The sequence below is a fragment of the Mya arenaria genome, chromosome 15 (assembly GCF_026914265.1).
Source record: "Mya arenaria isolate MELC-2E11 chromosome 15, ASM2691426v1".
In the NCBI taxonomy this organism is placed as follows: Eukaryota; Metazoa; Mollusca; class Bivalvia; order Myida; family Myidae; genus Mya; species Mya arenaria.
In genome coordinates this window covers 22,481,995-22,554,083 of record NC_069136.1, presented here as the reverse complement: position 1 = coordinate 22,554,083, position 72,089 = coordinate 22,481,995, and the positions used below count along the sequence as shown (strand labels likewise).

At 36.0% G+C, this 72,089-nt stretch overlaps 1 protein-coding gene across 1 annotated transcript; it reads left to right on the top strand.

The window, feature by feature from the left end:
• Positions 1-16,635: 16,635 nt before the first annotated feature.
• Positions 16,636-67,840, top strand: LOC128219893 (tumor necrosis factor ligand superfamily member 10-like). The gene is made up of 4 exons (XM_052928035.1): positions 16,636-17,818; positions 30,959-30,995; positions 58,953-59,051; positions 63,764-67,840. The coding sequence occupies exons 1-4, from the start codon at positions 17,372-17,374 to the stop codon at positions 64,189-64,191; spliced, it is 1,011 nt and encodes a 336-aa protein (XP_052783995.1). The 5' UTR covers positions 16,636-17,371; the 3' UTR covers positions 64,192-67,840.
• Positions 67,841-72,089: the final 4,249 nt, after the last annotated feature.

Below are 72,089 nucleotides of genomic sequence, written 5' to 3'. Positions count from 1 at the left end.
CAACAGAGTCCAGACACAATACGATGAATCTTGCCGGACCAACAGAGTCCAGACACAGTACAATGAATCCAGCCGGACCAACAGAGTCCAGACACAGTACAATGAATCCTGCCGGACCAACAGAGTCCAGACACAGTACAATGAATCCTGCCGGACCAACAGAGTCCAGACACAGTACATTGAATCTAGCCGGAACGACAGAGTCCAGACACAGTACAATGAATCTAGCCGGAACAACAGAGTCCAGACACAGTACAATGAATCCTGCCGGACCAACAGAGTCCAGACACAGTACAATGAATCCAGCCGGGTCGACAGAGTCCAGACACAATACAATGAATCCTGCCGGACCAACAGAGTCCAGACACAGTACAATGAATCCTGCCGGACCAACAGAGTCCAGACACAATACGATGAATCTTGCCGGACCAACAGAGTCCAGACACAGTACAATGAATCCAGCCGGACCAACAGAGTCCAGACACAGTACAATGAATCCTGCCGGACCAACAGAGTCCAGACACAGTACAATGAATCCTGCCGGACCAACAGAGTCCAGACAAAGTACAATGAATCCTGCCGGACCAACAGAGTCCAGACATAGTACAATGAATCCTGCCGGACCAACAGAGTCCAGACACAGTACAATGAATCCTGCCGGACCAACAGAGTCCAGACACAGTACAATGAATCCTGCCGGACCAACAGAGTCCAGACATAGTACAATGAATCCTGCCGGACCAACAGAGTCCAGACAGAGTACAATGAATCCTGCCGGACCAACAGAGTCCAGACACAGTACAATGAATCCTGCCGGACCAACAGAGTCCAGACATAGTACAATGAATCCAGCCGGGTCGACAGAGTCCAGACACAGTACAATGAATCTAGCCGGAACAACAGTGTCGAGACAAAGTACAATGAATCCTGCCGGACCAACAGAGTCCAGACATAGTACAATGAATCCTGCCGGACCAACAGATTCCAGACATAGTACAATGAATCCAGCCGGGGCGACAGAGTCCAGACACAGTACAATGGATCCTGCCGGACCAACAGAGTCCAGACATAGTACAATGAATCCTGCCGGACCAACAGAGTCCAGACACAGTACAATGAATCCTGCCGGACCAACAGAGTCCAGACACAGTACAATGAATCCTGCCGGACCAACAGAGTCCAGACACAGTACAATGGATCCAGCCGGGGCGACAGAGTCCAGACACAGTACAATGAATCTAGCCGGAACAACAGTGTCGAGACAAAGTACAATGAATCCTGCCGGACCAACAGAGTCCAGACAGAGTACAATGAATCCTGCCGGACCAACAGAGTCCAGACACAGTACAATGAATCCTGCCGGACCAACAGAGTCCAGACATAGTACAATGAATCCAGCCGGGTCGACAGAGTCCAGACACAGTACAATGAATCTAGCCGGAACAACAGTGTCGAGACAAAGTACAATGAATCCTGCCGGACCAACAGAGTCCAGACATAGTACAATGAATCCTGCCGGACCAACAGATTCCAGACATAGTACAATGAATCCAGCCGGGGCGACAGAGTCCAGACACAGTACAATGGATCCTGCCGGACCAACAGAGTCCAGACATAGTACAATGAATCCTGCCGGACCAACAGAGTCCAGACACAGTACAATGAATCCTGCCGGACCAACAGAGTCCAGACACAGTACAATGAATCCTGCCGGACCAACAGAGTCCAGACACAGTACAATGGATCCAGCCGGGGCGACAGAGTCCAGACACAGTACAATGGATCCAGCCGGGGCGACAGAGTCCAGACACAGTACAATGGATCTAGCCGGGGCGACAGAGTCCAGACATAGTACAATGGATCCTGCCGGACCAACAGAGTCCAGACACAGTACAATGAATCCTGCCGGACCAACAGAGTCCAGACACAGTACAATGAATCCTGCCGGACCAACAGAGTCCAGACACAGTACAATGTATCCTGTCGGACCAACAGAGTCCAGACATAGTACAATGGATCCTGTCGGACCAACAGAGTCGAGACACAGTACAATGAATCCTGCCGGACCAACAGAGTCCAGACACAGTACAATGAATCCTGCCGGACCAACAGAGTCCAGAAACAGTACATTGAATCTTGTCGGACCAACAGAGTCCAGACACAGTACAATGAATCCTGCCGGACCAACAGAGTCCAGACACAGTACAATGAATCCTGTCGGACCAACAGAGTCCAGACACAGTACAATGGATCCAGCAGGGACGACAGAGTCCAGACACAGTACATTGAATTCTGCCGGACCAACAGTGTCCAGAAATAAAACAATAAATCCAGCATGTGAAAAGACACAGTACGTACAATGAATCTAGCCGGACCAACAGTTTTCAACATGGTCCGGACACTTTATAATGCGTCCAGCCGGATCAGCAGAACCCAGGCACAGTACAATGCATCCAGATGGACCAGCAGTGTCCAAATACAGTGCTTGCATAAGGCTTACCAATATATGCCTAATCATTATTTTCACTCCTCATGTCATACGTCCACCAAGTGTTAGTTCGTTCTATTATGTGAGTCATCTTTGTCTATCGATTGGAGCTTGCTAATAACCTCTTAATGTTGATTGTGTGCCATGATTTACCTTTTCCTGAAACCCGGCATCAAAATGGTGTTTTACTGTTAAGCATTTGTTTCCTACTATCCCAACATAAAGGTCCGACTAAGATAAGCTTTGACCACGAAATGAAGCTGATGTCGTGGTTATAATAAAAAAAGACTGATTATCAAAACGTCAAAAGTAATTTCTTACTACCCCCTAGTTAAGTTTATTTGAAATTTTATGACAATATAGTTTTAATCGTTTGATATACAAGCTTTAGTCGTGGAAACTGAATTTTTATTTTCTGTTCGATTTTAATTTCAAGTACGGCGGTATAGAGTTTCCATCAAATTAATGTACAGAAAAATGCACTGTGTCCGTTGCATGTACGCTCATCCTGTGACTTCAATTGACTTTCGTGTTAGCAATCATTAAAACTCGATTCCACTATTACGGCTTCTTTTAACAACGTCTCTCGCCAGGCGTTCATAATCATTAATGGAACCCGACATTCTTTCGATAATGGTGAGCTTGGAGAAGTCCTTCGCTTATACTCCCGTGATCTGAAAAAAATACAACTGATAAAGTATCGAACGTCATCATTTACGATAAATCAACCGTCTGATTTGCACTGAGTAATTAAAAACAATAAAATACAGTTTCTCTAATGCCGTCGATGAGTCCATTTTCTAGAGCTTTTTGGTGCCTAATTATTTTATTGGAATGTAACGTATTCTAAATTAAATAACCTCAGCGAAGTCTGGTTATCTCTTTTATAACGTTTTATCAGCATATAAATATGTTGTGTGCGCTGATGATAGATTCCACCGCAGAAACCAGATATTGCAACAATTTACCAGATTAATTTGATTATGTTAATTGGAAACAATTTTCATTTGAAAATTGAACTAGACTGATTTATGATTTCACCATAAGGAAATGTTTAAAAAGCAAGCTTCGAACGCAACACGAATTAAACCAGTCTAAATAATGTTCAAGTATAATTGTTTCCTTTCGGAATGAAACATGCAACCAATAACGTGAAAATAACCTCATAAACAGTCACTTACAGCAAAATATGTCATTAAAAAAGGTTTTAATATCGTATAGTTTACCAATGCTGTGAAAGTATGAGACTACATATTTGTAGGTTTACATAGTGAAACTACACACCTATATATATGTTGGTGCATGCCGGGTACACTTTTTCAATCAGAACCGTATTTGTTTTAGGTCTGGAAATGTATGCAATTTAAAATGTACGGTTAATAGGTTCGTAGATAGGTAAACACTTGCAACAAACGGCGCCCCCTCCCCCTAAACATTACCCTTTCGGACTCGAAATAGTTAAAACACTATTGGAATGTATACCCCCTCGAAATAGTTAAAACACTATTGGAATGTATACCCCCTCGAAATAGTTAAAACACTCTTAGAAGGTATACCCTCCCCCCCACCCCCCACCCCCCTGCTAACACTTTAAGTTTAATAAATTTCGGTTCTGTGAAGGGCACCAGTCAAACGGTTACGACTCTATAACGACAAATCCTGATCCGCCGCCCCTGGCCGTCAATCTGCATGAATTGTCATTGTGTTCAGTGCTTGTATTAGGTCAGCTGTACACAATACTTCAGTCCTTCCTGTAATGTAGATCATTTCTTTCGCTGACATTTCTGGGCTTAAGTCGACCCAAGGGAGCTTATATTTTCCTGTAAATGGGGAATTTATTCATTTACTGCTTTTCTCCAAAAGCGATCATACTCCGAGTTTGTCAAACGCGCAAAATTGGAGAACATGGCAGGTCCATTATGGAAACGAGAAATCACGAGGAAACGCGAGAAATGAGTCCACAGGAAGGCCATTAGCTAGAACATGACTCGGACACAAGATGTCTCAACAGTTTTGGGCAATGTCTTATCGGCAAAATGCCGTGTTTAGGGAAAAAATGATAAATAACCGAATATAAAAGGTAGGGCTAAGAGAGATTTCAATGAATGAAAGAAAACATTTGTCGGGATTAGAGTGACAAATACTTGAACCAATAGATTGTACGAACTTACATTTTTTTAATGAATATGGGGCATTTAACATGTATTATTGATATTTATCAATGTGAAATACTGCCAAGGTGTTTGCAAAGAGCCTCAAGCGATATAACTCGTATATCTGTTGAACATTAATATTACACGCTTACTATCCCTTGGCTGGGCAAAACTTAAATGTATATCGTTCAAGTAAATAAAGAAACTGATAATTTGCTTTAAAGTTTCAAGAATATATTTACTAAAAAGAGCCGACCTTAAGATATTTGCTTTAGCTAATCAATTATGACGCTTGTTCTGTTTGAACTTAACTAATAATTGAATTTAGTTAGCTAGTAATTTGCAGGGGCGTACCGGGAAAATTTTGAGTTGTACGCCCGTATTGAAATTGCGTGAGACGTCGACATGGGAAGCGGAACATCATTTATTTAGTAAGTCTCAAATCAAAATATTATATGGGTTCGGGCGGGACGCGCATGCCCTCCAGCAGGAACAGTTTGTACAGTTACTGTGATGAAAGAAGCGTTTCCAAGCATTACGAACGCCAACATTCTGTGAAATTTCAACAGACTGTTACAGTTGCATGAACATTGCATGAACCGGTAGGAGAATAGTTGTCGGACACGATTTTAGTTTTGTAAGATGCTGAATTGTTCACCCGTAAGCCTAAATTGATATACCTGGTTTCGGGATTTGAGCCCTTGTCGTTTTAAGGTAACCAAAGGGATTTATACGTCCCTGATTGGAGGCAAGTTTCTATTAATAGTCGATTCCACAAACATGATAACAACGGAATTCGCCTAGCGTTCTTTTAAGGATTAAATGTTTAAGTACAGTCGAACCCCGATGGCTCGAACTCCTAGGAACCGGCGAAAATACATCAAGTCTCGAAAAAAATCGAACAAACGGAATGTTTTATAATTTAATAGGTAGTTTTAATTTAGTTCGAGCCATCGAGGAATTCGAGCCAAGCGAGTTCGAGCCAGCGAGGTTCGACTGAACTGCGTTTCATCGATGTGTGAGGGACATTCGGACAGACTTCTATGGACACTTTTGCTTCAGACTAACTAAATGAGCGCTGACCAATTTTTTTTTTCATCGATGAGCGCAATTGAAAAAATAAATCCTTAAATCTACGGAACTAGACGTGCGTTCATATGTGTTTTTTTGATACATGTCTTGGTTTCAAATTTATTGCTTACATCTGGAGCAATTCTAACTGAATGAAGTAACAAACCTTATCATTTACGATGAATAAAACGTCTAATCTGCTCCGGGTCTATGAACGAGTTTAAAGAAATTATAGCTTTCTTAAAAACTAAATATATTATATCGTGACATGGGAAAACTTGTTTTAAAACCCGTTTTATTGATTTCTTTGACGATGAAATATATTAAATAAAATAACCGAATCTGATAAATAACCAGTTGTCTTTTTTATTACGTTTTATCCTCAAGCCATTTGTGCACACGCTTCTGTGTCAATTTAAATAAATTGCTAGATTTTGGTCCATTGTATTTTTTAATGCGGGCGAGGCTGATTTTTCTTTCTTAGATGACTCATTCACCGTTGAATATGTGTTCATGATGTGTTTATTCCGTTCCAAAAATAATGTTTTATGGCTTAAACCGTTACTTACAGTTTAATATAATGTAAATGCATAAAACATCATTTTTGAACTTAAATATAAAGATCTGCGATCTAATTTTTTTTGTCATCAGTCTTATATAACTGGTTTCCATGGATTTTTCGCAAAAATTGGCTCGTTCCAAGACAAAAATTAAAAAAGTTGTCAAAACGTTCAATCGATGAGAGTGCAGCTTTAAAGTCAATAAAAATATATAAGAGGCGGTGGTAAAAAAGAGGGGACGGGCGGGATTGAAATCTAGCAATTAATTTATAGTCGCCTTACATGACACTGAAGATGAAGAGTCAACCCTAGAAAATTTGGTTTTCCATGGAAAGTGCCCTATTAAGATAACCAAATTAATAAGATCCATTTACCAGACTGATTTGATTATATTGGAAACAATTCTCATTTGGAATTGAACTTGAGTGGTTTTATGAGTTCGCGATAAGAAAAAGTGTAAAAAGCAATTTTGAGACACAACAAGAATTAAAACCAGTCTGAATAATTTGTTGCGCGCGCAAAACAGAAAATTTTACCCTCGGGTCTCGTTAAAACAAATTGGTATTGTGTAATTTTAGCCAAAATTCATTCTTTTAGTGGTTTGAAAGCTTGAAATATGGAAATTTCGGACGCTGAAAAATTTATGGTTACTCAAAGAAAGCATACTTAAATAAGTCTCTCGACAGAAAATTGCTTTTTATTGAACTAGCCGTTTTCAAAACAAAACATGAATGTTCAAGAGAAAGTAGAAGGCCGACTTTCGCGCGGAATTATGGAGTTACAGCCTTAAGTATTATAAAAACACAAGTTGCTTAAAGATACTCTCCTACTCCAAAATCAGAATTACCACATTAAGAACAATTGATTCGATATACCAAAAGGGATGAATACATTTAGAAAAAAATGGCTCTTATGAAGGATACCTAGTTTAATTGGAAAGAAAGGTGCAGAAAACACGGTATTTCTACCTTATGAGACGATAGAAAATCACTGTGAATCTTTTAGCACTCGCCAATCATTTAATATTTTTGTGGTTTTTTTTGCTATAAAATACACGGCTACAATCTTGTTGTCACTAATTAAAACCCCATAAATGCATTATTAAGTAAGTAGTTAAAGGATAATCACTCAAAAGTTTGTTATACATGTGTTGATTTTGAATAAGAGCGTCACTTAAGTTTTGTTCCTATGTATGTATAGATGATTGGAAGTTGGAAATGCGTTCAATATAGGTACGAGAATTAAAGCGACACTCTTCATTTTAAAATCAATACATACACATGTATAACAAACATATTTTGAGTGAGAAACCTTCTTACTAAATACAGTCGAACCCCGTTGGCTCGAACTCTTTTGGCTCGATTTCCTCGATCGCGGGCCTGAACTTGATGTTAAGGACCTATTTAATACTGAAGGTATGAATTCCCGCTTGGCTCGAATTATCCGAGGCTCTTGGTTTTTCCGCCGGTCCCTATGAGTTCGAGCCAACGGGGGTTCGACTGCAATGCATTTATTGAAAATATTGATTACTGATTACACGAGTTTAACCGTGTATTTAATAACTGAAAGCGCAAAAATATTATAAGACCGGTGAGTCCTAAAATATTTACAGTGAACAACTATCGTCTCATAAGGTTTTCTGCACCTTGCTTTCAAATTAAACATGGTATCCTTAATAAGAAACATTGTTTTCGATATTTATTTATCCTTTTCGGTAAATTAAAACAAATGTTGTTGTTGTTATGGTGGTTCACCTTTTTTGCGAGTAAGAGTGCATCTTTAAAGGTGGTGTACACTGCGATCCTTCGTTCTACACCTTAGGCCAGATTGTCGCGTTCATCGACTTGAAGTCAATTCAAATATACTAAATCGACAACATAAACTCACCACAGCACTACTTACAATGTAGCAGACGAAGGTTGTTTGTCATTTCTCTATTTTTCCCAGATTTTTTCGACAAGGAAAATTAATTCTTTTATCTAAATGGATGTCACGTTCCGTGTTTCCGGAATGGCCAAGACAATCAGGGAAGTTCGTGCATCGAAGACATTTTCACTTACAGCAAAATGTATTGATGAATTATCGTTACTACTTTTCAAAAAAAAACTAATGTGTAGGGGAAACTGTATATGGAAATGAAATTTTCAGCTGTAATATGTTTCAGAAAATTATCGAATTTTGTAAAGGGATGTATTTTATTATGTAAACACTTACAGCATAATATGTATTTGCGAACTGTCGTGATAACTTCTTTCTACTTTGCAATGTCTTCTCTACTTAAAACTTAAAATCATCATCATCATCATCATCATCATCATCATCATCATCATCATCATCATCATCATCATCATCATCATCATCATCATCAACTCTCACAGATTTACGGTTTTGATAACTATTTTTTTGTCTTGGAATGAGCCAATTTTTGCGTTAATATCTGCAAACAAAACAATGATAAAAGACTGCTGACAAAAAATTAATTGCAGCTTTTCATATTTCCGTTCGAAAATTAATGTTTTATGGCTAAAAGCGTTACTGACGGTTTAAGAAAAGTGAATTAAATATCATTTTTTGAACTTAAATATCAAAATCTGCGACCTGATGTTTTGTCAGCAGTCTTATATCACTGTTTTCCATGCATATTCGCATAAATTGGCTCGTCCCAAGACAACAAACAATTTGTCAACACGTTCAATCTTTGAGAAAGCAGCTTTAAGCCTCACCTCGATTTGTCAAACTTAAAGTCCTTGTCAATACTTTTAAGACAATTACCCGAATACCTCGGTATATATCATGTTGTCAGCTTACCCTGTACATCACCTAGGTCGTCCGATAAGTGTTAAAGGATGAGTACCCTTAAACGCCCTTCAATTTTGATAATGGGATTTCAAACACATCGAACAAATTAATTTTCAACTCATTTTCAAAATTGCTTGATAAAAGCATTAGCGCTCTCGAAAGCAATTTGTTAGCCTGGTGTCTGAGTTATGTGAATTTAAACGGGATGGATGGATATGCGATCTTCGACAGATTTAATTACGTAAAGAGAAACAGATATATCTTAAAAACTGATTGGAATTGATTCAATTACTAACTAGTCAGTGTGGTATTATTTATCAACTTGTCAGAAATCTAAACAGTAAATATTTGGAATAAAAGATATGTTTATTTGAACATTTGATTCTTTTCTCTTAAAATCGTGGACGATTTGATTTTGGTTAATCGTATGGGTGTCCATCTCCATCCCACATCAAACCCGACCCCGACCCACCCCATACCGCCCCACCCCGCCCCAGTCCCCAGAAAGAATCAGTCTGAGATACTTGCCGTCATTGTAACACATTACATGTATATATATATAAAATATATATATTCGACAATGCTTTTAAATTAGTAAGTTGAGCCCAGTTAATTTATTTATATTTTGAATTAAATCTGATATAGGTATTTGCATAATTGTATTGAACTAACATGAGTAAAAAGGTAAACATTGGGGATTTTAATCATGAATGTATAGATTTATCAAACATTGAGCCTTTTGGTTGATCAAGCAATTTAAAGATTCTTTTATACCGTATTTGCTCAGCGCTGAAATATAAGTATAGCAAAATAAATATTGACAAAGCATATGCAATAGAAAGACAAATTGACCTAAGACTGACCTGAACATTTCATTGGTTTGGAACTATTTGAATGGGTTTAATGGAATCCAGTGAGGTTCAATTAAAATACCTATATTGAATTTAATTGAAGTCATACTGCAGAATAAGCAATGAATTAGAAGAAAGTGTGTTTACGGTCTTACCTGCTAGGGTTGGTGGTGACTAAGCTATAAGTCATTTATGTAAACATATTTACGTTTTCCTTGAAGTAAATACTGCAATATGTTCAATCTCTCCTTAAACTCAGAGGGTCAACTGTTGACAAGTACGTTGCCATTAGCTGTATGCAGATAGCTTAACATACGACATTTGACATTCGAAAGATGTCAGAATGTTTTTTTGAAATTGTGAATATCGTGCTTGCACGACATTGGACATTGTAATCACGACATTACTTTTATTTTTGAATGTCCAATGTCGTGCCAGCACGTCTTTCCTTTAAAAAGAATACCTAATGTCCAATGTCGTTCCAGCATAACAGTTATCTGTATGTCGAATGTCGAATGTTTTTTTCTAACTTCACAACCAGGCATTAGGATAGTTTCATGCATAAGCTGTATTTCATTTAATTGAGGCCCTCACAATTAAGTAAGTCAGATATATTTTTATGAATCAAATGACATACAAACAAGTGATAAGTTACTGGGTCCCACAAAGTGAACCATTGATATGCCTACTTGTGCATATAACAGTTAAAACCATGAATAAAATGGTTTTATTAAATACAGTCGAACCCCGATGGCTCGAACTCCCAGGGACAAAATACATTGAGCTTCGAAAAATCGAGCGAAGCGGGATTGTTTTAATTACCTTCAGTATAAATAAATCCGTCCTTTATATCTAGTTCGAGCCAACGAGGGTTCAAGCCAAGCGAGTTTGAGCCATCGGGGTTAAACTGTATAGAATAAAACCTAATATTTGCCTCTAAGCACACACCATTGTTTGCTGATGCATGTACCTTTAAGTTCAGTCTTAATTCAGATATGGTAATCGAGTAAAGATAGGTATATATGTTAATCTTCAGTTTGTGATCTTGAATAATTGTTTAATCCACACAAGTACATAGTCATACTATTGAAATGAACCATCTTCCACTGCATAATAGCCTACAATCATTACTTATAAACAAAGTCAATTCATCATCACGTTACTATTTATCATTCGACGGGCCGCCTTAGTACTAAGAACTGCGTTGGGAGTAAATCTCTTTAAAATGATGGAAATGTATACTGATAAAATAAATTCTTATTTGGAGATTTTTTTTACCTTATTGTATCAATGTGGCCAAGTTAATAATATATATACAGAATCACATAGTGTTTTCTAAAGAAACTGTATTTATACATGTTGACTGCATAAACACGTCGGTCCGTCCGCCCGTCCGTCCGCGCGTCCGTCCATCCGTCCGTCCGTCTGTCTGTCTGTCCTGAAGGAACGCACCATATTATCATCCCAAACAACACGTAACAAAGCGCACGGACACGATAGCGCGGTCCGAATATGAATATATAACATCATCTAATTATTCGTTATATCATGATCTGATTATGAATCTTGATTGACTTATTTTCTTTGCATTTCGTGTCGGTTTCAAAATCTCCCTACGTGATAATCCGTTATTATTCACATTATCGTAATTATGAGAATTGTGTAGAAAAAAATGAACAACGATCTTATTATGCGCGTATTCATAATATGGAGTTTAAGCATAATTCTGATACATTTAACACTAAATAGTTTTAAGCTAAGTAGGATTTTAATCTCGTTTTTCCCCGTCCCGTGTTTGTCATTTAGGACCATGCCTAAAAGGCATTGACAGCGTTTATCTAGTCATCGGCCGTGAATAAGTATAGTTGATCCGCCAATAACTTATTCGATATAAAAAGCCATAGCGGTGCCCCGTAGCGACCTTAACGGCGAAAATATTTGTAAAACATAAAAGTTGACAAAACTCTTAAGAAGTTAAGCATCCTTGTTGAATCTTGTCGTATTTCAAAAATCTTGAAGAAATTAAATTACAAGAAGGTAATTCAATGAAAGTGTTTTTAGATATCGAAGAGAAAATCAAATGCGTGGGTTAGAATACATGACTATAACTGACATGTCCTCATTTATGTAATAGTTAGAACAAATTAAGTAAAATCTTAATGAGTAAAAAGTGGTGGAGCACTCGAAGCGAGCAAACAATTCTTAATCATTCAGATAATAACTAATATGTTCTAAATGTCTTAGAATGTACTCTGCTGTCAGAAGGAGGGGAACCAAATTATGACATAATGTCTGTAAGAATGAGTATGAACTTCCGAATTGGTGTACTTTGCCCTTAAACACTCCAAATGCCCTATGTAATGTACGAGTACAGAGGTATAAAGCTCTTTTTTAGGTTTGCACTATGATACTTTGTGAACTAATACATATGGTTTTACATAACACTTCGGATGCAGGGAAGGTTCCGGACTCACACCGAAATACGTTAAAAAGTTTTACTAGTAGCTCCCTTGCCTGGCAATTTGAGGGTATAACTGGGCTACACTGTACTCAGTTCTGATTAAAACCCAGGAAAGTCGCTGCTTCACACAAAGCACGTCAAAAAGCAGGACCTCCGTGCACTTCACTCTGTTTATTCAAATCTTCAGGTATCAAGTTTTTACTTGAAATCGCAGTCATTTCTACGTCATGTTACTAAAGACATTCAAATACACTTCAAATCAAGTCATAATGCAGCCATTAGGCGCGGACAGACCTTTATAAGTCGAGTCATAATGCAGTCATTAGGCGCGGACAGACCTTTATAAGTCGAGTCATAATGCAGTCATTAGGCGCGGACAGACCTTTATAAGTCGAGTCATAATGCAGCCATTAGGCCCGGACAGACCTTTATAAGTCGAGTCATAATGCAGCCATTAGGCCCGGACAGACCTTTATAAGTCGAGTCATAATGCAGCCATTAGGCCCGGACAGACCTTTATAAGTCGAGTCATAATGCAGCCATTAGGCCCGGACAGACCTTTATAAGTCGAGTCATAATGCAGCCATTAGGCGCGGACAGACCTTTATAAGTCGAGTCATAATGCAGCCATTAGGCGCGGACAGACCTTTATAAGTCGAGTCATAATGCAGCCATTATGCGCGGACAGACCTTTATAAGTCGAGTCATAATGCAGCCATTATGCGCGGACAGACCTTTATAAGTCGAGTCATAATGCAGCCATTAGGAGCGGACAGACCTTTATAAGTCGAGTCATAATGCAGCCATTAGGAGCGGACAGACCTTTATAAGTCGAGTCATAATGCAGCCATTAGGAGCGGACAGACCTTTATAAGTCGAGTCATAATGCAGCCATTAGGAGCGGACAGACCTTTATAAGTCGAGCCATAATGCAGCCATTAGGAGCGGACAGACCTTTATAAGTCGAGTCATAATGCAGTCATTAGGCGCGGACAGACCTTTATAATCGAGTCATAATGCAGCCATTAGGAGCGGACAGACCTTTATAAGTCGAGTCATAATGCAGCCATTAGGCGCGGACAGACCTTTATAAGTCGAGTCATAATGCAGTCATTAGGCGCGGACAGACATTTATAAGTCGAGCCATAATGCAGCCATTAGGCGCGGACAGACATTTATAATCGAGTCATAATACAGCCATTAGGCGCGGACAGACCTTTATAAGTCGAGCCAAAATGCAGCCATTAGGCGTGGACTTGCCTTTATAAGTCGAGCCAAAATGCAGCCATTAGGTGCAGACAGACCTTTATAAGCCGAGCTATAATGCAGCCATTAGGCGCGGACAGACCTTAGAAGTCAAGCAATAATGCAGCCATTAGGCGCTGACAGACCTTTGTAGATCGTACTTTATACACTTAACAATGATATCACGCATTCTTTGCTCAGTCATACATATCTATCAGACGAAGGGACTTACTTATTTTAAAGGGCTCGACCATGTAACCTTTGTTTTGTTATGATACTGTACGCCATTGCTCATTATTTTAGAGAGCTATTTTGCGGATGTTTCTATCATCTCAATATAAATCTGGCATTTATTTGTTTTTATTTCAAGGTATTTTAATATAGTGTACAAATAACCACGCCATTAAATGCCGATTAAAATAAACACAGCACGCAGTCGAAATTCCTGTTGAGGAAAAACCGAAAACATATAGAAATGCTAATGCGTTTTATTATCATTTTCAATGAAAGCGTTGTTGCTTGTTTTTTTCATAGGCGGCAGTATCAGTCAAATATAGAGACTGATTGATTGATTGATTGATTGATTGATTGATTGATTGATTGATTGATTGAAATGCAGGTTTAGACACACCTAATAAACAGTTCATGCATACATAAGAGTTAATGCTAACATTAAGCAGCACTTAAAAGAAGCATCACAGAAACTTATCACAACATTAAAAATAACAACAAAAAAACGTCCAAGTTTATTTTAAGTATTTGTATCGGAGAAAAAGTGTTGTTGTTTTATTGAACGTATAAATGTGCAATCTCTGACTGAAACCGCCTCCTATGGTTCCTGTTGAAGTTAAAACAAAACACGTTTCCACCATTTCTAACCGATATTGTCACCTATGGTTCCTGACAGTAATTAAAAAGCAAATTACGTTTCAACCATCCCTGACTGATACTGCCAACTATTGTTCCTGACAGTAGTTAAGTTTAAGTAAAATACGTTTCAACCATCCCTGACTGATACTGCCACCTATGGTTTCTGACAGTAGTTAAGTTAAAGCGAAATTCGTTTCAACCATCCATGACTGATACTGCCACCTATGGTTCCTGTCAGTAATAAAGTTGAAAAAAACCCAGATTTGCAACATTTCTGACCGATACTCTCACCTATTGTTTTTGTCAGTTATAAAGTTAAAACAACACTCTGACTGATACCGCCATCAATGGTAAGTGGCAGTAACTTTAGTTAAAACAAAATACGTTTCCACCATTTATGAGTGATACTGCCACCTATGGCCTCTGGTAGTTAAAAAGTTAAAACAAGGCTTCATCTGACATTGCTACCTCTGTTTATTGTCAGTGAAAGAATTAAACAAAACATTTTTCCAACATTTCTGACTAATACTGCCACCTGTGGTTCCTGCTAGTAATAAAATTAAACCAAAACTCGTTACCACCATCTCTGGCTGCTACTGCCATCTATGGTTCCTGTCAGCAATAAAGTTAAACCAAAACACGTCTCCACCATCTCTGATTTATACTGTCACCTATGGTTTTTGTCTGTAATGAAGTAAACAAAACTCTGACTGCCACTGTCACCTATGGTTCTTGTCAGTTAAAGAATTAAACAAAGCACTTGTACACCATTTCTGTCTAATACTGTCACCTGTGGTTCCTACTAGTAATAAAGTTAAAACAAAACACGTTTCCACCATCTCTGATTGCCGCTGCCACCTATGGTTCCTGTCAGTAATAAAGTTAAAACAACACTCTGACTGCTACTGCCACCTATGGTTTCTAACAGTAATAAAGTTAAAACAATGGATGACCTGAAACATGCATAAGTGGCCATAAAACTCCCAACTTTAAAATACATAAACAGTCCCTATAAACAGGTTTGATAAGTCAATCTTCAAACAATTTTATGCGACAAATTGAAACCAGAGATGGTATTTCACGTACAGAAAAAAGGCTAATAAAATATGAAAAGGGTATGAATAATATTGGGCGATTCAAGTTCATTGTCTGATGGTTGGAAATATGATCTTTGAGTCTGAACAAGGCAGGATCATACAAACGATTTTTATGAACGAATGTATGTTTCATATATACACATGTCATAGCCTTGGGATAAAATAGTATTTATACTATGCTAGTAGTTGACTAAACGGTCAGTAATCTTATAAGTTATAATGCAGTGGTGAAAGTCAAGTTACGTGTTTAATAAAGTGGTAAATATATACATTGTGTGGATAATATTACGTCGTATATATAAAATTTGAATAAAATATTTGATATTTCCGGTAATAAGAGAACAGTCACTTCCGTTCAAAAATTACATCCAGAATAATTTGAGACATTTATATAATTCATAAAAAAACGTTTTCACAGGTAGAAGGAATAAGAACTCTCAGGAGCAAACAGTTTAATACAATTACTAATTCTCAGTAGCTGTTAATTGCTGTCTTGGCAATGAAATAATTAGTTCGTATACACTTAATGCTATCTCGATATACAATCAGTGGTAATTATTACAATGTTGCCTTCCGGAATTGATTTGTGCCGCCGTCCTCATGGGAATTCGTGTTTCATTCCAAGGATATAAAATATATTTTCCTGGATGTAATTTATATACAGAAAATATCATATCGATATCAATAAGATGTCAATATCGATTGATTAATCTACGTTTTCTATATTATACAATAATTAAAACTATCATACGCATTAGTTAATTATATATTCAGCTTCAAGCCAAACTTTTCTGGATAAAACATCAAACTTGCCTGAATTTTGTGACTTATACGCTTATTTACTCACATTTGCATTTGTTTAGTTTTAACTTTAAGTGTAGGCAAAGGCTGGTGATTAATTGTTGAATGATGGAAGTGATCAGTTAAGATTAAAAGCACAAAAGGAAAATTTAAGTCCGTTTATAGAACGCACAGCTCATTAGATAACAAATGTTAGTTTACGATCTTTAAACATTTGGAAATTATTTAAAATGTGTTGATTTTGAACGAAATATGTTTTGAGTTTATTATTTAATGAAAACAATCCGGTTGTTTATATATATTTGATTGTCTTTTTATAGGCGGAATTTATCTATTCCATGCTGCTAATTTTCCTGGGATTAATAAATTCATTCGCAAGATTTTCCGTTAATATTATGATCATTTTAAATGATATTATTAATTCATAAATTAATCACAATTTTCGCACTCACAGAAAGAAAAATAGTATTGGGAAAATCTTTTTGTAAATACAAGCGCAGCTCGCTCGTTGGTCGATACACAAATCTCACGGCAGAAGGCAGCTCTAGTCAATAGAGTTCTTTTATACAGCACACTGGTTTAATGTATGGACGAAGAAAAGCACTCATTCTTTACTTATATTTTGTATATATTGGAAACAACTTAGATATTGCCTTAAAGCCAGGTCATGCTATAGTGGGATTAAATTAAAGGATTAGTTCAATGAAGACATAAATGTAGGATTGGAATTAGACACAAAGTGAGCCGTCTTCGAGGAGAGTGCATGTTTGTTTACAAGTGGAATACACCGATTATACATGTTGATTGACAGAACTGTTTCAGCGGCTGTTGCTTTGTGTTTTATATTAGCGTGTGTCTATAAATAGAGTTGTAATAAACTCGGGCTGTGTATTGATACACAGTTAGAGCGGTGTGTTTCTGATTTTTGACGATTGGAGAGGGTGGTCATTTAAGAGACTGACTCGAAAGGTGAATATGGAAAAACAGGAAGAAAAAGAGTGTATGATGAATAATGTAAATGGAGCAGGGCGGGCCAAGGTGAAAAATGTCAACAACGATTTCACGGATACAAGTGCTGGTGTTCAAAGAAAATTACATCAACTTCAAACCTACATAATCGGACTCGCGATTCTTCTAGCCTTATCTTCCATAGTAATCATCATAACATTTTCGGTGCTCTACGCGAACTTGAAATGGGATGTACAAAACCACGATCACCCGCCAAAAGTAGGAGCTCAGATGAATAACATTCTAGAAAAAGAGGAACTATGTTTATTATGTAGTGAGGTACGTCTGGGCCCGAGCCCCGAGGAGGACCGGATGTTGGATTATTTTGTTCGGAAGTCAGGGACGGGGGCGTCGGGGCGAGGGGAGGAGTGTTGTGTGGAGACCCCCTCACAACTCCTCAAGCTGCTACAGCTGGTAAGTGGATTGACTTATAATTCTTAACTTAAAAATAAAACAATAAAAAATGAGCTTAAAATGAACTTTTAATACCCCCAACACTGAAAAACACCTGACAAATACGTCACTGTTATACCATTCACCTTATATTGCCCACAAGCGAGTTCTTTTTTTTTTGTAAATAAAACTCACAATCAAAACACTTTTTTCAAAACAGTTGATGGTCATTATATGGATTGGGATTCAAAATGCGATACTAAGCCATCTTACATATACATTCCTCAAGAATGTGAAATAACCAGAATTGAAATGAACTTGAAATTAAACAAATAAAACGGCTCTGTAGACATAAAATCTTAACCGTTTTCGATCAGTCGTTTTCGTAGTTGAAAATATGATTAATACGATCGAGAAATAATCGATTTTGTAATTGATCACAAACCAATCAAAAACCTGTGTTTTATTTATTAAGTTATTTCTATTCACGAAACCTTTAAGCTTTAAATTACAGAACTGAATTAACCGTTTGTCTTTGTAGTACAATACAGACAATAGAAGATAAAGAACAAAACACAATAAAGCTATTGTAAAACAACAAATTTACGTATCTAATGATAATTATCGATATAAGTATTCACAAAATGTTACTATTTGTGCAAGCCCAGAATATGAATACTATTTATTTTGAATGTATTTGTTTAACTAGGTAAAATTCTGAAATGGTACATTTTGTTCCATTTTTCTCTCATTGTCAAAATATCTTGCCATGTGATCTGCAAATTCTGGTCTCACGAGGACATTTTGAGGAGATTTCGAACAATCCTTTCCCATGTTGTTTCAATCATCTCCAAAACATTCTCCATATTTTTTCGTTGAGCTTGTGCGCGTTACTAGACCATTGAAAATATACCACGTATCAAATGATGTAAATAATAGTTTTCTTCCAAATATGGGTGATTAATATTACGTATATTACGCATGCTTTAATCACGTGACTTTACTTTTTGTTACTTTATGATATATTGTATGTGGTTTAAGCATTAATATACTCATCAGTAACCTCCAGCGTCGCAATAACAATCGATTAAAGAGACTTCTCCATCAGAAAACTGGTCAACCATCTAAAAATGCTTTAAATATATCTACGAAAAGTTTAATTTGAACAATTTTTCAGTAGTTTTGTGTTTTCCGCCTGTGGAATGACGAATCATTTTCATTTCTTTGATGATTCGTTAATTAGTTTTCTGAAGATTAACGATTATTCAAAATGATGAAATATAATAAAGTGGGTATAATGTTTTAATATTATGAATACTCCATTATATTTTAGAGGCATTTTCTTTCGTAAAACAATATTAAGTAAACATGACATATCTGCCTGCTGATAAATTTCACGGTATAGTTATTAGTAGGTGTACATGTATTGATATAGTTAGTGACCGTACATATGCCTAATAAATGAGGTCGCATTAATTAGTATGCAAAGACAGTGTTTTGGGTCAAAATAAGGTCAGAGCAGTATACATGTATTGCACTTACGCCTGAGTATACTATGTATTTCGCATTGAATTTATATAGGTTAGATTTTACATTGTTGTTGATTGCATCTATAAATAGCCTCCATTGAACTCGGCATGTAGCCCCCAATTATTTAGACCCCGTTAAGTAATACGTCTGTAGCCATGTCACAATAAACCCTAAATAAAATAATCCACCAGTCGAATAGCCATCTAGCAAACATTCCTAATGTAGAACGGATATCCGGATCCTTCCCTTGTGCTAGCGGGCTTGTGCTATTTTTGACCTCTGCCGTCCCAAAGGCAAAAAGTTCCTTAGGCCAATAGGTCCTCAGTCAAATGACACCCAAAGCAGATAGGCCCTCAGTCAAATAGGCCCTCCGTCAAATAGGCCCTCCGTCAAATTGACCCTCTGTCAAATAGACCCTCTGTCAAATAGACCCTCCGTCAAATAGGCCCTCCGTCAAATAGACCCTCCGTCAAATAGGTCCTTAGTCAAGTAGACCCTCCGTCAAATAGACCGTCTGTCAGATAGACCCTCTGTCAGATAGACCCTCTGTCAAACAGACCCTCCGTCAAATAGACCCTCTGTCAGACAGACCCTCTGTGAAATAGATCCTCTATCAGATAGACCCTCTGTCAGATAGGCTCTCTGTGAAATAGACCCTCTGTCAAATAGACCCTCAGTCAAATAAGCCCTCCGTCAAATAGGCCCTCAGACAAATAGACCCTCTGTCAGATAGACATATTTCAAAGAGACAATGTCAGGAACGTAAACACAACGATATTTATGTAATTTTATCTACTGGCTTAGAGAATATTTTGAACTATTATCCAATAAAATTATGGATATCATAAAGACACAGTTGGAATCCCTATAATCTAAGCTTCTTAAGACTTTAGATAAATAAGTAAGGAATTGTTTACATATCAATAGCCATTGTGTAGGTTGCATATAAATAAATAAGATCAAATTTCAACCCACACTTACCTTTTTGTTCCTTACAGCTTATGAGATAATGCTCACATTTTGACAGTTGGTTATTTTTAGTTACTACATCACATACAGTATTATTTAATTTGTGATATTTTCTTTTTCCTTAACCAATGTCACGATGAATTTTCAAGATCTGGCTAAAAGAATTTCGGCAACACTTAAAAAATGTTTCAAAGTAGTTTGTTCATGAAACTGATAAACTACGAAGTGGGAGCAGGAAATGAGCTTTAAAGTTCATATTAAAGGCTCCTTTGCAGACGACAATTCATGCTCTGGAGTGCTTGATTTCACTGCTGAAGTACGGTTAAACAGTTAAACCGGGTTTTAAATAGCCAATAATATTTGATACGAATTTTTGTTTCACTCGAAGCAGAAGATCAGATAGAAAATTAAAGAAGTGTTCGGCATGCAAGGGGGAGGGAGGGGAGGGGAGGGCTAGGCTAGAGGGGAGGGGAGGATAGGGTAGGGAGAGGGATGCTGGGAAAGGGATCTCAGTGTAGGGTTCGTGAAGTTCTGAGAGCCTCTAGTGAGATGCTCAGCATGGTGATGGCGCTCGTGCCCATATATATATAAAACTATTTTTAAAATAAAACTCGAGGATATTTATCAAACTTCTTTATTATTATCCAAACAAAACCAAAGGACTGAAGGGCCATATTTGAGTGTCCAAGCTATGTGACGGACACCTATGTTCTTCAACAAAGATGGCCTGTGTCTGGCCTATAAGTGCACGCTCCTTTAACAGTTCACGCACTAAAGAAAGTAAAAGTAAATGTGTTAATTTGCACAGTACTGTGTGCAATATTGATGGAAAACATGCATTTAAGTTATGACTTTATGATTTCAATAATGCGCAGCCAATCTCAGTTTTGATGAAATAGGCAGATGAAAATTAAAAGATCCTTGTATTTAAATTATTCAGCTGCTGCAACTGTCCGTCCCCGTCATTGTTGCCACGTTTTAGATGAGAACATTAAAACTTAAAAGTTTGATGTCACTTAAATCGCTCATCCGTTTTATTTTTAAAAATCTCGATACTTCGCTAGATAGTTTGAATAATCATTATTTTTACCAGTTTTTGTGAGCATTTCAGACGATAATTTAACGTAACACAAATGCAGGGCAAGTGTCAGGCATGTTTGATTGAATTTAATGGCGCGTATACAGCTGCTGAGCCGGTGTTGTTATTTAATCGATTAAAATTTTGATTATTAAAAAAAGCACATCCAAAGTGTTATACTATGATTGATAGAAGTTTAAAATTACTGAATTATGCATTGATGTGCTACTAGTATGATGCCGTTTAATACTGTGACGTTAGTTTTTATGTTCAGTTTGAAATTTCCATATCGATTTGTCCAGAGTAGTATTTAACTAATTTATATACAATACAAATGAAATAGACTAGTGTATGTATAATGTATATAAACTATTATAGTACATCTTATCAAATATTCTAAAGTTTAAAGGATGCGAGTGGTATATTAGTATCTTACTCTACCCCATGAGGTTATGGGTTCGACCCCAACCATTGGTACTTCCTCGTGGTCTCTTTAAGAGCCAAATGTTGAGTACCTGTCTACAAACCGCCTATATAAGACAGATGAGATCGCCATTTTTAATATATACCATCGAAAATTGATGATTTATGCGTAAAAGCGTTACTAACGCTTTAAGAAAAATGAAAATTTCGGCAGTTTTCCAAACAGTTGAGACTGTTCTAAGGCCTAAAAAAAAAATACATTTGGTTCGGGTTACCCGACCCTACCTACGGAATAGGCGCCGACCCTACCGTTTTTATAGGCAGTTTGAAAAAAAAATGAAAAATATTTTCAATTTGTAGTTTAATCCTTAAATGCTTATACAGAAGATAACTTTAACAACATTCTCCAATGATGAAAATGATATTCTTATATAAAGCCTAATAAAAAAAATAAAAAAAGCCTACCTACCCTACCTATTTTTGAAAAGGATGTAACCCTAACCAAACAATTTTTAGGCCTAATGTCTGTTATGCTATATGACTGATTTGAAAACACTGATGCCAAAATCAGCTGATTATGAGACAAAAAAAATGAAAAAAATTGTAATATCAGTCAATTTGTAAGAGTGCAGCTTTAAATCGGCCACCAGTACTGATTTCTACCCAGGAAAAGGACTCAAGAGTGAATTTTCAGCTTTCGTCTTAATCGAGTAAAATCCACTTGATTGATATGCCAAGTTCCCACCCGGGTGATATTTTATTTTACTAATAGTGCCAACTATCATAATATTTAAAGTTTATCATATCATGATCATACATTAAATTCGTGAATACACAACAATGCGAAATATTCCTAACAGCAATGATATCAAGTGCCCTGTTTTGATTTCATTGTCGGAACATTTGTTGATATTTTCAAACAAACTTGGCCGCAAATGTAAACATTAATTCTAATGGCATTTGAATACGCATTTTATGTTAATAAAGCCATTTGCAATTCTTAATCACATCGTCTAAAATGGAATAATGATATGCCAAACATCGTCGATCAAAGAGGACATTAGAAAAGACAGTTTATGCAAAAAGTAAAATTATTAAAGATGCTCTTTTACTCCCAAATAAGATTTACCACAATTAATAATACTGCTTTAAAAATATGAAAGATGAATAATTGTCGAAAACAATGGATCTTATGAGGGATACCGAGTTTAATTTGAAAGAAATGAGCATAAAACACGGTATTTCTACCTTATAAAACCAGAGTAGACCACGGTAAATCTTTTAGCATTCACCAATCATTTAACATTTTTGCACTTTCGGCTATTAAATACACGGTTACAATCTTGTTATCAGTAATTAATATTTTCCATAAACGCATCATTTAGTAATGAAGGTATATCAGTCAACATTTATGTGTGTTATACATGTCTATGTAATTGATTTTGAATAATAGCGTCACTTCAAATGATGTAAACAAATCGATCGAATTTCAAACCTATGATTTATTATAACTTTGTTTAAGAATAGTTTTCCTAATTAAAAGACAATCCTATAGCAAATGAATCCCATGGGTCGACCACTATGAGAATCTGTTTCATTGAGGTTAAACCGCTCTGTACTTACAGATTACGACGTCACGAAACATGACATTTTCAGGTATAATATTACAACTAAAGCGCATTTCAAACCCTATTTAGTGGTATCGATTATGCTATTAAGTGGTATCGATTATGCTAATGATCCACCAAAACCAATAAACCTTGAAAATGGCGAACAAGGAAAAGCAATTTTGAACTATCGATCCTTTGTTAAAAGATGTCAACGACGTATAAAAATCTTTTTTTGAGTTTTTATCAATTTCCACTCATTAAAATATAAACTCGCCGAGTATCTCTTTCCGTAAAAATGCCATGGATATTTGAATTGTACCCTATCCTATCGAAAAGAGGGAAGTTATTTAGAATTTGCCTTATTTCAACCGTTTTGGACGAGTAGCGTAACATTATTACCGGATCATTATATGAAATTATCTTTGGTGGTGAAACATTACAATATATAATGGGAAGTTATTTTATCACTTGTATTTTCATGGTATCTAGGTCGTTATGTTTCAATAACTGCGCGCGGTTACGTTGACAACACTGAATAATATGTGTTATTTCCTTGATAATCATATAAATTGAACAATATTTTGAAACTTTGCTCAATGCAGTATCAAAAATGTTCATATATACCTAGTTGTCTTTCGTGTCTGTTTTTTTTCCATTTCACTCTTCTCGATATACATAATATATATGCGTTAATTTAACATATATGAGTTAAAAAATAACTCTTCGTTTTATTAAGGTTTAATTTATGTTTCTTGTTAAACCGTGTTGGTTTATATATTATGTGATTTGTAGTTATTCAAGTTTTTAAACTTTTAAACCTATGGAAGCGTATACCGTATAAACTTATGATGTATCTATGCAGTATTGTCGATTTTTTTATGTCCACTTGACTACTATTATCACGTACGGCAAATGCTGAACATTAAATAGAGATGTCACCTTTTTGTCGATGAAACAATCATAACTTCATGATCATAACATCTGTATATACGATATACACTTCCATAGAACAGGTCGACACGACTTCATGATCATAACATCTGTATATACGACACACACTTCCATAGAACAGGTTGACACGACTTCATGATCATAACATCTGTATATACGATATACACTTCCATAGAACAGGTCGATAAGACTTCATGAGCATAACAACTGTTTATACGATATACACTTCCATAGAACAGATCAACAATACTTCATGATCATAACAACTGTATATATGATTTACACTTCAAAGAACAAGAAAACACGACTTTATGATCATAACATCTGTATATACGATATACACTTCCATAGAACAAGTCGATAAGACTTCATGATCATAACATCTGTATATACGATATACACTTCCTTAGAACAAGTCGATAAGACTTCATGATCATAACATCTGTATATACGATATACACTTCCATAGAACAGGTCGACAAGACTTCATGATAAAAACATCAGTATATACGATATACACTTCCATAGAACAAGACGACAATACTTCATGATCATAACATCAGTATGTACGATATACACTTCCATAGAACAAGACGACAATATTTCATGATCATAACATCAGTATATACGATATGCACTTCCATAGAACAAGACGACAATACTTCATGATCATAACATCAGTATGTACGATATACACTTCCATAGAACAAGACGACAATACTTCATGATCATAACATCAGTATGTACGATATACACTTCCATAGAACAAGACGACAATACTTCATGATCATAACATCAGTATATACGATATACACTTCCATAGAACAAGACGACAATACTTCATGATCATAACATCAGTATGTACGATATACACTTCCATAGAACAAGACGACAATACTTCATGATCATAACATCAGTATATACGATATACACTTCCATAGAACAAGACGACAATACTTCATGATCATAACATCAGTATGTACGATATATATGCTTCCATATAATCATGTTCCCTGGTTTTGCGATTGCGTTCTATATACTATAAATCTCATGGCGTTATTAAATGCCACATTATTATGAAGCCAGAAATCAAATAATAATAATCGCATAATAGTTTTTTTAAATAAATATTTCAAAATTCTTCTAAAGCTGTTACCTGTTATTAAATTACAAAGAGACAGAATTTAATATATGTTTTAATTTGTTGCGATACTTTGATTTACTACAGTCGATCGCTTGTTCGTTGACTCTTGGGTGAATGATACGCCTTGGAGAAATTAATATGAATACGATTTGTTCTTATAATCGTTTAAAAGTCCGTCATATTTCTCAAAGGAATAGAAATTGTAATTTGTATTATCTGTAAACATATTTTCTCCTTGGAAACCCGTATGCTTTCTTTCAGTATCATAATTAATCAGAATTATTCAAATTATTCAAAGCATTAGAATTAATAATAACAGACGAACAATCGTCGAAATCACCGGGGTTTGCGAGAATTCAATTTTGATCACAACTGTTCGAGAGTTAATCCCAGAAATCCTGTGTTTGATGTTGCCGATAAAACCATATTTGCATCACAGACATTGAGTCTATTTATTTGAATATCTGATAATGTACTGTCTTCTTCAGATGTACGATTTTACGACGTCGTATTTTCAAAATCCTTAAAATGATTATAACTGTTTGTAAAGTGAGATTTAATGTCTGTTTGTAAAATGTAAGTTAAGGTTGTTGTTTTTTTCTGGCGACAGACGGAATGTTAATGTTTTAATAATATACTGAGAACTGTATCAGCTGTTCAAGTTGTATTCAAAGATGGATGCATAAATAAAGTCCATATTTGCCTCAGCAGAAAACAAGATGTTTGTAATTTTTATATTGAAATAATGTTTTATTTACGACAATAGTGGAGTTAATTACCTGCTATACACACAGTTTTGCCATATCTGTATTTCCACCATGCGACATATGGCGTTGTCTACATCCAGATTGCGACATGTGTTCATTGCAATTAAGAACGTCAAAAGTGTCATTGTGTCGTATTTACCCTTCGTTTATTGGAAACAATTAGGAATCAGTAACAGTACAAAACTGTTTGGAGGTAAACGGACGCAATCTGTATCTTTGAGTACATGACGGAAGGGTTTAGTCATATTTATGACCTAGCTTGACTTCCGGAAAATTATGCTTTCTCAAATTCATGACCAGGCACACATTTTAACTGTAATAGTTAGATGACATGAAGTAAATTCTTAATGATTAAGAATGTGCGTAGTGAGCGTAGAGGAGTTAAAATGTCCGATTTGTCTCGAACATTAAGTTACCACTTCAGGTCATCTGACTTAGAACACAACCTCATTGGCTAACACATTGTCAACGTTAAATTCTTAATGATTAAGTGAAGTACGTACTCGCATTGGCTGAAAATGTTGGTTGTTTCCTTAAGTTCATGCTTTCTCGTATTTTTTGAACGGGGAAACATTATCTCTTGTTTATTTCTTGATAAAATTATTGTAATTACTGAGTTATGCTTTTTTTAAAGCTCAAGAGGTGACTGCGCCATTCCCTTGCAGACATTCCCCTGATTTTCAGTCTCGCGAAATCCATTAAGAACATTGAAAAAAACCGGTTTAACATCAATAATTCAGTGCGCCGTCCGGACATTTTGACAGAAAAATCGAGCACACCCATAAGTATGTTTGTTTGGCGTATAACAACGTCGCAACATGTTGACACAACGTTCCAGCGCGGCTAAACCGGATTTAACACCACTACCGTTAATGGATGGGAAGAATGGCGGTTTTTTGACTAGACCAAGAATCAATATGTTTTATATCGGGAATACAAGAGGAATCAAAACGTCCTATTTGTTTCATTGATTAACTCTACATTGATTCCCGCCAACAGCCCTTAAGTCGCCACTGACTCGGTATTACCAAAACAATTGGCTCAATTAGTGGCAATTCATGGTACTCTTGTTCCAATGAATGGTGCTAATGGGATTCAGACAAGTGTATTTTCTGGAAAAGACTAAATTTATTGCCAAAATCAATATACTCTGAATGTATTTAATTTTTCTGTCCAGCAAATCAATGGTTATAAGTTGGTATGTCGGACTGCTGAATCATGACATTTCTGAAATAATTCGTGTAGCTTGCTATTCCTAGCTAGTATAAACATTTCTTTTGTTTTCAAATATTTGTAAATTATGACATTTTGGTTTGCTTAAGTTTTAAGCGCACCAAAAGAATTTCAATCTCTTCAAAGCATCTTTAAGTTTAGTCATTCAGATTTAACACGGAATATGAGCGGATGTCAAATAAAATGTTACATGTACACATGTAATATGTTTGTTGTCTTAAATAAAAGGGGACGCGGTGACCTTTAAGCACAAATTCTTTATGTTGTCTTTATTGGAATGTTTTCCAAAAGGGTTACACAATTATTGATAATATCTATAATATTCACCGCCGCGCGGAACAGATTTTCGGAAGTGGCGTATGTTCACTAGAGCGATTCGGGCATCTGCCAATGTTTCACGATTAAAGAACACTGTGTAAAAAGAACTTGGAATTTTATGAGTTCTTTGTCGACTCGTTTTATCTGAATTTGATACTTTGATTTATTTATTTCAAAACAAACATAAAACAATAAAACAATGTCGCTCGGAAGGAGGATGAAAACTGCCGCCAAATCTAACCTATCAAATCACTGTGATATTTAAAGGTAAAACATGTTAAGAAACATAAAATAAAAAAGCTGAAAATTGTTGCCTGCTTCTGTCATTGTATTCAGTTATATCGTCCTGTTAGTCAACTGGTTAAATCGGCGCATTTGCATCTGCACTGTGTCAAGTTAAGGCTCACGGTCGCTCATGTTAGCTAACTGGTATGTTTTGAATCCCAGTTATTTTGAAGCGCATACGCTGCAAGCGGGTGAAACGATTCACAGACGTTAGCTATCGTGAGCGACTGTTAGCCTTAACCTGGGTCCAATAACAAATTATTCATACTACTGGCCTTAAAGTGATACTCGTATTTAAAATCAGTACATACACATGTATAACAAACATAAATTCTTAGTGATAAACCTTTAACTATTTACTAATTAAAGCATTTATGGAAATTATTAATTACTGATAACAAGAATGTAGCCGTGTGTTTAATGGCTAAAAACGCACAAATATAAAATGATTGGTGAGTGCTAAAAGATTAACAGTAATCAATTACGTCTTGAGTCTGAGTTTGAGACTAAGGTTCAGAAAAGCACAATCTTCAGTTTGTTGTAAAAATGCTATTATAGGAGCAAAGCTGCTGAAACCTGTTGTACCTGTAACAAAGAACAGTTCTACAATCGAACAAACATCTTTTGTAAGAAAATGAAATAATATTATATCAAGGATAATTTTAAACACTCAATAATTCAATTTTTCTCAGCCTTAGTCTTAAACTCAGACTTAAAGGGCTTAAGTAGCTTATTTCAATAAGGCAAAGTACATTCTAAAATTGGAATTTGATTAATAAAAAAATGGTTTATTGTGATTATAATTATATTTTTCCATCTAAAGCATAAAAACACTTAAAGAAGTAAATATTACGCCAATTATTGAAAGACAAAAATAGTGAGCTTAGCTTAATCCTGTTATAAGGGACTTAAGAAGTTTCGAAAAATTGGGTCAAGACGTAACAGTACATACGCACCCAGTTATCTCATCTTTAAATGCTTTTTTATAGGAATCGTTCATCATTACTGACTGCAGTGGGATTAATCATCTACAGCAACGTTTATAAATAAAATGACGGAATACAACACTCCATTATCAGTGTATATGTCTATCAAGCCAAAGAACCCCCGGTTTATCTTGCCTTTCCATTTAAAGCCATGGGGTGCAAACATTAAACATAAGTTGAACATCAGTTAAAATGATAACTCTATCAATCAAATTGAAAATCTGGATATCATTTGAGATCGTTGTCCAGTTTGTTTTTTCGACGAAATGAATGAAATTGACTGTTAATTTTAAATAATACATATGTTTGAAATATATATTATCAGTAAAACACATTAAGGTTAAGGGTTTAGTAATGGACTTAGAGACCATATCTGTGTATTAAAAATGTATGTTGACTTTGTTCTCCACTTCTGTAAAAAGAAGAGCTTTGTCTGTAGTACTCATACTTTATGTAAGGTGACATGAAGTATCATTTTAATGAATAAGTTTGGGTGGAGTCAGCGTAGCATACGAACCCCTTCTTAATCATTAAAATATTACTTCAGGTCATCTAACTGTCATAGAATACTACCTCAGTGGTTGACATATTGTCAACGCAATATCTGACAGAGGGAGTGTGATTTCGGATTAGTGACAGTAGATGGACCTTTAAACACCAAAGTTGAAATTCTTAATGATTAAGCCCAGTACTTACTGTAGGTTTTATTCTAAGTAATGTTGGCATGATTTTTCACAATTTTAATGATATAGGCAGCAATCGAGGCCACGAAGCTACTATTCACGGGAAAAAGGATGTTATTGTTTTCACACATGTATATTCAGACGCTATTATATAGCTTAACATATAGATTTTGGTGTTTACACATTTTTTATCAGGATGTAACAAGTTCTCGTCACTTACAACACATCTTGTATACTTTGAACTTACAATCATTTTTACTTGAGGTCAGGGGCCTATAGTAAACACTTAACAGCTTATATTTCATTGTTTGAGAATATTTCCGAAGAAGATTATCTTAATAAGCTCTCGTGTTTGTCAATTTGTTTACTGAGTTCAAGGGTGGAGTATTTGAACTAATATAGTCTTGTTTGTTCACGTACTGTGGAACCGGCCGTTGGACAGGTGAAACTTATGGCCACTATACTCTTTTGATTAAGTTTGCTCGCTTGTGGACCAATATATTTTGTAATAAATTCATTCAAAACCGCAATGACCATTTCTAAATGTACGCATTTAAGTTTTTCTTGTCAGTTTCGGTTCATAAGAGGTATAAATTTGAAGTCGGTTTTTATAAACATAAGATCACTAGCCTATAACCGTTTTCCGACATAATATATTATAGATTATCCAGTGATAAGAGTATGCCTGTTATTAATACTTATACGCACCAGTCAATTGTAACCACGCCCCCCCCCCCCCTCCACCTCAAATCCGAGGATTAGCGGGGACTTTGACTTTCGGTCCAGCCAATCCCTGGTATAATCCCCGCGAAATGCCCCCGCACTCCCGGTACATCCTAAGTAAGGCCCATTCCCCGCTATTTTCAGCGCGAAAACAAAAGCACCGCACTCGCCCATTTCCCCCGCTATCCCCGGTATACCTCCGGACCTGGGGGCCGTGGTTACAATTGACTGGTGTATTAATGTCTAATAGTTCCCCCTTCACTAAATTCATTTAACCATACATACTCGAAAACACGCATTGTGAGATTGATTAAAAAACATAGATTGAAAATCTCTTTTAGTTACTTATTTTTGTAAATCAGACAGGTTGATAAAAGTACATTCAGAGCAGCAGTACCGTCATACCATTAAACATAATGCATGTTTTTCTACTTCTGATATGCTTGTTATTATCTTTTCAGTTCGTGGAGAAAAAGTACAGAACAGAAATGGCGTCTGGTGAGTTACCTTTCTGTTTGATGATATTGAAATGTCGTGATAGAGCTAAGTGGGCCCTCTTTAAAGTCCAATTATACACGCATCATCATGCATATCAAACATAAGTATCGTCGATTAGAAACCCGTTTTCTTGAACATGCCGGGATCGTCGGAAACCTTTCGAGAAAACGTAAATTCGAGCCGAGCAGAAAATATACTTTTGCACGAGGAAACACTCACTTTCTTCGTTCTTTTCATTTTTATTGGTATCGTAGTCGGTGTATGATCTGTTGGGTTGTCGTGGGCGCTCCTGAAGGAAGTAAATTTTGCATTCCGTAATATTCTTCTTTTGTCCAACCTCGTACATTGCCTGGCCTGTAAATGGTATTTCGTTTTCGACGCCTTTTGATAGAAAAAATACATAAATTTGCATGTCAAACATCTAGCCCTAAATTTGGTATAGGGATTAGGCCGAAGATGGCGTTTCCCAACATATAACGCATCAATTATTACCCCACTGATATTTTTGAAAGACATTTGGCCGCACCATGTACATTAAGCCTCGACAATCTCAAACAACATGTTTATAGATACGTGTAACAAGACGTGAGCCACCTCAGCTAGACAACCCACCCCTCCCTCCGCATTAACACTATTTCCTCAACACTTACTTGCAAACTGTGACAACATACTTATACATGAATATATGAATGCAACAAACAGCTGCATTGAGAACCCGTTTTGAAAAGCGTGGCTACTGACGTCAAATGTTTAAATGTATTTAAACAATAAAACTTGAAAGACGATTTTCCCAGACAAAAATGATATTTTCTTCAATATCTGTGTAAGCTTACGTGAGCGAACTGTTGAGGTGTACTCTAGGCATGAGCGCGGTGCATACATATTTGCAAGAAAATGACATTTTGTCACGCGAACACTTAAGTGGACTGCGTCAAAACAATATCGTCAGCATGAATTATTTTTTTTATATCAGAACATACTCTACGTGTTTGTTTTGTATTTTTTGCCACAGTATAGGTATGTTTGTCACATTTTCCATTTGGTTTTCGTTAGGGTACTTCAATGATGCATGAGATAATGTCCCCCAGCATATGTTTTTCACTTGTCTGTAGTGTCATGAGTGATTATGCGACATTTCCATTATTATTTATGCCTAATTTCGTTAAGTAAATACGTTAGATGATGATAGCAATTCACATAAATATAAAAACAATACATGCTATCACACAGTAGGTATCGCGCAAAAACGCCCGCGTTTTACCAGTAAACATGTGGTTCTAATATTGCGAGCAAACGACATTCTAAGAACGTAGACCCCTTTGATGTGCAGTATCTACCTTTTCATGGGATAAAAGACTATAAGAAAGGCTTATGTATGATACCAAGGCATATGCCTAGCTAGTTAATAGTTTCAAACAAGAAAACAATGCTTTGATTCTTTATTGCAAAAATATGAAAAATACTTCTAGGTTAGAAAAGCCGGAATCAAGAAACATGACGCATGATTTTTTCCGTACAGGCTGGGCTTATCATATGCCTAGCTAGTTATTTGTTTGAAACAAGAAAACAATGCTTTGATTCTCTATTGTAAAAATATGAAAAATACTTCCATATCAGAAAAGCTGGAATCATGAATCTTGATGCATGTTTTTCCGTGCCGGCTGGGCTTATCAGCAGTAACCAGGTAGCTGGGATATACAATAGATAGAACCATGTCATTGTTTGATCAGTAACCTGAACAGAACCGCCGATAATAAGCGCTTATTGTCATTCTCCGTATCTGTTGGTTGATGGAAAACACCACTGGAAAACTCTGGTCACGATTTAGACTTCCAACTTGAAGTAGGAAACCTTCACTTTAACATGGGTGAAAGTTTTCCGGTTTATACCGGATTTCCGGTTTTTGAAAGTCTCCAATGGTCATTTTTCCAAATCATGTAAATCCGTTGAGTTTTTCCGGGGGGGGGGGTGCCCCTTTTTATCACAATTATTACGATCTCCGCCTTATCACTTTCAACACACGATCAATTCTTATAATGTGTAATGTGAAATACTTTGATTTGAAACAGACGGTATTAGAGCCAATTTTTTTTTAAAAATGCGTTGTTTACTAATTGAAACATTTTGAAATCGGACTTTATACATTTATGACAAAAGCGATTCCAACACTTTTCACATCATTTTAAGCACTTGATTATTAATTTGTAAAAAACAGTTAGTTGTGGTGTTTATAGTCTATAAAGTATTTTCAATGTTTTGTTTTATAATGGGTGTAACATTACTAAGTTCTGTTCACAAATGTAAACACTTAAATAGTTAATATAACATGGACTTATAATTACAAATTACCAAACATCTGGCTCGTTTTCAAAGGTGTCTTACAACACAGTTTGCTATGAAAATGATTGTTCGTTAATACATCTCTAATGGTACAGTAAAGTACAGACACATGCTTGGAACCACTTTAACGACGTGTCATTCTCCACAGATTTCACCATCTATCCTACCAATCTTGTCAAAGTCAAGAGCGATTCTTTATAGACTCTTCGTCTGACTTGAACCAACTGTTACCGCTACAAAACAGATTACCATTCGTCAATTTCAACAATCAAGCATGTCCCTGGTCCTTGTTATTCCGAGAACGACAAAATCTCCTGAAAATGAAAACGAGTGTCAAACGAAAATTGGCGTTGCTTGATTGGATCTGACACATTTTCGTCATTTTGGTAGCTTTTCTCGTTTATTTATTTCTAGGAGAATAAATGAAACATTTTTTCTTCTGTAGAAAAGGTTGTTCTTCTTGAGCAGAACAAAACTAACTCTTCTTTTACATCTGTTTTCAATAATGCCTAGATCGCGCCCACAAATTTATTCGATTAATTACGTGAAAGTGGTTCTACTAATTTCTGTGATGCATTGCACATATACGAGTACACACAATTAAGCATCTCATTTTATTACCACGCCTGGTTTTGATATATTCATTATTTCTCTTGATTATTATGGCTTTATAGCAATTCATTACTCAGTACAATTCAGTTGTTCAAAAATGTTGCTATTTTCCACATTATAGTTGGCATTTCCCATGCGTTCAGGAATAATAAGTTTCTACACGCGTATATATCATAGTACATCACGTTATAGTTTTTGTGTATGCGTTTAATTATTTTACTTATTTTCTGTTTAATTGTTTTTGTTTTTGATAATTACTTTTTTATCAAAAAATTTCGAAACCAATTCAGTTTTAAAGCAAAACTTTCACGACGTATTTGTTAAGCTGTTTTAAAATGTAGTATATATTTCAAAGTTGTTTGGAAAGACGAACAACATTTAAATGAACCAACGGGCAAACTCGTAAAAAGGTCTGACAATCTGTGCGGGCAAACTCGTGAAATGTTTCAACAATCTGTGCGGGCAAACTCGTGAAATGTTCCAACAATCTGTGCGAGCAAACTCGTAAAACTGTCCGACAATCTGTGCGGGCAAACTCGTAAAATGTTCCAACAATCTGTTCGGGCAAACTCGTGAAATGTTCCAACAATCTGTGCGGGCAAACTCGTAAAAAGGTCCGACAATCTGTGCGGGCAAACTCGTAAAAAGGTCCGACAATCTGTGCGGGCAAACTCGTAAAAAGGTCCGACAATCTGTGCGGGCAAACTCGTAAAAAGGTCCGACAATCTGTGCGGGCAAACTCGTAAAAAGACCCGACAATCTGTGTTAAGTGCACCTTTGAAACTCGAGCGCCGCGGATCGAACACCCAACGATAATCTGGTGTGTGTTTTTCAGTGAAAAACAGGGCATAACTCAATCATTATTAAAGCTAGAGTTACGAGCCTTGCTGTACATTTACGAATTGTCTCAGGCAACATGATTGTCAGGTTTCATTTGTTTATCTTGAACGAATTTTGAGCAATGGTCAAGGTTAAAGTTTACGCACGCTTACGACGCCATGACAATACCTCGACGTTCTTCTTTGAGAAACATGTGCACTGAAAATGTCAATTCGTTTTTACGTAAAAACACTTGAAAACGTATAAAGTAAAAAAAACACACTATAGATTCAGCCCTAAACCACACGATTCTCTTCATCTAACACGTGAAATCGACAAGAGAATAAATATAAATCAAACCCTTCATATAAGCTTAAACATGCCCGAAATTTCCCCCAATAAAATTCTCGTATTCCGAGACTTATTACATACATATAACATATACGCCTCTCGAAATTCCATAAATTACAAATTACAGAATCCAGCACTCGGATAGTTCTAAGACATTTGATAAATTACCATTTCTGTAAACAAAACAATGTTCTGTCTTACAAAATTGTCTACCTGACTCAAAACAGAAGCCTGCAATAAAGATAAAGATGTTTTCTGGTGATATCCCTCAATTCAAACATATATTTTCTTTCCCATTCACACATGTCGCCTCTATTCCACCATAGTTTTGCCTACTTACACAAGAAAACAATCTAGTCAAACCCGATTCTTATTTGAGTACTCTATACTTGGGGACCTCTGAAATTTATTATAATTTAAAATTGTCTCAAAGTAAGAAAATAATTTTCAAACTTTTCACTCTCAGATTTTTTTTAGAAAATTTAAATGATGAATTTATTGTATATAAGCTTCCGGTCCGAAATATTTCATGCCATGTGTTCCACTCTGCTGAGCATCCTAACTTTGCCATCTCTTTTCGTGGACTGATTTTGCGATTGACCAATATGTCCTTCCGGTGTTTAATGCGTGACACGAATGTATAGTGTTTTTTTTCCAAACTCCAGAGGAACTGATGTTTTAAACTTGTCGGCAAATACAACATGATCATCCTGTGATGTTTTCTCTTCAGTTCTCTACAACTGTTTGAGTAAACCCTACTTCTATCTTTCGACTTAAGTACGTAATAGATGTCCGGTTGGATTTATAAGAAAGTTATAGCATATATTTCAACAGTTTTAAAAGGAAGCGTAACTAGCGTTTAATGACCTTCAAAGGCAACGTCGCCTTTGAAATGGGTTGTGTTATGTTGATTACGTATTATGTTTATACAGGAAATACCGCTGCGTAGTTTTGCATACTTCTAGATTCAAGAACGCTACCAAAGTGCACTTAAGTGACTGATTTAGTTTAATTCAAACATGAAATGTCTACCTTATCGAAGTTAACACACAGTCCGTAAAACAATTATCACAGTAATACCACTGTGCAGTTTTGCTCATTTCTTAAATTTAACAGTGATACCACAGCGTACTTCTGATACAAGAGGAAAAGCATAAGCATGCTATTTTATAAAAGCAAATTTACAAATGCCAGAGGCGAATAATGTTGAATGACTATTTTTAAAGAAATACCGTTGCTTATTTTTGCATGGTTATTATATTTGAAAGAAAGTCCGTAGTGTAGTAACTGTTTCTAAGACAAAGTACCATAGCGTATTAATGTTGTTTTTAAAATTCACAATCCTTCTTATTTTAATGAAAAACTTACCACAAATTTGTGGAAAATGTGCATTTTGTGGCTGTGGAACTGGACATACCTACTTTTCCGGTACGTTTCAGTCGTCTACAGTATTCCTACAGTAAAACAGTAGCGGTAACCAGCACCCTTGAAAAATTCATCTGCATTAGGCGGCTACGGTAGTGCGTCGATGAACAGTAGCGGTATTCGAAAGGATATGATCTGTAATAATGAGAGTGTGGCGTCATCGAAAAATGTGAAAATAGAGTCGTACATATAGCACTGTTTTTTTGCTAAATATAAATAACGCTTCCTGGGTAATGAATTAATTGTAAAAAAAGATTTCTATGGCTATGTATCTCCGCAGTAATGTATATTTTGTGACCATCTTAACTGTCATTTCCCCGTCTAATACATGTTTAACACAATCAGATCAGAATTCATCAAGTAGCCATCGGCAAGCTGCATTAACGTTCGCATTAATATGCTAAATTTCCATGTGATGGACATAAAATCCATTAGCTTTCTCCTATCGTTGTTCAAACTTCAAAAAAACATTTTTAGCCTTTTGTATCACGTGACATCAGGTATTTATTGGCTCGAAACTGGCCATTTGAAATGTCGTCATGTTACCACAGCAAGAGTAAAGATATGTAGATGTTGAGATTATAGAATACATTTGCATACATTTACGGCTTCTGAATAAGTGCGGAAAACCTACATGAGTGTTAAATGCACCTATAAAGGAAAAAAAAACATGAATCATTTGTACTCTGAACAGCTTTAAGGCAATGGCGAAATTAAGAGCGCTTTTAATTGTGTTTTGTTGAATTTGTTTCATTTTTTTCTGAACATTATATGAAGAAAAAAAAACACGTCTAAAATGTAAAGCTGATATGTCAAGATAAACGCATTGTCTGATTGGTATATTTTTACTCGATTATATGATTGTCTGTTGTCATTACCAAAAAAGTTGCTGTTTCAACTGACACGATAAGCATCCACGGTGCAACCACTTTGTATTATATAAAACAACCGAATATGTACAGTACAAATGGTTGAAAAATGGTCATTCGGAACTCCTCGGCCATTTTTATCGAAAACAACCTCGGATGTATGCCGTACATCAGCAAAAGTAGTTCGTAAAATTTTGAATTATATCATAAATTCAATGTAGTGTTTTAGCTTGTATTTGTTGATTTTAGTTTAAATTGATTGACAGTGAAGTATATTATTGCAAACATGATTAATATTCCCAAGAGTTAAGTCATTAAGTTTAACTGCTAATTTAAATTACTACGCTATCTACTTGCAGCGGACTTAAACATACCGATTTTTGAATATGTAAACAGTCCAAATACATCCGAGGTTGTTTTCGATACAAATGGCCGAGGAGTTCCGATTGAAGATTGTCGTATTCGTCAATTCAAGTCATTAGAAACAGTAACGCTGCTGAAGCCCACTTATAGTCGAAAGCCGTAATGCTCAGAATCTCATATTGTAGGATTACTTTCTACTAGCCTTAAATTCCAGGAAAATATTTTCCCTTGCAATCTGTATTAACTAATAGCCACTCTCTTAATAGAGCTCAGCAGAGTGACCGTAATTACTCGGATTAGCCCTCAAATTATCTTGTTATATGTATTGATGTTTTTCATTGATTTGCTAGAAAGGGCAGACGGTTGTTTCTCTAGATCTCTGGTTTCTGATAAATACCACCGTTCGTCTTCTAACCATACTGAAAAGGATAATACAACGTTTTTTCATACTGAATCGTCAAAAAACGCTACTATTTCAAGCTTGCGTGTGTTCCCACTTTTATTATAAGTGACATTCTTTCAGTCTATAACACAATACACGACGTTTTAAGTACAGAATGATCTCATTTGTAAATCACCCGGGTGACAACTCCTCATTCCAACTGACGACTCCAACTCACAACTCACTGCTTCCAACAAGCAACTTTTTACTCTTACTAGCAACTCTTTACTCCACCTGACAACTCTTTACTCCTCCTTGCAACTCATTACTCCTCCTTGCAACTCTTAACTCCACCTGACAACTCATTACTCCTCCTTGCAACTCATTACTCCTCCTTGTAACTCTTTACTCCACCTGACAACTCTTTACTCCTCCTGGCAACTCTTTACTCCTTCTGGCAACTAATTACTCCTCCTGACAACTCATTACTGACAACTCATTACTCCTCCTGGCAACTCATTACTCCTCCTGGCAACTCTTTACTCCTTATGGCAACTAATTACTCCTCCTGGCAACTCATTACTCCTCCTGGCAACTCTTTACTCCTTCTGGCAACTCATTACTCCTCCTGGCAACTCTACTCCTCCTGACAACTCTTTTCTCCTTCTGGCAACTCTTAAAATCCAACTATGAAATCTTCACTGGCGGCTTCAACTAACAATTTCTGGTCTCTAATTGAAATCCCTTTCTTATATTCCATTATACTGTTTGTCCCTCATAGTCAATCTTTAACATTCTCAAATACATATTTGCCATCGACTTTCACGGTGGCAGTTAACAAGGACAGACACTTATACGTCATCAGGTACGTCACGCTGCCAAAGAAGTTTGCAATGCAACGGGAGAAATCTGGACTTTCAGTCCTTTGATTTGCTTCGGTTTAATAAGAAGCAAAGCATATATTTTTATATAAGTAGTATAGTAATGACCAAATAATGATAATAATAATAATAATAATAATAATAATAATAATAATAATAATAATAATGATAATTAAGCTGTACCATACCATTAAGCTATGGACTGTCCGAGAAACACGCCATTAAAAGAACATGCAGTGGTGGAGCACGAAATTCACATTTTTGCATCAAATAAATGGTATGTTCCCACCTCTGAAAATGCGACATGTGGTAAAACAGGGATCTACGTGTCTCGTGCAATTGTTAATTCAGGTACATGCCATATTATTTCCTTAGAAAATTCTGAACTGAGTCCCCAGGTGTAAACTCTCATTCGCTATAGAAACATATCGCATAATTTTACCATTCATCAATGCTCGAGAAAAACAGACTTTCCTATTTCTCATTAATTATTCCGATGATTATCAAAACACAGCGCCACGTGCACTGAAGTACCTACATGGTTTCTGTCTTGGAATTATTATTTATTACAACCCATGGCTTTATTTTAATTCCGTGGATTAGTTTTTGAATTTTAGCAGGTATAAATTTGAAGCGGAATGTGGATGGGTGTTTTATTTTCATTAGGTAGAGGGCATCTGGAATTTCGTGTTTGGATACAGGCACCGGTCTTGCAAGTGCAGCTTTATATCAGCCGCCATCTGTCTTCTTATTTCTCAATTTCTGCACCAGCCCAATACAATTATGTAATAAAACCTTCAGTTTTCATATATTTATACATACGATGTGAAACATCCAAGACGTCAACCTTTGTTCAACTTACTGAAGCAGTTACCCGGTCGTTGAAGATAAAAGCAAGACGCCTAGAAATATGAATGTTGCACTTTGAGTGACAGACAACAGTTTCAGAAATTATGTGTAAATTTATATTCATAATATGTGAAATACACACGACTTCAACCTGTGTTCACCTTACTTGAACATTTTACTCGAATGTCGAAGCTGAAAGCAAGCCACATTGAAACATGAATGCTTCACTTTAAGTGACAGACAACAGTTTCAGAAATTATGTGTTTATTTCAATACGTAAGATGAGAAATACCCACGACGTCAACCTTAGTTCACTTAACTTAAACAGTTTACTCGAATGTCGAAGCTAAAAGCAAGACGCATAGAAACATGAATTCTGCACTTTGAGTGACAAACAGTTTCAGAAATTATATGTTATACTCTGGTGGCAGTCAACTGAAATAGTGACATCTTGCGTTATATTCTTGATTCGTATATCTAAATATTATCGCTTAAATTCTATAAATACATGACATATTTATGTTTATAAATAGGCACATTCCGATTGAGTCGTCTGTAAGACATAACATTTAATCACAGGAAACGTTCAGAATCTATAGAGTTTATCTTGGAAAATCAAAACAAAAAATGCATCTGCCATTAGGTATCAGAAGGTGCATGTGCGCTAATCAACAGAATAATTGATGGGAAAAAGTTGAATCAGGTGCCTTTGAATACGTCTGCTCCAGGACTTAAGCTCTGTGTCTGTTGAAGGTATTTCCTGATCATTGATGATTAAACTTGATTAAACTTTACGTTCGTAATATTTTGTCATGTAAAGCGGATCTGATCTTTTCGAAATATGCGAAATGATTGAGATAGTATTTGATGTATTCAAATATTCTTAAATAACTTTGAAAATATAGATTTGATTAATGATGTATCAGTCTTTCACGCCGCTGATTGACAATGGGAAAACGGCCTCAGCATATGAGGGGAGATTAATCAGATTATTTAAAAAAAAATATTCAAAATGTTTTTAAAGTTTCCACTTTCTAATAGATTAATTTAAACCTAACCATGCTTCTTATCTTCACCAGAATAAAAGAACAAGATTTTTTTAGAACGATAATAAAATAAAAATTTAAGTTCCTTTGTCAAACTTGAAGACGAGATCTATCGTTGTTGTAACAATGCTAGAAATTAAACAAAACGGAATTCGACTGCATATATTTTACAACGATATTGAAGAAAGTTTATATCTTGTGATAAGCCACCCTTGTTGTGGCACGACGTTGAGGGAGAGTGCGGTCTTGTGTTGTGGGGGACCTGACAAAACCCAACTTGTTCGGATTTGTGACCACCAACCAAACTCACGGAAACTCGACTGTTTGCATGAGACATTATCTTCCAGAATCATCAAATAATTTCAAGACACGCATCATGGCCATGTCATCATTATACACAACTTGCAATATTAAAGTGGTCGCCTTTTTCCGAGTTATTTTCTTGTAATGAACTCAGCGTTGCTCAGTCCTATACGAGCATGGGCCATTATTGATGCGAGGTTTCCGCAAAATTGACATCTACTGACTAGATTCCGCGGGTTAATTGTGTAATAAATCTTTCACATGTAAGAGAACGTTTTTCTGCCTCAAAAGGGTTTCTACTTTATGGAATCCGTGCTTTGATGTAGACGTGAGGCGGCCACAACAAAGGAAAGCTTGAACTAAAAATAAACATTAAATGTCTACATATTTTAAGAACCAAAACAATAAACAAGATACTGACATTTTTGTATGTTCGGCAGGTTGAAGTGTGCATAACTTATAAACATAACAATTTTAACTATTGAAAAAAGAGCAGGCGCGTAGCTGCCTATATGCGTGTACGAGGCTGAATCCACATGATTCTGACAAAAAAGTTAGCCAAAGTTGCAGTATGCGTACTTGACTACATCATCCTAAAACTGTCCCATTTTCCAGTACCAAATAAGCACCTTAAAACGCCCAGAATACACCAGATTGCACCATGGTTTTGAAAATTTTCAGAGGGTCTAGCTACGCCCCTGTCAGTGTGCACTGTTAAAGAAGGCAATTCGTTAAAAAATAAATACACCATTTATTTGTACAAATTTCCAGGATTCGAATAGTTTGCGTTCAAAGTCCGGAGAACTACCTTACACATGTATGTTCATTTACAACATCATTTGGAACTCTTCGGCCATTTTCTATCGAAAACAACCGCGACTGTATGTCGGTACATCATTAGAAGCACATGTAGTTCGTAAAATTTGGAATGATATGATTAATTAATTGTAGTGTTTAACGTGTATTCGTATATCAAAATTTAAATTGATTGCCAGTGAAATCTATTATTGCAAACATAATTAAGAATCCATAGAGTTAACTCATTAAGTTTAACTGCTAAATTGAAATTACTACGCGATCTACTTGCAGCGTAGTTAAAGTGTAATGATTTCTGACATTGTAAATCGTCCATATACATCCGAGGTTGTTTTCGATAGAACATGGCCGAGGAGTTCCGAATGATTCAATATGTATTTTAAATACGCAAATCTTTGGCAAGTTTCTCTGATAATAATCAAATATGTTTCTCAAACATAAATAGTCATTATATTATAACTCTGTTTGATTAAAACCCCACAAAGATACCTTGTAAAAACGGACAGAAAATTTCGTTTTAATTTTCAACACTCAAGTCACATTCTCATTATAAAAAAAAATCGGTCTACTGCAGTAATTCCGTTCTCAAATTGGCAATCCGTAATTTAATGCGCGTTGTTTGTAATTAGCTCACGAAGTTCTTAGATGATTTTACAAGTTTAATCGAACGTTTTCCTGCAGTTTCAGAGTTAAACTGATTTCTATTAAATCAATGTGTCAGGTGTAGACGATTAAGCTTATTTAAAATTGCTGTTAAGTCGTGTTCTGAGGCATTTTACTTCGAAATTAGATTAGAAAATAATTGCATTCCGGGATTGAAACATTTATTGATACTTAAGAATAACCCCGCTGAACCATAACTTTCGTTCTCTGATATTTTTTCAATATATTACGCTCGTTACTTCTCAGTATTCATTATAAGTGAATTTTGAGATACGGGTAGTTATTTAAACTTATTTGTACACACTTGTACATTGTAACTTCAGTATATAGATATAGCCACTGAGGTATGCCGTTTTTGTGATGTACAGATAAAGCCAGCATGCCGGTCTAATTGTGTGGTGTACAAATATAGCCAGCATGCCGGTCATATTGTGTGGTGTACAGATATAGACAGCTTGCCGGTATTATTGTGTGGTGTACATATATAGTCAGCATGCCGGTCTTATTGTGTAGTGTACAGATATAGCCAGCATGCCGGCATTATTTTGTGGTGCCAGGATGCCGGTATTCTTGCGTGGTGTACAGATATAGCCAGGATGCCGGTATTATTGCGTGGTGTACAGATATAGCCAGGATGCCGGTATTATTGTGTGGTGTACAGATATTGCCAGGATGCCGGTATTGTTGCGTTGTGTACAGATATAGCCAGGATGCCGGTTTTGTTGTGTTTTATACAGAACTAGCCATATAGCCAGCATGTCGGTATGATGGTGAGGTATACAGTTATAGCTGTGTGTTTTTAATGGCAATTCTCAGATTTGCTCACTCTTTCAGTTACTTGACACTAAAGAAACTGTTTTATTTAATTTCAACGAATTTGATGCATTACTTTTCAATAACCCTTCCGCCTTCATATGTTTCCCACTGCAAAACCACGGTAGCGGCAGTTCGATCGATCGATCTCGATGCAAAATTAAGAGTGTTTTCAGATTCGATAATCAGTTCCATTAGCAATGCTTTGTTGCAAATTGTATTGAAGAACACATCAAATGGTTAGATAACTTTTCCCTTCATCATTTTCCCCTTACCGGAAGTACAGCATACAGGTTTTAATAGAACTCCACGATGTCTGATTCGTAATCAATATGGTTCGAAATTGATTCGGCTGATTAACTTTTAGTCACCGGAATTTTACTAAAATTCAGCATAAGTTTCGAAAGACATTTATTTAAAACTTATTTAAGCTGATACAACTTATATTAATCACTCTCGTTGGCACGATGTTGCGCGAGGGTGTGGTCTTGTGTTGTGTGGGAAACCGGAGTACCCACAGGAAACCCATTGTCCTGCTTGGTGACCACAAACCAAACTCACATGTGCCCATGCCGGGAATCGAACTTCGGTCGCCTTGGTGAGAAGCGAGTGTACTAACCACTGGGCTAACCGGACAACCGGACAGACCTTTAAGATTCAAAACTCGTTTGCTTGTTAATATAGATTTATAATATATATTTTCCTGACATAAAATGTCGAATGTCGTTTCCCTCTTCCACAATATTTGATAATTTCTGTTTTATATCAACAATAGACTTCTACATCTCGCTTTTATAAAAACAATAGCGTCATAGATTTGATCAATAGATGAAGCAACTTGGATGGGATCTCTTTTCCACTTGTGATTAAATTTGCCTTCTGAATTGAGAAAACAAAAAGCTCGTTATAAAATTAGGTTGTACAATAACATGCTGTCTGTCTTGAAAAGGGCATTAAACTTAATTTTCAGGGCATGATTTTCACGCAGTGATAGATCTGTGTCTCGGTTAATGTGTGCATAGTAACTTATAGGAATATTGCTATGTTTGAGGGTACAGGGTGGGAGGGGGGGGGGGGCGAACGGTAGGGTTCGCTAAATTACCAGGGGCCGTAATTTCGAACATTCTCAAGTCTCAGTTCAGACTCAGACTTAGAAAAAAAACATTCGTATTGAATAACTAAGAAACGTCTTTATTCAATTCGTTTTACAAAAATAAATCCCGGCTTCAAATAGCAATTACATTCAGCACATTTACATTCAGCACATTTTATCATAAAAAAAAAATAAAGAAAAGCTGCAATGAAGTTTTGCCACTTGAATCTGAACGAAGGGGGGCCCATATGCACGAGCGTCTCGGGCTCGGGCTCGGGCTCAGAAAACTGAAATAATCATAAATTATTTAAAATATTTAAAATATTAATTATTTTGACAAAAAATGAGTGCCTGGTTGTAAAACAGATTATTTGAAATTGATACAATTTTACCATCTTAGATATGAAATTGTATTTTTTACAACAGTACTAAAAGTTTGATATTCTGAGTCTTAAACTCAGACTCAAGACGAAAGTGAATGTGGAGCCACTAGTCTAACAAGTACAGTCAACACGCGCTATGTCGATTTTTTTGGGACCGCGGAAATAACTTCGAGATAACGAACATTCGATATAACCGAAAAACAAAAACAGTATAACTAAACCGAAAAAGTTCGACATAGCCAGATCACCGAGATAAAGGAGTTCGATATAGCGAGATCCGACTGTATATTACACTTAAATGACGTCAAACGCATACAGGCCGATCCATTTTTTGTGCAGTACCATGGGTAACGATTCCAACTATGGAAACCATTTTAAAACGTATGTTTCGTTAGGTTCCCACGTAAGTAAATATGTCAACATAGCTGTTTGTGATTAACATAGTTTATAACTCATCGAAACGCCGTTTCATGAAAGAGTGTGTTCATTCAAAATGTTAAGATAATTATTGTTCGTTCGATCATATACCCGTCTCAGTCTTAAGTTTCTTGCCTGACAGTTTACCGACTAGAATCTCTTAAGGCCCGTTCCGCTAATTTCCTGTGTTAAGACCATTTGCGCTCTCTGCTAAGTAACTTGTCTTGTCTGTTAACACATTTTGTTGACAGACACCTATTGATTTCTGCCCGAGAAAGCCAGAAAGGCAAACATTCTATGGTAACGTCGATCCTCTTAGCTTGTTTAAGCGTTTTTCTCCAATCCTGTTAATGTTGTTAACGTCATTTTTTTGTGTTATTTTTTTGTTATCGAAGATTCGAAATATCAGACCTAAGTGCAGCTTCGATCATTATTTTAGATATAGAAAACACCACTTGATAATTGTTTGTTCCAGTGTAAGATATTGATGTTTTTCACCGTTTGGGCACCAAAAGCTGTATTTCACGAGTGGCGTAGCCGACGAGTAATGTATTTACCTTTGGTTGTCATGAGGTTTTACACTAAAACAAATAAGGATATAAAGTGACAATTTCGTCTTTGAAATCTGAAATAATACATATGTGCACTCGCTTACTCATTAGGCACATATCCAGTCAAACCTCGTTGGTTCGAGCTCCCAGGGACCGGCGAAAATACCTTGGGCCTCAGAAATTTTGAGCCAAGCGGTAATGCTTACCTTTAGATTATAGAAATCGGTCCTTATCATCTATTTCGAGCCATCGAGGAATTCGAGCCAAGCGAGTTCGAGCCAACCGGGTTCGACTGTACAATGGATTTATCTGCACACTATATTGTTAAATTCTAAATTCTAATATAATAAACTAATTCACTAGCAAATCTAACTTTTTATGATGATATGGTAGAAGGAGTATGCATTTAATACTCCAAAATGCTTTATTTGAGACTACTGTAAGCCAGCTGTTTGTAAACTTTCACTTCAAATTGACTTCGGACCCTTAATTATTTAAAGATGCACTCTTACTCCCAAATAAGATTTACCACAATTAATAATATTGTTTAAAAATTCCAAAGAGGATGAAAAAAAATGTCGAAAACAATGGTTCTTATGAAGAATACCAAGTTTAATTCGAAAGAAATGAGCATAAAACACCGTATTTCTACATTATAAGACTATAGTAAATCACAGTAAATCTTTTAGCATTCACCAATCATTTAATATATTGCGCTTTCTGTTATCAAATACACGGCTACAATATTGGTATCAATAATTAAAAATGTTCATCAATGCATTATTTAGTAAGTAGTTAAAGGTTTATCAGTCAAAATTGATGTTTGTTGTACATGTGTATGTATTGATTTTAAATAAGAGTGTCACTTTAAAGTAGATCTTGTTTTTTTCTTCATGCATTGTTTGAGACAATCTTTGGTACGAAGTCAAGGGGAACATTACTCGTGTGTCGTTAACAGCTTCTTTCCTACAAATTGGTTGACAATCGTCCTGCTGATCTAGATGATATTCGGCATGCCTCGGACCTAATTGGTCTGTAATTGCTGGAAAGAAATGAGATTGATTTCCTTTCTCCACGACATCATTTCTTTTCTCCCAGAAAGGAGTAGCTTTTGAATGATTAATAAAACATCTTCGTATGATAAACGATGAAACAAACTTTTATCTATACGTGTTTTATATCAATAAAGTAATGGCTTGTAATAATGATAACACCGAGCATAATTATTTGTCCATTACTATCACGAAATAAATATATAATTTAATTAAATTAATCACGTTATTTTCTTTTAAGATAATGCAAATCTAAATTATATACCATGTCTGTAGATTATTAAATGCTAAATAAATGGAAAAAAAGCTCATGTCGCGTGCGTGTTTAGTATTTGATATAAAATCAAAGTGAATTTTGTAAGAAAACAAGTCGTTTGATCCTTATCGACTACTTCGATGTTTTGTTTAATTATTCCCGGGAAAATGATGGAAAATGCGAGTTCCCCAGCCGTGTTTCTAACTATACTGGCGAGTGTTTGGTGGTATTGATTGTTACTAATGGATATCTCTCTGTGTTTTTTATTTATGGCAATGTTTTAGATGCTGTTTAATAGTTTTGCATTCGATTATAAAACAGAGCTTTGATGTTAAGAGTTAATGCTTAACAAAGGTGAAATTTCTTTGAAATAGCTTTTACTGTTTCATATGAAAATAGAAATCCATCTTATGTGCAATTAAGAAATATTCTACTTTATTTAAGAAGCAATTTACTTTAGATGTTTCATTACGTATTTAATGTTTAGGTAGGAAGAAAAATTCCAGATACTGACGTTCTATGGTCAAGTAACGATAAAGCAATGTGCGTAGAGAAGGTTAGAAAATGTAGCTTAGGCCAGACTTAAAAAAATCCTATTCGACGACACTAGGGCCGTATTCTACTAAGATTGAACTTCAATTTAAGATAAGAATCTACGTGTTTTGAATGGATATTTAGCTGACTAATAGGCTGAATGGAATCACTGAGGCATGTCTAAGAATAAGGATAAGATCAATATTGAATACTAGCCCTAAGTTGTGTTTATAGGTCGGTCGATAAAAAGCTTCGTCTTTTTAAAAGCGAAATTCATAAGAAATATGGTTACTTGTTTTAATTTCTTCCAAGCTTGGTTTTGCAAAACAAATCTAACACTTGTAGCGATGAATTTATTTGAGCCATGGCCGATTTGTTCGGGTTGGTTGTGTGAATGGAAACACTTAATATTTTATTTTAGGCCTTGTGAACTGAATCATGCGACTGCAAAGGTGTAGTTTTAATCAAATTATGGATCAAATCTCATTTTTAAGGAGAGTTTTAAAACGTAGAGATGATAAGTCATCATATAAGTTATGCGGGATTTTGTTGAACAACAGTTTTGAAGCAACTCGTTTAAATGTAAATTAGTCTATCATAGCTTTATGAAATTGTTTTGAAAGACTTAAAAAGAAATCAAAAAGGATTTTAAGGAGAATATTATACAATTCTGATCGAAAGCATGTCTGAAATTGTACACCATACACGAACTCATTTGCATTTATAATTTGTATATTAGCGTGATTCCGGTTAAAATATGTTTTACGCAGGAAGTTGCGAATATATATTTACCAGTTTTACATAAACGTACGTAGGGACATCCGGTACTTAATTTTAACAAATCGTCGTATGTTTCAATAGTATGGTAACCGGATTGTGCCAATGTATTCAGTATACATTTACATACTTTCGAAGTTGATATTTATTTCAGTTAAAGGAATATGTATATTGATTTGAACTACAAAAATAGTGTTTTATACACTGGCTGGATTGTCAACCTCAATCATTTTTTAGCTCTACTGGCCAAAGGCCAGAAGAGCTTATGCGATGGTAATGTGTACCAGATCCGCCCATGCATGCCTAGATTATGGCCCTTGATAGTATAAAAAATGTTCTTGTGTAAACACTAGCTTGTGAACACGATACAGTCTTCAGTTTTGATTGTATCTCGATAAAACTTGTACAGTATTTAGATATCCATAAGAGCTCGGTTCCTTACAAAAACCAGCCAGATCCGCCCATGCATGCCTAGATTATGGGCCTTGAAAGTATAAAAAAAATCAGTTCGTCTGTAAACAATTGCTTGTGAACATGATACAGTCTTCAGTTTTGATTGTATCTCGATGAAACTTGTACAGTATTTAGATATCCTTTAGAACTCGGTTTCTGTTGAAAACCTACATGAGCGAAGTCTATTTTTGGCAAAGTTTACATGTAAAGTCACAATCGCTTGTGAAGGCTTGTTCAAATTATGCCCCTGGGGTCATTACTACCCCCCCCCCCCCTTAAACCTTAAATTGGGAAATGTTAAAAACCTTCTTGTCTGAAACCACTATGCAAATCCTTGCTATTTTGAACAAGGCTTTATTTAGTGGGCCACTACCATGGTTGTTCAAATTATGCCCCTTGGGTCAAAACTGGCACTGCCCAGGGTGTCACAATTTTCCTAGAGACTTATTTAAGAAATATTTTCAAAATCTTCTTGTTTCAAATCACAAGGCCCATACCTTTGATATTTGTTGTGGAGCATCATATAATGCATTTGAAAACATTTGAAATAATGCCCCTTGGGCAAAAGCTGGTCCCACCCCTTTTGACTTACTTTTTAACCCAAACACAAAAAGTGAACTATATATTTGTTGCCTATTACTCAAACGTACATGCTCTGGATTGAAAATGACCTCAAGAGCCATGCCAGTAGAGCATAGGCCCTTTTGGGCCTCTTGTTTTTAATTATTGAGTTTGAAAATCCGGTGCCAGTGGTTTTATATAGTATTTTTGAGTCACCAATCAGGATTATAATTGTCCAATAAAATGAATGGAATCACTATAAGGATAAGGGCTGGTATTCAATATTGGTCTTAGCTGGATCTAAGAACGATGTAGCTAATCGGATTACTTGTTATTAATAACTGACCAATATAGTGAATGCAGTCAATGATGTATGACCATAAGATTAACTTAAGATACATATTGAATACCACCCAAGGGCTTGTTTAATTCAATGATCTTAAATGAAGTTGAAACTTCAATAATCACAAATCTGTATAAAAGCAACGAATGGCAAACAACTGATTTTTCGTATTTTAACCACTTTGTTTTATTTTAAATTCAATCTATACATATGTGTAGCATATTAACGAAACTTTGACACCAATATCATTTCAATTTAAGACTAAGGAAATCTTAAAGCTGCACTCTCACAGACTGAACGTTTTGACAACTTTTTTTAATTTTTTGTCTCGGAACGAGCCAATTTATGCGAAAATGCATGGAAACCAGTCATATGAGACTGCTGACAAAAAAATAAGATCGCAGATTGTTCCATTTGAGTTCAGTTTTATGAATATGAAAATCTGCGATCTGATCTTCTGTCAGCAGTCTTTCATCACTGGTTTTTAGATATTTACGCAAACATTGGCTCATTCCAAGACAGAATAAATAAAAAAAACAGTTGTGAAACGGTCAATCTGTGAGGGTGCAGCTTTAATTGAAACGGTCCCTGTGTTATTAATCTTGTAGCCTTGTGGTAGTAGTGATTCGTCCCCAAAAGTTATGTAAAACGAAACTTTATTTTGAAAGTGTTTTCATACCATCTGTAGGTAAACCTTTTTGAAAAATAATTAGCTTATAACATTAACTGTCATGTGCCAGCTTTAAAAATTTGAAGAGTTCAAATTTCACTGAATGACTGTGTGGAGCAATATTTTTCTCAGGTGGTACGAACGCGGATGAGTACGAAATAAACCAAGTGTCGGATATCGTATACCTATCGTATAACGATATTAAAATGTACCTGATATTTATCATTCATACCAATGAACTTTAGATTACTTGAAATCAGATAATCGTAATCATAATATGTAGATTTATTATGAGATATTTCGAAAATTAATAGGATCTCATAAAAAATGGTTGTTTTTTTACAATAAATTGGATATACAGTAAAAACCCGTTGGCTCGAAATCGCTTGGCTCGATTTTCTTGTTGGCTCGAACTTTATGTCAAGCCCCGATTTTGTTTTACTCTTTGTAAGCATTCCCGCTTGGCTCGATATTCGCGAGGCTCGAAGTATTTTGGCCGGTCCCTTGAATATCGAACCAACGGGTTTCGACTGTATGTAAGGAAAGTCATGATTTAGGATCGTTACAACCTGCTTTCAAAATGCATCATATTTCCGAAGAAAGTTTAAAACAAAGTGTAACATATACGTGCAGAGGCGGGTCCAGGAATTGACGTTAGAGGGGGCGTAAATTAGGGGCGCAACCTTTTGACATGCATCCCTCCCTCTGAACCGAAAGTATATGGCATGAACTGTTTGCCTGTGGTTTTGGGTTACTCAATCAAGACAATTTTAACAATTTGTAGTCGGAAATGGTGCATTATGTGCGTATTCTATTATTTTTTCTCTCCTATTGTGACATAAAATGTAAACTTGGACGATTTAGAGGGGCGCGCGCCGGGTGCCCCACCCCTCTATATCCGCTAGTGGTATATACGTTTTTGCATACTAAACTCTCAGTATAACATTTTGAAACACAATTTTACAACATTCAAGACTCTGACTTGTGGGGGAGTTCTTTATGAAAGTTTTATATCTATTTAACACTGATCGAACTATGCCGTAATTCCTTTTTTTCTGTTTTGAATTCAATATTGTTAGATTGGCTATCGTTAAATAAAACAAATTTGTTTTTAATGTGTTTAAGTATACATGTTATCGCCAAAGACCTTAGAAAACTGAAATACACCTGTGATACATACAGACAACAAATCTAGCGGCTTTTATAAACCAAATAAAAACGCTCTTGCCGATTGTTTGCATACGCTTGAAGGAATTTGTTTAAATTAAAGCAAATTTAAAGTATTAAAGTATACAGAAGGCCCGTGCATTTGATTTGAAAAGAGAAACTTTGGACTTTAAAATCGTTACGTACAAGACTTATCTTTTTTAATGAATGTGTTTTGAGTTCTGTAAATATCATGGTCTGAAATGGGTGAACATTTAACAAGAGGCCAAGCTACTGACAATATAATTCATTCGCCTTAGCTTGAATTAGTTACAAACATTTGTGTGACTTTTGGCATTTCAATTTTGGTTCATTTAAGTATGTAACAGTTTAATTTTAGAGATCTACAGAAGTATAGCGGGCGTAACTCGGCCGCAATTGATGAACAGAAAAATTGAAAAACCTCGATTAACTTTGACTCACACAAAAGCAGTGGCGGATCCAAGAATTTTTTTTTTGGGGGGGAGGGTGTTGATGAATTAAATATATAATACTTTTATACATCTTATAAAGTGGACTTGCTTATAAAAGATCTATGTTTATATATAAGCGTTTTAATTGATAAAGGTACAAGTTCATGTTTAAATAGACTCCATTTGACGGCCAAGTTGGAGGGTGAGGGGCACGGCCCCTTTGTTTCCCGCGCTAGAGCCGCCAATGCAAAATCGCAAAAACCAAGTTGGCTATTAAATTATTCGATAAGTGTTAATAATGGTATGCACTATTCAGTTCTATTGCGTAACAGGCGATAAACTGGCACTACATAAAACTATTCGTTGCAGAACAACATTTAGACGAATTTATTTTCATTAAGAGCTCCAAACATTTATATCTCCTAGCTTAGTGTTAATATGACACACATTTATGTCAGAATGTTTCGGGAAAATGACAATTTCTCAGAATCATTTGTGTCAGATCTTATCTTTTATTTATTGCAAGTTTTTACTAAGGATGCCTTCCGAAGTTACGTATCATACACTAATCTTCTGTTATTTTTTCGTCAATTTATCAACAGTTCTTTCACCGTGAAAAACATAATCGGGTCTGAATCTGCGATAAGAACCAGGTACGCAATGTGATTTAAATCCCGTACAGAAAAAGTACATACCGTGCTGTTTAGTGCAAATCGGTTTTGCAAATTGCAGAATAAAGCGTTCTCTGCAGAATGAAAATTAATGTAGAAACTTCCGAATTGCACGAAGAATTAAGATAATCACGAAATGCAAGTTACCACTGTCAATTATTGTTAACGCGGAAAAAAACACACACACATTTATATGGCTTAGATAAGGAATTATATTTGATGACTTTAAAAATGCAACACATGTAATGGTTGATCTTTTGTCATTTTTATGTCTCAAGGTAAGAAACGACAAATGGTAATCAAGATATAAACCCATGTTTGTCCGTTTAGCGCAGTGGTTAGGCGACCCGGGTTCGATTCCCGGCCTAGGCGCATGCTAGTCTGGTTTGTTGGGCAAGTTGGTTTCTTCTTGGTTCCCCCGGGAACTCCAGTTTCACCCACAACACAAGACCACACTCTCGCATATAATCGTGCCAACGAGAGTGATTAATAAAATGTTGTTTATAACTTGTTTCACAATCGTTGTGAAATGAATAAGTTAACTATATACCCATAAGCCCAGCAAAGCCTTGAGACATATTTGAATGAACCGATATACATACAGAGACCCCGTTCTCCTGAGACAAAGACAAATACACAGTAATAGATACAGTCGAAATCCGTTGGCTCGAACTCGCTTGGCTCGAACTACGCGCTTGACTCGAACTAGATGTCACGGACCGATACATTTACACTGAATTTTAGCATCCCCGCTTGGCTCGAATTTTCCGAAGTTCGAGGTATTTACGCCGGTCCCTAGTAGTTCGGGCCAACGGTGTTCGACTGTATGTAAACTAGCGTTATAACCGAAACATTTCGTAATAAGTTTTTTTATGAATTATCCAATAACGCACAGGTGATTTTGTTTTTCCACCTGTTACCCGGCGTCTTTATTACGATATAGATACCGCGCTTAGAAAGAATTTTATTAATTGGTTAATTTAGGTGAAAAATAAGAGTCGTTCCTTTGTATAATTGCCAGTCGTTATTAGGTGCCTATTTGGTATATTAGTTTTTTTTATTTGTTAATCATGATTTATTTTGCTAGGAAATTAGAATATTGTCAGACGAATAGAACAAATTGGCCCTCTTAATAGCAGTTTTTTTCTGAATAGGATAAAAATGATTTTAAAAAACTCCTGATTTTTTTTTAAAAGGAATAGAAATCAAATTTATATTACCTATTACTAATTGCAAAATATATTTTATAAACTGACAAAAAATGTTTCCATCTGCTACATCATATAGTTAATTGGTTCATACTATAAACTATATTCATACAGGTTTTTTTTACAAGTATGTTAGTCCATTAATATAGTTAATAAAAGGATAAAATATACACTGATATTTAATTAAGAAAACACATTCTCACGATTTGCCAAGTTCTTTTACCTCTTCATACAATGTTTTACTTCTCTTTTGGTATTTCATGACAAAAACTCGGTTGACATGGACAAGCTGTTCGAAAAACAGTTGTCATTAACATGATGATCATGATGATGATGATGATGATGATGATGATGGTAATGATGATGATGATGATGATGATGATGATGATGATGATGATGATGATGATGATGATGATGATGATGATGATGATGATGATGGTGGTGGTGGTGGTGGTGTTGCTGCTGCTGCTGCTATTGCTGCTGCTGCTGATGATGATCATGATCACGATGATCAGCTTCATGAAGAAGTTTAATGGAAATCACTTCAAAAGAATGCTACCAAAACTCAGCTTTTGCACTACGCTAAAATTAAAATAAAAGATGTAAACTACAGCATTGCAATACATAGCTTGGCATACCTACACTCGCATGGCAATTGATAGTTAAAGCAAAACACACATAACTATGTGTTGTACGTACTGAGGTATTCCACACATTTGCTGGGATATATCACAAATATGTCAAACAATTTGTCGGCGTCTTTTATCATCCCAGTCTAAAGCATTTTTTGTAGGAGACCAAGATTGTCTGTTGTTTTTGGTTTTCTACGGAACATTTTTGTGTGATGTTGCCAGGGTAGAGTGGACTATTCTTGCTGAAATATATAGATATATATGTTGACAGTTTTGTAGAGTAGAGCTTATTTCGCCTCAATGTAATGAAAATGAAATGAAGTCCTTTTATTTCTCAATCGTATATGTAAGTATAAATCTGATTTTCTTACTCGTTTTACGCGCAACTGTTTCTCATTCGTGAATATTGCTTTATACCAGAAATAATCCGTCAAGGCTAATTATAGATGCAAAAGGTATTCTATACACAACACATTTCTCTGTTTCCCGAATGCACTGTACACTTTTCCTATAAGACTACACTGTTTCTTTAAAATTGTTAGGAATTAACGATTTTTTGTTTCAAAAATGGTCGCTTTTTACATTAGGTCATATCCAAATTTGACGTCACAAACCACTTAGTATGACCACACTGGCGTCTTAGAAATACGTATTGAATCACAAACTGTATTTTTCTTGTATCTTTTGCATAGGTTATACATAACATTAAATGTTATTAAGATGAATTTCGTTTAATAAATATTAGCAAGAGCTTTAGATTAAAATTGCGACAATGGCAATTAGCTTTATGGAGCCACAACGCTATATTTTAAGAAAAGTAGTTGATTAAATGGGAAATTCCAGAAGGTAGAATTTATGTAAGGAATCAAATTTAAGACAAATCACAATGTTTTACAATCATTGAGGACGCCTTCTTGGATAAGCTGCATTTGTTTAATTACTTAGTTCTTATTTGAGGCCTTGGAAGTGTTTCGTTTATATGTATTTTATTTGTCAATGGAGGATGTAATTAATAGTTTAATTTTAAAGCTGCAGTCTCACAGATTGAAGGTTTGGACATTTTTATTTTTTTTTTGTCTTGGAACGAGCCATTTTTTCCGAAAATCCATGGAAACCAGTTATATAAGACTGCTGACAAAAAAATTGACCGCAGATCTTTATATTTAAGTTAAAAATGATATTGAATGTATTTTTTTTAAACCGTTAGCAACGGTTTAAACCATAAAACATTAATTTTCGAACGGAAATATGAAAATCCGCGATCTGATCTTTTGTCAGCAATCTTTTATCATTGGTTTGCAGATATTTACGCAAAAATTTGCTCTTTCCAAGACAAAAAAAAAAGTTGTAATTGCTCTTTCCAAGACAAAAAATAAAAAAGGTGTAGCAACGGTATATCTTTAAAATAAATATATGAATAAAGACATTTCATTAGGGGCCTCATGACGTCTGTCACAACTCTGATGATGAAACACTGTTTTCTATTAGATCGAGAAGAAAGACCCAATGCCACCTGAGGACTCTTTACTGTTTAAACTGAAGTTGATTTAGAGTGCAACACACAGAAGCAGTTTTTAGCTGCATCTCGGAATTAACGACATAAATTCTCCCCGGTGATTGTTCTACAACTAATAAATCTCACTTATTACCGACACACAGGTGCTAGGTCTTAGAAAGGGCGTGGTTCGTACACCAATTTAACACTGTCTGCCTGTTTAATAATTTAGTGTTGGTAAAAAGAACTTATTTATTTATGAATTTCCATCGTGTTCAAAGCAGATGTTTTAAATTTATTTTCAGTTCAAAAATAAAGTTCTTAGGCAGTCATGATTGATTAAGTTTCATGGAACAGTTTAATCATTTTTACAAGCTATTCGACTGTATGCAATTCAACTGAATTGAATTGGACCAAAAAGACAGCAGCGTTATTCGAGAAAAGATATGTGTTTGAAGATGTCCGAAATAGGATGACCAATGTCAGATTACTCTGGACTAAACTGACCACAAGTACACATTAAGGGTCGGGTGTAATACTGTTGTATGTACCTTGTGCAGGCTCAAAAGGTACGACAGTTTTGCGCCATAACCAGGAAATATGAATTATCACTATTCACGGCCTGACCAGGTCACACTATGTTAATGAGAAAGAGGCGCGAGTTTTAATAGCCGAGACTGACCACGTCGCCGAGCAATCTGGCCATTCATCTGGACACTGGCCACTGGCCATATTTCCTCCGGCCACTACACTGTCCATCAACCATCTATCATCGCTACATCGTGGCGTCATGTACATTTATATGACAAACTTAGAGTGCATTTATACTCATAACTCATTAACCGCATTGTTTTAGAAAAAAATGTATATTATCGGCCAGTTGTAGGCAATGGTGACATAGAACATATTTCAAGACATCAAGTTAACAAAATATATGGGCTTTCGATGTGGTGACCAAAGTTTAGTTGGTTAAAGCGTTTACAAATTTGGTTAAAAAAATTAACTTTGTATGTGCTTTAGGCATTGTTTTCTCAAAAAGTATGTGAAATGTTTCACAATTTAAAAACAGTCTGAAAATTGTGAGTTTTGAGTTGTGTGTCAAACAACACGTTATGATAACTTTCACAATAATATATCGACCAGTCGCACTCTTCTCTGAAGTGCCAATAAGATTTTTTTCCAGGAACATTTTTAAAATGAATGCCAATGAACTTTTGCTGCTTTTGCTGTATTTACCTTTAATCACGAATCGTGTCTGGTAAAAGTACATCAAAGAGCATTTCTGATACTTTCAATTTTCAAACATGAGGTTTTATTGTAAATAATTCCTGGTTTTACAGTGTTTATGTTACGGCTTCTACGGGTGTAAGTGATTTAACAGATATTATACAGAATTTGTATGAAAAGAGACCATTTAAAAGATATTAGGAGTAATGTTCTACTTCCTGAAAATGCTGATGGTGCTATGGTTTAGTGTCAGTATTATCAGTAGAAAAGAGGTTGCAAAATACGACGTACGCTTGTAATTATACGTATGGCTACACATACATGTGCACATATCTGGATGACGAAGTGCAAAAAAAATTAGGACACATATCTGGATGACGTAGTGCAAGGAAAATAGTCCACACATCTGAATGGTGTATTGGACAAAAATAGTACCGCTTATCTTGATGACGTAGTGCACAAAAATAGTACACATGTCTGGATGACGTAGTGTGAAAAAAATAGAACAAATATCTGGATGACGTAGTGCACAATAAAAATAGCTCGTGAACACGCTCACGTACCCGTACCCAGTAGGCAACATCTATATTGTAAGTTTGCATTGACTGAAGGTGAACTATTTTATCTTGTTCGCATTAACGGTTCATACCGCAATAAAGTTCAGTTGATTGAGTAATATATACATAATTATATGTATATTCATTTAGACGAGTTCTTGTCTTAGTAATAACAAACCACTGCCGAACAGTACGAGTTCAATTTCCTTGTACCAAATTCAACTAAGATCGGAGAACAATAACAATAATAAACAGTTTGTGAAAATAAGCAAAGTAACTCAAATCAAAGCCTTGATGCCTGGAAAACTCATTACCCCCGGGATTTGCACCTGGTGCAGCGGTCTGACCTCCGGGGAGTCGCTCAAATAACGACACATGATCCCCCAGTTTATAATAGAGTTGTAAGATGTGCGTCTGTATGGCGGCTTCACAATGTTGGAAATGTACCGAAACAAATCGCATAACGCAACATATCCCGTAACGAAACATACCCCGTACCAAAACATACCGCGTACCGAAACATACCCCGTACCGAAACATACAGTGTACCGAATCATACAGCATACTGAAACATACCCCGTACCGAAACATACCGCGTACCGAAACAAACCGCTTACCAAAACATACCGCGAACTGAAATATACCCCGTACGGAAACATACCCCGTACCGAAACATACCACAGTTACTTAATGAGTACCGTTTTAAAAGTTGTTAATGTTCAGTGTTTTTAAATATAACTGCACTCGAAATAACGTGACGTTCACATAACATTTGGCGTGTTACTATGAAAAGAAACTGTGAAGGTCGAAATATTGTTTACTTCAGTGTAAGATGGCAAATATATTTCATTTCCTAACACTAACACTGAATTAATGGAAAGAATGAAATGAACAACGTTGAAAATGGTCTCGTTTTATATTTTCAGGCAACATAAAGATCGAGGCATCCACGGACTCGGAGCCGACGGAGTCGCGTCCCGCCGCTCATCTTATGGGGTCCGTCCGTAAACCGGAACAGCCAGCAGGTAATGACGTCATCATTTTCGTTGATAGCTTTGCCATTTATTTTGTTTTGAACTACGCTGGCTTTGGCGATAGAAGAAGTCGTATTATCGACTATGTAGCTTAAATATATGTGGTTACATATACAATATAAAATATATTTCATTTGACCAGCATTCAACTGATACTTGTTAAAAATTTGAAAGGTATATTTTCATAATGATTTAGGTAAATAACTGTATTAGGATTGTCGTCTGCATCCTAACTCAGTGTTTGCTGAACTTTTTCATTGAAATTGCGTGCTCACTTTTAAACGTACGTAGTATAGTGCCTTTTTATATAAAACACATTTTTGGCTGTTCATCCAAACATATTTAGCCAAATTATGTTTAGTAGTGAATCGGGGAGAAACAAGAGTTCGAAGATAATTGAGGACCATTGTAGCTTTTTCTCGAAAGGTCATGTTCAAAAGGGTTATTTAGACCAGTTAAGGCATCCTGTCATAAATATGGTAGTATGATAAAACAAAACACTTGAATAAAACTGACTGGTGGGTTAATAACGCTGTTTTATGACCGTTAAAGGCCCCCAAGAGTACTTGTATTAAAGGATTTATTGTAAATCATAAATATTAAAGTACTAAAATCGCCATAATTTAGAATAATACTTACTGCTCTATTCAAATGAGAGTTATTTATTTATGAGTCTTAAACTTATCAAAAATTTAAAATTTATGAACTCGCGCTCAAGTTTAAATAATTGCGAGTAATAAATATTTTAACATGCTTTTATAACCTAACGAAGATAAAAGCATTGCAAAAGTTCTGTAATTGTGTAAATATCGACGAAACTCTTCCTTAATTAAATTTTTCCGAGAAACAATCCTGAAACTTTCATGAAAACTAGTATTTATGTCTCAGACATGAAATTATTAGCCAATAGAAAAACATTTCGACAAAGGGACGGTACTATAGTATTGAATGGCTTATGCAGTTAATAATTTCAAGGAGTTGCATCCCTTTATTATTTGCATAGTTAATGGAAAACGTTTCACATTAACTTTCAGTAAAATTACAAGGCAAGTGATGGTTTTCATCGAAAATCGTATCCGTTTTTTGTATTTATAGATAAGTACTCTGACGTTTCTTATCAAAACACTAATTAACACCAACGTCTATCTATGTTTAGAAGTACTACCCAATTATCAATTAACAAAACATCATTGTAATGTCTTTCCATTCTGCGATCGCTGTTAAATGTTCCTAATTATTCCTTGACACGAACTCCTTTGAGCGTCTCGATCTGTTTTATGAATCTCACGACTGTCCAATCAGAAATTTTAAACCAGGAATTGCAAAACAAACGGTTCCTTAAATTTGAACTAAGTCGTTAGAGGAGAGAAATATGCACACATACATTACGGCGAACATTAAATATAAACACGATGACTTTGGACACGAAAATGCTTAATGTTGACTACAAAACGAAATCAAATTCGCACGTCAACTTTATGCGTGTTATATGCGTTTCGTGTAGGCTTTATGCGTCACGTGTAGGCTATATGCATTACGTGCAAACTATATGCGTTACGAGTAGGCTATATGCGTTACGTGTAGGCTTTATGCGTCACGTGTAGGCTATATGCGTTACGTGTAGGCTATATGCATTACGTGCAAACAATATGCGTTACGTGTAGGCTATATGCGTTACGTGTAGGCTTTATGCGTTACGTGCAAACAATATGCGTTACGTGTAGGCTATATGCGTTACGTGTAGGCTTTATGCGTTACGAGTATGCTATATGCGTTACGTGTACGCTATATGCGTTACGTGTAAGCCATATGCGTTACGTGTAGGCTATATGCATTACGTGTAGGCTGTATGCGTTACGTGTAAGCCATATGCGTTACGTGTAAGCCATATGCGTTACGTGTAGGCTATATGCATTACGTGCAAACTATATGCGTTACGTGTAGGCTATATGCGTTACGTGTAGGCTTTATGCGTCACGTGTAAGCCATAAGCGTTACGTGTAGGCTATATGCATAACGTGCAAACTATATGCGTTACGTGTAGGCTATATGCGTTACGAGTAGGCTATATGCGTTACGTGTAGGCTATATGCGTTACGTGTACGCTATATGAGTTACGTGTAAGCCATATGCGTTACGTGTAGGCTATATGCATTACGTGTAGGCTATATGCGTTACGTGTAGGCTATATGCGTTACGAGTAAGCTATATGGGTTACGTGTAGGCTATATGCGTTACGTGTAGGCTTTATGCGTCACATGTAGGCTATATGCGTTACGTGTAGGCTATATGCATTACGTGCAAACTATATGCGTTACGTGTAGGCTATATGCGTTACGTGTAGGCTTTATGCGTTACGAGTAGGCTATATGCGTTACATGTACGCTATATGCGTTACGTGTAAGCCATATGCGTTACGTGTAGGCTATATGCATTACGTGTAGGCTGTATGCGTTACGTGTAAGCCATATGCGTTACGTGTAGGCTATATGCATTACGTGTAGGCTGTATGCGTTACGTGTAAGCCACATGCGTTACGTGTAAGCCATATGCGTTACGTGTAAGCTATATGCGTTACGTGTAGGCTGTATGCATTACGTGTAAGCCATACGGGTTACGTGTAAGCCATATGCGTTACGTGTAGGCTATATGCATTACGTGCAAACTATATGCGTTACCTGTAGGCTATATGCGTTACGCATACGCTTTATGCGTCACGTGTAGGCTATATGCGTTACGTGTAGGCTATATGCATTACGTGCAAACTATATGCGTTACGTGTAGGCTATATGCGTTACGAGTAGGCTATATGCGTTACGTGTAGGCTATATGCGTTACGTGTACGCTATATGCGTTACGTGTAAGCCATATGCGTTACGTGTAGGCTATATGCATTACGTGCAAACTGTATGCGTTACGTGTAGACTATATGCGTTACGAGTAAGCTATATGGGTTACGTGTAGGCTATATGCGTTACGTGTACGCTATATGCGTTACGTGTAAGCCATATGCGTTACGTGTAAGCCATATGCGTTACGTGTAAGCCATATGCGTTACGTGTACGCTGTATGCGTTACGTGTAAGCCATATGCGTTACGTGTAAGCCATATGCGTTACGTGTAGGCTATATGCATTACGTGCAAACTGTATGCGTTACGTGTAGGTTATATACGTTACGAGTAAGCTATATGCGTTACGTGTAAGCCATATGCGTTACGTATGAGTTATATGCGTCACGTGTAGGCTATATGCGTTACGTGTAACGTGTAAGCTACATGCGTTACGTGTAAGTTATATGCGTTACGTGTAGGCTATATACGTTACGTGTTACGAATGAGCTCAGCGGTACGTGTCAGCTTTATGCGGTATGTTTTGGCTATATGCGTCATGTGTAAGCTATATGCGTGAAATAAGATGCTAAAGGACAATACGAAACTATAAATGGCATTACATGTTTAACTCGTGCACATTATATGAAATTTAAGTCTGTGGCACACTTTTTATATTTTTTCTCTGAATTAAAGTGTTTTAACAAATTGGAACCGGAACAATTTTGGATGGAAGTGAATAAAACTTGAAATGGGTGACAACGTATATTAAGCAGCAATCATAAATCTGTGACTATTTTCAACATTATCGCCCCCTCCCCCCGACAAGGATACAATGCGTTATGGTGGTGGTGGTGCAGGCGGAACATGCCCACTGCTTGAATCTCGCGGGAGCTTTATTCGTAACAATGCTACCCACGTGAGTTGGGATGTGCTTTATGCTGACTTACGTCTTACATACCGCATTGGAACTGTTAGAGTTCTGTTTGTCAAGTTGTCACATTGAAATGCTAACAAAACATGGTAAAAAAGGATATTTTTTATTTTTGTTTTCTGCATTTCGAAGCATAGTGAATGTGATTATGCCCCCACAAAGTGGCGGCATATAGGGTTGCCCTTGTCCGTACGTACGTCTGTCTGTCTGTACGTACGTACGTCCCGAAGATTGTTTCCGATCTAATTCTTGAAAACCGTTTGTCCAATCCTCACCAAACTTTAAACACATGTTTGTGACCATAATATCTTGATCAAGTTCGATAGTCATGGAAATCGCTTTAGTCATTTAGGAGTTACGGCCCTTTTTTGCCAAAAATACTTCAAAAATATATGTTTCCAATCTAATTCTTGAAAAGTATGTGTCCAATCCTCACCAAACTTTACATACATGATTGTGACCATAATATCTTGATCAAGTTCGATAGCCATGGAAATCGCTTTTGTCATTTAGGAGTTACGGCCCTTTATTTGCAAAAAAAGACTTGAAAAATACGTCCCGAAGATTGTTTCCGATCTAATTCTTGAAAACTGTTTGTCCAATCCTCACCAAACTTTTAACACATGTTTGTGACCATAATACCTTGATCAAGTTCGATAGCCATGGAAATCGCTTTAATCATTTAGGAGTTAGGGCCCTTTATTTCCCAACAATACTTAAAAAATATCTTATCCGATCTAATTTTTGAAAAGGATTTGCCCTTGTGCAGATTATCCTGAATAATCATTATGGCTTATTTTCTGTGACAAAAAATCGAAGTGGGGGCATCCGTGTCCTATGGACACATTTCTAGTTTTTTTACCAAATTCCATTACCAAACAAAGTAAGAAAAACCTTCAAACTTTGTATTAATCTTTTATTTTCCTCATTCTTTTTCCAGTTCCCGGTCGACAGTTCCCGATCTCATACTGGATAAGCAACGAGGATCTTGCATTCACGAACAAGGTCCAGTACCGGCACGGTCGTATTGTGATCCTGGAAGCCGGACTTTACTACGTATACAGCCAGCTCTCTTTCCTCGAGGTTTTCGATCGTCCTGGTGCTCAAGTGGATACCGGCTCACAATCGCTGTCCCATTATATATATAGGTACAACATCATATACCCCCACGGCGGGGAAGAGGCCATGATTCAGAATTCAATCACCAAGTGCTGGGGACAAAATAAAGCGTTTGGAGAATATTCAAGTTATCTAGGCGCTGTGTTTTATTTGCGACAAGGGGATGAACTTTTTGTGAAAGTTTCTAACTTGACCTTGATCGTACGAGAACCGAAACTGAATTATTTTGGGTTGTTCAAGGTCAACTAATAGTTAATGTATGAACTATTCCATAATCAGTGTCCATACAATGTCGCTTTTATATTTTGCTTTGTCATCAAATGCGTCGTCTTCCCTTGGATTATCTGTACACTGAAGTATAAACTCGTTTTCATTTTAATCAACCGAAGTCAAACACAAAAATAAAGCCATATTCTAATGATTTTTTTTTATTTTCGTTCAATCATAGAATTGAGAAAAAGCTTACCCTATACATAAATTGTACAGGGAACCTTCGTAGTGTTGGTGACTCGCAAACCGTTGTCCCGTTTTTGTCATTTTCATTACAATAAAATTGATCAGCTTTTTTGGTTTTATCCCAAGATGTATATATTCATCTTTTAGTCAATTCAGCTTAATTAAAGCCTGTGCGATTAGTTCTACCATAGCATTTAAAGTCATTCCAAATGTTTTCATTTTCCTTTTTAATTCTTTTGAGTAACATACATGTATTCATTCAGAGAATACAAAACACAAGATGTGACTGTTGAGGCATTTTTATGGAATAGTTATCAGTATGTCAAAAGTTTTACCTGATAAGTATAATCATATTATTTGTTATTGTTTCTTTTCTAAGGTTAACGTATACTAAGGTTTTCTAAGGTTAACTTATACTAAGGTTTTCTAAGGTAAACATATACTTAGGTTTTCTAAGGTTAACGTATACTAAGGTTTTCTAAGGTTAACTTATACTAAGGTTTTCTAAGGTAAACATATACTTAGGTTTTCTAAGGTTAACGTAAACTAATACACTGTTATTTAAATAAATGTGCTGATGTTGATATCTTTTCTATATATTACATTTTACTTTGCTAGTTGCCAAATTTTGCCTGCAGATTTAATTAAACAGAGTTTTGAGATCGATTTAAGACTACAAAGGAAAAAAATCCCCTCCAATACAATCACTTTTATTTTATGATTTTAGAGAGATAAGCTAGCAAATTTACAAATATAAATAAATTATGAAATAAGCTTTCATGCTAGTATACTCCTTATAAAGGTATTAAAAGAATATGTCTTCAGTGCGTTGTTGGAGGTTTTAAAACTGTAAAGGATTTATCGAAATGTGTTTTATATATATTATATTCTTACGGGAACCTTCTTATCGACGAATGTATCATTCGCATCTTATTAAATTGTTAACTCCATGAAGAATGTAATTTATTTCAAAACAGATTGTGTTATCTATCACCAATAACATAGTTCAAATTTGCAAATTAAACTTTCGATTTAGTGAGTTATCTCGACGCATTTTAATTAAAAGTCTTGATGTTTCGACATTTTGGCGTGCACTCGGTGATAAGACGGTGCCCAGGTGTAAAAAAGAATGTACAACAGTTCACATATGTTTTGCTATAAAATATTCCATTTTGAACCGACGTCAATGATTGTATATTGGTAGTTCATGATGCGCATGTGAGTTTTTGATATTCTGACTGCCGTGCATAAAGCCACCTAGATTAGTCATTTCACCTGCTCCATTATGTGTGGAGTTTAATGTTTTAAAGGGCCGCTAGTTCAGAACTTTGTTAAAGTTAACAACGTTGTTAACGTCATCGTTGTTAACTTTCAGTTGTTTTACTGCTCTAGATGTTGAATGGACACACTTATGATCTGCAGTGCTCCTAACAATGTTCTGGATAAAAGTTTCAGTCGTACTTGTTTTATTGAATATATTATCTCATCATCCGGCATGTCTCGTTTAAAAGTTAACAACGAAAGTTAACAACGATGTCGTTTATCATGTTGTTAACTTTTAAAAAGTTCTGAACAATCGGCTAATGTGTCCAAGAATGGCACATTTACTACTTCGAACTTATTCTGGTCAAACGATTAGAAGTGTACTGAAATATAAAATCCACACAAAAAACTTTTATATAAAGACCGATTATATCATTAATTAAGGCAAGCAGTTTGTCATGCCTGTTTGTAGGTTACATATAGTTTATGTTTTAAATCTCAGACGAGTTTTCATTTAAAATAGAGCTATTCTTGGTCCTAAGTCAAATTGTTTGATGTGTTCGGAAACATGTATCATATTTGATGCTCAAAGCATTTCATATTTGTCATAAATTTGTCAGCTAAAGTCGCAAAATTTATGAAAAAAAATAAAACTACAATTATTTTACTGTACATGAATGTATGTATGTTTTATTGATATGATAATTATACTGTTGTGTCAAAATGTTTAAAATGTGCTGTTGTATATATTTTTAATTTGAAATTTATCGGTAATATTTACGTGATTAAGTATGTGTTATAAAGGATATGTTGTTATGTTGACTTTATGTGCGGTTAGTGAGTGAATGATGGAAAGCATGAATGATATTTAATTTAGTTTTTGGTTTTAGGAAAAACGTAACTAGTTAGTTAATCAGTTAGTTAATATGATATTATTTCAATTTTTGTTTACTTTTTATTTGTTCACAAAGAAGGCAAAATGATTTTTTTCTACACATACTACTAGTATTACAAATTTTAACATTAGAAATAAAGTATTCTTAGTTTGAAGTGATTTGAAAAAGAGTTTCATGAAATCATTTTATAAACAAAAAGGGCGTTAAGTAAATTTTACAAAACATGATATTTTACTGTTAACAAAACAATGTACATGTATTTTGGTTAATCTACAAAAAATCTTTGATCTTTGAGATCTTCTTCTAATAACTATTTTTTTCTTTTATTGTGAATGAATACCTCAAAGTTAAGGTGAAACTAAAGGAGTAATTTATTTTGCCTTGAATAGTCTTTGTACAGAAATGCCTTTATTTATTTTTACTTTTTAATTATATGCTATTTTTACCTGGAACCCCCATTTCTCGAAAAATCTTAGTTCATGTACCTGATTTCATTCAGCCAAATTACTAATTTAATCCCGTTTTTGCAAAATTTAAAATAGTCTATCGGATTTGTCATTAACATTATTTCCATCGGAACTCTTCAAAATTAGATAAAAACACAATTTATACCAAAACAAAAATGTGTGCTAAGCTTGATCCTGTTATATGGGACTTAAGATCATGTTATAAAGGACTGAAGATTGTTAAAGAATTTTGATCATTTTTGTCAAAAACTTACGATTTTTCGAAGGATTGGAACTGTTACTTTAAGTTACTTTTATTATATTTCTACATGTTCTTATATTTTGTTTTGTTTTTATGTTTGAAAATACATGTTGAAACATATAGTTTGCTAATTTTATCTGCAAAATAACTTAGAATTAGTTCTTTTATTATCTTTTCTCCATGTTTAAGAATCTCAGAAATATTCATCTTTTTGTTCTGTTCCTTACCGTTTGAATATTTTATTTATGTTTTTACTGTCTAAATCTGCTGCAACTGGATGCTAGCCCAGAAATATGCTTAGTTAACTGGTCAAACTGTTTTGGTTTACTTGAAAAGTTAGTGGTTTTTTTAATGATTCAAATTTGTGTTGTTGTTTTTTCGTTAAAGTTAATTTTTGAATTATAACACAGTTTTGTTGATTTTATTTGGCGGAAATGTTGAGAATCTAATCGTTTTGCTGTGCTTTTGTATCAATCTCAAAATCTTGTTCTGTACATTGCGTGTTATTCAGCAATGTGATATTTTTGTAACAAAAATGTGATATATCTCAACTTCAAATAAAGTTGGTGACATTACTATTGTTGTTTGCTCAGGGATCCATATGAACATGTACGAGTCAGCATATTCGCAAAGGAAAGCTATACTTACGTGACCTGAAGTAGACTTAAATGCCATAACATGAGTACGAAGTGATGGCATTTTTTCAGGCACATTTAAACATTAGCAGAGTTGAAGAAACAGAGTGAGGTATAAACAGATCCGGATGCCATATATTTAGATCCTTTACATGTTTCATGTTTCTTTAGTCCCATTGGTTCTTGAACGTCAAGCACATTCATATGGGAGACAACTTTCCTGCGTAAAAGCCAGTACTGACTACTCCAAATTTCCTAGCACTACCCTCTTATGCCTACTGCAAGAAAAGGGAGGGAGATGCTGCTAGAATATTTTTAATGTTTCTCGGTATGGCGCGATCGGGGGATGAACAAATAGGAAAAAGTATTTTTGGCAAATTCGAAACGCTTGTTCTTTGGTCAGATGTCAATATGTGGAGATCTATCTAGCACATAGCTTTTTTAATTTCAAAAACTCAGACAGTATACAATGATGGAGAGTTTTTTCTTAAATGCCCAGACTTAAAGCTTTATCGGAGAAATAGAATATCAGCTTGCTTATCTTCATCTACCATAGCCCTAACAGTAGCCATGTAACCTTTTGTTGTCTTCCATGACGGTTTTTGTCTTGTAGGATATGGAGATCCGTTACACTTAAATCCAACGAAAAAAATTAACAAGAATAATGTCACCGTAGAACGTGTATGCGACACAATGCAGAAAAACCATACTCTTTTAGAGATACCCGCAAAGAAACTGAGGCTTTTTCAGGTTTCCTTATAGCGTTGGGATGGGCGTTTGTAATTCCAAAATAGATATTTTGGTGAATGTGGAAAGTGGATTAAAAAATATTTACAGATGTGTTTAAAGGTCTGTTCAATAAACATGCACACTCAACTACATGAAATACACATGCTCGTGTACAAACTAGGGATGGAAACCGGATACCAAATCGGTATCCGGATATTCGTATGAAGTATTCGAATACTATCCGGATACTCGTATCAAATTGTTCATGACGTTACGTATACTCAATGAGAGCGAAACATTAATAATTCACTACTTCCTTGTTTTAGCTTAGCCTATAATCAGAGAATTTTATATACTTATAGTCTTATATTCGTTTAAAATGAAAAGGTACTACGTAATGAAAATATTATCAAAATTTAAACAATGCCTACTTGATACGATAGTGCCGTACTACAAACCGTTTCTTACGGAAAGCCATTCATGACATCATTTATTGACTGCCCCTCGTACGTGATGTTGTCTCTAAAAATCAAGTAGTAAAACACGAACAATATCGTCGATTGAACCTTATAATTTCACTCAAACAAATTTGCCTCACACGTGACATGTGTGTGAAGAGTTCGTGCGTGTTCCGCATAATTTTGTTACCGAAGAATACGCGACAATACGTCTCAACTCGCAAATGTGACATATTCGTTCAATATTTTTTCAAGTGTTTCGTTACGAACGGAATTGCCACAGCAAGTGTACAGGGTTTTCATACTTCTGAAATTGTACTTGGTCATTGATTCTATCCACAATAAGAAGTCTATACTGCAATGGACTCGGGTCTTGTGTACACGCGTGTGAGCATGCGTGTGTGTGACTGGGGTTTCGTGTGCGCGTATATAAACGACATTTTGCGAACGTTTACATGCAAAGTGTTTTTGTGACACCTATCCGGACACTACCTGTATAAAAAGAAGGCAATTATTTCCGCTCACCCTCTTGACCAAAAATAGAAAATCAAGCAATTGATAAAGCATGGCCGCAATAACTCCAACACTGCGTCAAACGTCAGTGCCATCATTACCTAATGTGTGTTCAAAACCAGCGGTTTTATGTTATAAGTTTTATTTCAGCTTAACAAAATGAAATCCCATGCTTTGGTTGTTGTTCACAGTTCAAACTAATTTGCTTTTATAAGCTTATTTGTCGGTCAAGATCACGGTGACCTTACGTTTTCAGGCCAATAAGTCGACAACACTCAGGCCCTTCACCCCAAAGCTTATTAGATAGTATCAGTACCCGACCCTGTCGAATAACAGTCGGTTAACTTAGTACAAATGACAATGTCACTAGTGACTGCCGTCTCTCTTAATATGCTAAATTCTACTCTACTCTACTCTGCTCGACTCTACTCTACTCTGTTCTACTCTACTCTACTCTACTCTACTCTACTCTACTCTATTGCAGATTTGTATTGTATGTTTGACGTTCACGTTTAAACCCAAACTATAGCATTTTATTGCATATGTGTTTATATTAGCATTTGACGAGTTCTTTTCAGCTTTATTTGGTGGCAAGTTTAGAAAACGTGAAGAATTTGCACGAAAAGTATTGTTTAACTCCGCCTTTTTCTGGTTTTCTTCCGTTGGCAGTCGGTCTACACCTTGTGTCTGCCCGTTAACAAACGGTATTTGGCTGTCGGTCTTTATCTTGTGAACTCGTGTAAACATGCGATGTTTGACTGTGGTTTCTACCAGTAAACAAGCTGTGTTAGGTTGGCGGTCTTTACATTGTTTCTACCCGTAAACAAGCGGCGTTGTTTGACTGTCGGTCTACATTTGTTTTCCCAGTTACCAAGCGATGTTCGGCTATCGGTCTTAACCTTGTGTACTCGCGTAAACAAGCAATATTCTAGTAGTAGGTCTATATCTGGTGTCTTCCCGAAAACAAACTGTGGTTGGATGGAGGTCTACACATTGTTTCTGCCCGAAAACAAACTGTGGTTGGATGGAGGTCTACATTTGTTTTCCTCCCGTTACCAAATGATGTTCGACTATCGGTCTTTACCTTGTGTACTCGCGTAAACAAGCAATATTCTAGTTGTCGGTCTGTATCTAGTGTTTTGCCCGTAAACAAGCGATATTCGGATGTTGGTCTGTACCTGGTTCCGGCCAGAAAACAAGCTGCGTTTGACTGTCGTTCTGAACATTGTTCCTGCCCGTTGGCTGTCGGTCTGTACCTGGTTATGCCATTAATAAGCGGTGTTCGGCTGTCATGCTTGGTCGTTGGTCTGTACCTGATTTCTGCCAGTAAACAATCGAGGTTTGGCTGTCGGACTGTACCTGGTTTTCTCTGGTAAACGAGATATGTCTGGCTGTCGGACTGTACCTGGTTTTCTCGGGTAAACGAGATATGTCTGGCTGTCGGACAGTACCTGGTTTTCTCTGGAAAACGAGATATGTCTGGCTGTCGGACTGTACCTGGTTTCCCTGGAAAACGAGATGTGTCTGGCTGTCGGACTGTACCTAGTTTTCTCTGGTAAACGAGATGTGTCTGGCTGTCGGACTGTACCTGGTTTTCTCTGGTAAACGAGATATGTCGGGCTGTCGGATTGTACCTGGATTTCTCTGGTAAACGCGATATGTCTGGCTGTCGGTTTTACACTTTGTTTTCTCCCTTTAACAAGCGATGTTCGAATGTGGGTCTATACCTTGTGTACTCCCGTAAACAACCCATGTGTGGTTGTTAAACCAGAACAACAATACCAAACATCACTGAAAGCGTTCACATTATATTAGCTTTTTATAGCAAAACTATCCAGGGACAAACGACTCCGAGAGCACAATTAAAGCCCAAACTTATTGAGATGAATCGATATTCGTTTCCACATTTCGCCAGAATAATTGCCGCGTGTTGGGGCAATCATTCGGAGACTTGTCCAAATTGCTCTCCAACTTTATTCAACCCAATGACAAAATTGGAACCCAAATTAAGCAAACAACTGCCAATATCTTGAGACGACAAAATTGGCGCATGCCATTTTATGTGTATCAATCACCGCAGAGGAGATGTGATTAATGACATTTCTTCTGCGACGCCTTTCATTCGGGACCTAACAATTTGGCCTCGCTAACAATACACCGTTCTAAGCATAATGCCCCGTCACTTTTGCTTGCCCAAAATTAGAAACGTCGAAGGAGACAAGCTTGTTTGAGTAGATTGCAATCAAACAAAGTGGTGGCACCGTTAACGAATGATGGTTGATGAATTTAGTATTGGCCAGAGTCTTAAACTCATCCAATTTACTACCAAGTCGTCCTAAGCCCGCTATTTATTGCGAAGGCACGGGCATGGCTTAAGTAATAATGCTGTCCACTTTATGACGCCATAGTCTTGTGACTTGAGGGAAATGGCTATCGAGCATTTGTTTTAGAAGGACAGCTTTTCGGTTAACAATATTGTGTGTTACTCA

Coding starts and splice junctions, on each gene's coding strand:
- LOC128219893 (XM_052928035.1), top strand. CDS start 17,372: ATGGAAAAACAGGAAGAAAAAGAGTGTATGATGAATAATGTAAATGGA. Junction 30,996..58,952: donor CAGAACAGAAATGGCGTCTG/GTGAGTTACCTT, acceptor TTATATTTTCAG/GCAACATAAAGATCGAGGCA. Junction 59,052..63,763: donor TAAACCGGAACAGCCAGCAG/GTAATGACGTCA, acceptor TTCTTTTTCCAG/TTCCCGGTCGACAGTTCCCG.